Source organism: Strigops habroptila, chromosome W (assembly GCF_004027225.2).
Source record: "Strigops habroptila isolate Jane chromosome W, bStrHab1.2.pri, whole genome shotgun sequence".
In the NCBI taxonomy this organism is placed as follows: Eukaryota; Metazoa; Chordata; class Aves; order Psittaciformes; family Psittacidae; genus Strigops; species Strigops habroptila.
Window position 1 is genome coordinate 12,659,509 of NC_044301.2, and position 71,929 is coordinate 12,731,437.

At 45.2% G+C, this 71,929-nt stretch overlaps 1 protein-coding gene across 2 annotated transcripts; it reads left to right on the plus strand.

The window, feature by feature from the left end:
* Positions 1-5,176: 5,176 nt before the first annotated feature.
* Positions 5,177-34,373, plus strand: LOC115618969 (gigaxonin-like). Of its 2 annotated transcripts, none has more exons than XM_030510967.1 (11): positions 5,177-5,343; positions 12,385-12,499; positions 13,316-13,666; positions 14,389-14,606; positions 15,415-15,536; positions 16,004-16,116; positions 18,849-18,998; positions 19,304-19,440; positions 19,939-20,067; positions 33,288-33,397; positions 34,192-34,373. In XM_030510967.1, exons 1-11 carry the CDS (start codon positions 5,177-5,179, stop codon positions 34,371-34,373), a joined length of 1,794 nt encoding a protein of 597 aa, XP_030366827.1. The 2 variants fall into 2 exon arrangements, with proteins under 2 accessions (XP_030366827.1, XP_032775523.1); XM_032919632.1 differs by having other exon boundaries at positions 5,177-5,338; positions 12,362-12,499.
* Positions 34,374-71,929: the final 37,556 nt, after the last annotated feature.

Below are 71,929 nucleotides of genomic sequence, written 5' to 3' on the forward strand. Positions count from 1 at the left end.
GGTCAAGGATGATCCTCCCAGGAAAGCTGCTGCTCCAGTCTCTGGTGAGCAGCTTCCCAGATGGAGTGGAAGAGCTGATTTTACTCCAGCTCCTGTGATAAGGAATACTAATCCCTTTCTACAAGACAGAAGTGGAGAATCTTATGATCACTATTAGAGGGGCCCTGCCTCCAGCCAGGTGGAGGAGAGGGACAATCGGGTTTACTGGACTGTATGGATCAGATGGCCTGGCACACCAGTCTCACAGAAGTATAAGGCTCTAGTAGATACCGGTGCACAGTGTACTCTGATGCCATCAAGGTATCAAGGGGTGGAACCCATTTATATTTCTGGAGTGACAGGAGGATCCCAAGAGTTGACTGTACTGGAGGCTGAAATCAGCCTGTCTGGGAGGAAGTGGCAAAAGCACCCCATTGTGACTGGTCCAGGGGCTCCATGCATCCTTGGCATAGACTATCTCAGGAGAGGGTACTTCAAAGACCCAAAAGGGTATAGATGGGCTTTTGGTATCGCTGCCTTGGAAACAGAGGAAATTAAGCAGCTGTCCACCTTACCCGGTCTCTCAGAGGATCCTTCTGTTGTGGGGTTGCTGAAGGTCGAAGAACAACAAGTGCCAATTGCGACCACAACAGTGCACCGGCGGCAATATCGCACCAACCGAGACTCCTTGATTCCCATCCATAAGCTGATCCGCAGACTGGAGAGCCAAGGAGTTATCAGCAGGACCCGCTCACCCTTTAATAGCCCCATATGGCCAGTGCAAAAGTCTAATGGAGAGTGGAGATTAACAGTAGACTATCGTGGCCTGAACGAAGTCACACCACCATTGAGTGCTGCCGTATCGGACATGCTAGAACTTCAATATGAACTGGAGTCAAAGGCAGCCAAGTGGGATGCCACAATTGATATTGCCAATGCATTTTTCTCAATCCCTTTGGAAGCAGAATGCAGGCCACAGTTTGCTTTCACTTGGAGGGGCGTCCAGTACACTTGGAACCGACTGCCCCAGGGGTGGAAACACAGCCCTACCATCTGCCATGGATTGATCCAGACTGCACTGGAACAGGGGCAAGCTCCAGAACACCTGCAATACATCGATGACATCATCGTGTGGGGTGATATAGCAGAAGAAGTTTTTGAGAAAGGGAGGAAGATAATCCAAATCCTGCTGAAGGCCGGTTTTGCCATGAAATGGAGTAAGGTCAAGGGACCCGCACAGGAGATTCAATTTTTGGGAATAAAATGGCAAGATGCACGTCGCCAGATCCCCACAGACGTGATCAACAAGATAACAGCAATGTCTCCACCAACCAACAAGAAAGAAACACAAGCTTTCTTAGGTGTTGTGGGGTTCTGGAGAATGCACATCCCAAATTACAGTTCGATTGTAAGCCCTCTCTATCACGTGACCCAGAAGAAGAATGATTTCAAATGGGGCCCTAAGCAACAACAAGCCTTTGAAGAAATTAAACAAGAAATAGTTCATGCAGTAGCCCTTGGACCAGTCCGGGCCAGGCCAGATGTGACAAATGTGCTCTATACTGCAGCTGGGGATAATGGTCCTGCCTGAAGCCTCTGGCAGAAAGCACCAGGGGAGACTCGAGGTTGACCCCTTGGCTTTTGGAGTTGGGGATATAAAGGATCCGAGGCCAGCTATACTCCCACTGAAAAAGAGATACTGGCAGCCTATGAAGGGGTTCGAGCTGCCTCAGAAGTGATTGGCACTGAAGCACAGCTCCTCCTGGCACCCCGGTTGCCTGTGCTGGGCTGGATGTTCAAAGGCAGGGTCTCCTCTACACATCATGCAACTGATGCTACATGGAGTAAGTGGGCCGCACTAATTACACAACGAGTTCGAATAGGAAATCCCAGTCATCCAGGAATTCTAGAAGTCATCATGGACTGCCCAGAGGGCAAAGATTTTGGGATGTCACCAGAAGAGGAGGTGATGCTTGCTGAAGAGGCCCCGCCATATAATGAACTGTCAGAGAGTGAAAAGCAATATGCCTTGTTTACTGATGGGTCCTGCTGTATTGTGGGAAAGCATCGGAGATGGAAGGCAGCTGTGTGGAGTCCCCTGGGACAAGTTGCAGAAACTGCTGAAGGAGAGGGTGAATCAAGTCAGTTTGCAGAGGTGAAAGCCATCCAGCTGGCCTTGGACATTGCTGAACAAGAAAAATGGCCAGTACTTTATCTCTCTATTGACTCATGGATGGTGGCAAATGCCCTGTGGGGGTGGTTGCAGGAATGGAAGCAGAGCAACTGGCAATGCAGAAGTAAACCCATCTGGGCTGCTGCATTGTGGCAAGATATCGCTGCCCGGGTGCAGAACCTGGTGGTGAAGGTACGCCATGTAGATGTTCATGTACCCAAGAGTCGGGCCACTGAGGAACACCAGAATAACCAGCAAGTGGATAAAGCTGCTAAGATTAAAGTGGTTCAGATGGACTTGGATTGGCAACATAAGGGTGAATTATTTTTAGCTCGGTGGGCCCATGACACCTCAGGCCATCAAGGCAGAGATGCAACATATAGATGGGCTCCTGATCGAGGGGTGGACTTAACAATGGACACTATTGCCCAGGTTATTCACGAATGTGAAACATGTGCTGCAATTAAGCAAGCCAAACAGTCAAAGCCTCTCTGATATGGAGGATGATGGCTGAAGTACAAGCATGGGGAGGTCTGGCAGATTGACTATATCACACTCCCACCAACCCGCCAAGGCAAGCGCTATGTGCTTACCATGGTGGAAGCAACCATCAGCTGGCTGGAAACATACGCTGTGCCCCACGCCACTGCCCAGAACACTATCATGGGCCTTGAGAAACAAGTCTTGTGGCGACACAGCACCCCAGAGAGAATTGAGTCAGACAATGGGACTCATTTCCGGAACAACCTCATAGACACTTGGGCCAAAGAGCATGGCATTGAGTGGGTATATCACATCCCCTACCATGCACCAGCCTCTGGGAAAATCGAATGGTACAATGGGCTGTTAAAAACTACACTGAGAGCAATGGGTGGTGGGACTTTCAAACACTGGGATACACATTTACCAAAAGCCACCTGGTTGGTCAACAGTAGGGGATCTGCCAACAGGGCTGGCCCAGCCCAATCAGAACTTTTACGTCCTGTAGAGGGGGATAAAGTTCCTGTGGTGCACATCAAGAATTTGTTGGGGAAGACAGTCTGGGTTATTCCTGCTTCAGGTAAAGGCAAACCCACTCGTGGGGTTGCTTTTGCTCAGGGACCTGGATATACTTGGTGGGTAATGCGGGAAGATGGGGAAGTCCGATGTGTACCTCAAGGGGATTTGATTTTGGGGGAAAACAGCCAATGAACTCAATTGTACGCTGTTGCCTGCTCTATAACACTTTTATAGCCCACCGGCTAGATATCTTCAGGTTGCCAGCAACTGACCCTGACTTCCCTCCGATCATCACCTCAACAAAGAATGAATTTTGAGGAAACCAGACGAGCTCAGCAGTGACCAGACGAGTTTGGCGGTGTCATCTGCAGCCAACAACCCAACACTACACACCATCCTTCCTGCCCTGAAAGACTATTTCAAGAGATGGAGTCTGACATCATGGACTGGATGAGTTCAGCAATTTTATAGGGATTGGTCCATGGACTAGGGAATGATATCTTTCTCTTTGTGTGTGGGTGTATATATATGTGTATATATGGGACAGGGGTGATGGTGTCTTGAGAGATGTGGGATCTGAGCATGACGTGAATGGTATGGAATAAGGGGTGGATACTGTCCTGGGTTCAGCTATAGCAGTCATTTTTTCTCCTTCTTATTATCTGGTGCAGTGCTGTGTTTTTGACTTTCAGCCTTGGAACAACAGTGATAACACTGATGTTTTTAGTAGTTGCTAAGTAGTGTTTACTCCTACCAAGGACTTTCTCAGTCTCATGCTTTGCCAGGGAGTAGGGGAAGCCGGGAGGAAGCAGAGACAGGACACCTGACCCAAACTGGCCAAAGGGGTATTCCATACCACAGCACGTCATGCCCAGTATATAAACCGGGGGGAGTTACCCGGAAGGCCCAGATCACTGCTCAGGTCGGGCTGGGTATCGGTCGGCGGGTGGTGAGCAATTGTATCCTCTCCCCTTGTTATTTCACTAATCATTATTATCATTGGTGGTAGCAGTAGTGGTTTTGTATTATATCTTAGTTGCGGGACTGCTCTTATCTCAACCCGTGGGAGTTACATTCTTTCGATTCTCCTCCCCATCCCTCCGGGAGCGGGGGGAGGAAGAAGGGGGGGGAGTGAGCGAGCGGCTGTGTGGTTCTGAGTTACCGGCTGGGCTCAAACCACGAGAAAAAACAAAGATAAAGTAAGCTTTTGCTGAAGCAAACTATTTATATTATTAATCACATCCCAATGGAGAAACTGAAAGTGTGATGGCCTTTGGGGTGTTTCACAGCCCGAGAAACCCACGTCTGCTCTTGACTGTGAGGAGTAGGGGCCGCGGTGAGCTATGTTTGCCCTCCTCGGGGCAGCTCTGCCTGAACCGTCGGAAAAGTCAGTCAGTTTTTGAAACACTTCCACTCGGTGCAATGTGTCGCTACTTGAACACTTGATGCTGCTAAAGAAAGCAGCAGCAGATGGAATCAAGCCGTCGCTTAATGTGCAATTAAACAAGTTAAATTTATGACCTAAACCTCTGTGCACAGTCCTGAAGACGCTCTTTTTGCCGGACGAGGCTGTTTTCAGCGGGCAGCTGCAGAAAGCCGTGCTACCCGAACGGGTCTCACTGTATTTAATTCTCACTCTCTCAAGCTAACTACTTTCACATTCACCACCAGCTCAGACAAGGGGGAAAGAAATAAATAAAAGGTGGGTTCAGCCCCATTTTAAAGCCAAGGTGGGGAGGGGAAGAAGGTACTTTCGTGGGCGATGTTGAGTTCAGAGTCCCCGACCCGCAGCAGGAGCCGAGCCGGCGTGGGTGAGTGGGTGGGTGACTGAGCGAGTCGGTCCGTCGGTCGGTCGGTCCGTCCGTCCGTCCGTCCGCCAGCCCGCCGGGGCCGGGGCCGGGGCCGGGGCCGGGGCCGGGGCCGGGGCCGGGGCCGGGGCCGGGGCCAGCCCCGCCCCGCCGCACCGGGGGAGGGCGGTGGCTGGGGCGGCGCAGAGAGATGATGTCAGCGGTTCGGGAGGGCAGTATGTCGCGGTTGAGTGCTGTGTCGGATCCTCAACACCCGGTGAGACTGCTGCGAGCTCTCAGCTCCTTCCGCGAGGAGAGCGGTTTCTGCGATGCGCACCTGGTGCTGGAGGGGGAGGAGATCCCGGTGCAGAAGAACATCCTGGCGGCTGCCAGTCCCTACATCAGGTACGGCTGGGGGTCCAATGCCAGGCCCGCGTTCTGCCTTGGCGGCCAGTTAGCGGGAGGCCCCACTCTGGGGAGTGGCTGGTTATGTAAGGAGAGGGCTTGGCTTCGTCTAAGGGCGGAAGAGTCGGGGTGGGCTGGGCAGAGCGGGTCTGCTGTGTTTGGGGTGCAGGTCCGGCCCTGGAGCTTCCCGAAGTGCTTCGGTGGAAGCAGTGGCCCGATCAGCTCCTCCTCGCCTTGTGGAGCTGCCCCTGGAGGAGCCGCCTGCTTATTGAGCTGCGGCTTCGTTCAGGTGCGAAAGGCGGCGTATTTAACCCGCCGGGGAAAACCGCCCCGAACAAGTTAAGTGCTGTCAAGTGCCTGGTGTAAGCAACCGACCCAGAAACAATGACCTTTGCGGTATTGTGGCGGTGGGGCTGGTGCCTGCGTGCTTGCTGCCAGGGTTTCCCCCGCTTGCGCCTCAGCCTGGTTTGTCTTCTTGGTAGCTTTTAGCACGGTAGAGTTCCAAGTGGTGGTGGGTTCTGAAGTACATCGTTCTTGTGAGCGTGTTTTGGGTTTGCTGCATGTCTTTTCTGCCAACATTTGTTGGAGGCATAACTTCATTGTAAACTGCTAATGCTCTCTGGAGAAGGCCAAACCAGTGGTACAGGTAAAGGACATCATCAAACCCCAGTTTTATTACTCTTTGGATTGGAAGGATGGCTTTGCTACTGTAATGTTAAGGTTTGCTAGTGTGGCAGTATTGACAAAGCCTGTGTAGACTAGTCCTTATGGTTAATCTGGAGCAAAATCATGAATTTAGAAAGAGCTCCTTTCCAAAGAACAAGTGTCTCTGGCAGTTTGGTTCCCAACACCCTGCTACAGCTGTGTAGTTAGGTCAGTGAACAGCGTTGTTTGCAGTGTGATGATGTGGGAGCAGGTAAAAGTTTTGTGTTGCAAAGCATCAAAAATAAAGTGTCTGTCTTGTTTCCCAGATCTTTCAGTTGTTGTTCACTGTAAATATCATAAGCGTGCTTGAGGTGAACATGGTCTAGAGCATTCTCATGTACAAAGGCAGTCTTTGCAGACAGATGTTTTCTTTACCTGTTTAAGTACCAATACACCAGGTCTCTAAGGATTAAAGCATTCCAAAAGTTCATAGAGAACAGTATAAGTCATGTCACTATTGTCAAAACACATCTGTTATCTTTTCATAACAGTTTACAAATAAGAGGTTTTAAAGATAAAAGTATTCCCACAAAATTATGTCGGGGGGGGAAATGATTACTTGGAAAGCAAGTGTTATCAGTGGTGGTTGAACATCTTGTTTGTTGTTTTGTTTGGGGTTTTGTAAATTATTACTTTCTCTCCTATAAACTGTCAACTGTAAAAGGCAGGGAAAACAAGTTGGAAGTATGACACTATTTCCTTCCTCCCTCCCCCCCTTCTAAAATGAGAGATAAGTTGAAAGATCCATCTTAACTTTAACGAGAACTGCAGACAGTCTTAAATTTATCTGTTTGGGTGTTTGGGTTTTTTGGTGGTGTTTTTTTTTTTTTTTTTTTAATTATTTGAATCTGGTTTGTGCCATTAGATGTGAATTGTGACTCCTAGCAATAGCAGTGCTTGTTCTTAAGCCCTTGTTTTCATTTTAATGGTTTATCTTGCTTATATTGTTGCTTACATAGACAGAAGAGGTACTGTTTTGGTTTTTTTTCCCCATTCTGCCTCATGTAGTGCCATTTGAGATGACTCATTAGGATTGTATTCCTTAAGTGATGTGGAAGAGCAGATTCTAAAATTGTCACACAGACAACCCAGTTGTTCTTATGCCACTTGCTCAAGGTGCAGTATGTGCCAAGCAGTTCTCCTGACCAGGTGCAAGAGGTTGGGGTGGATGTTATGCATTTATAGAACACCATGTTACTGGAGGCAATTTCAACTTACAGTGATGATGATCTTAATTAAAAAATGGGAAATGTTGTTTTAAAACATGGATGGAGTCAAGCTGCTGAAAATTAAATAACTTAAGAAAACAGGATGAAGAAGGTGCCTTGGTCTGTTTCCCCCAACTCTATGCGTATCAGCTGTGCTTTGCTCCTAGCTAAAAGGTTTTCTGGTTGGCTGTGGGAGCTTTATTTGCTTCTAAATCTTGATGTTCTGGTCTTGCATCTGAATTAAGGAAGACTAAGGCAGCCTTTTCTACTGTGGTTTGGCAGCTTAGAGTGCTTTTAAAGTAATAAATGTTCGGAGTAGAAGCTCTCATGTGCATGTGTTAGAAGCAGCCATGCTGCAGCTGGGTACATCTCTGCACCTTGGCTTCCTGATTGCCACTTCCAGCCACACAAATCATAGGCTGAATAAATCACTGTGGGGAAGAGGATGGTGGAAAGAAAGCATCCTCCCTCCTGGGATATTGACAGGTTGGAAACCCTCTGCTTAAGCACAGCTAGAAACTTTTTTTCTAAGGAGAAATTTAATAGAGGATCAGGACCACTGTGTGCTGTCTGCTCTGTCTTTCTGAACTGGGAACAAATGTGTTTTGAAATTTTCTTGTTCTGTCTGTTGTAAGGATGCCCAGACCTCGGTTTGCAAGCAAGGTGTGGGTGCCGGTAACAGCTGATGCTGTGTGATGCAAGAGGATGTGTTGCTCCTTGCCCTCCACTTACATACCACCTGTTGGTTTTTGTTCTTTCAGCTTTCTTTCCACATTTAACTCACAATTTTCTATCTTAAACTTTTCCAGCCCCAAACCTGGTTATTATAAATCCTTGCATCATTTTATTCTTCTCCTCTTACCAACAGCCAGTAGCTGTCCTGCAGTATTTGATGTGAGGGATAAGGAGTACCTCCAGCTGCTGTTTGGGAATGGTTCTTGCATCATAGCTCAGAAATCTGTACCAAAATAAATAAAGTGGTGGGACAGATGGATAACTACTGCTTCTCAGGACAGATGATAGGAACAAAACTTTGTATTTTTCTGCTTTGGGTTTGTGTTTTGGGCTTGCATTGGTGGCTGGTTTGTTTCTTTTCAGGTTAACAACTGTTGATGCCTGAAAAAGTACCTGGTAATTAGAACACCTAGCCTGATAAGACCTAAAACCTCTGAACAACACTTGTTACCAGGAGGCCTCAGTGTGAAGTCGATGCAATGGGGTGATTTAGCTTGGTTGTGTACAGGTGATGCTAAGATGAAAGTTAGTGATAAATAGCACCAGTCCTTTCCATAATGTCCCTGTTAAGTGCTGGCATCAAAGATGTTTGTTGTATGCTTTGCATCCATTATGAGGCCTACCATGTGTTGGACTACCCAGGTTCTGTATAGCTATCACTACGTATTTGACCATACCACTTACTCATAAGTACCTGATATAGAATCATAGAATAGTAAAGGTTGGGAAGGACCTTAAGATCATCTAGTTCCAACCCCCCTGCCATGGGCAGGGACACCTTGCACTAAACCATGTCGCCCAAGGCTCTGTCCAACCTGGCCTTGAACATGGCCAGGGATGGAGCATCCACAACCTCCCTGGGCAACCCATTCCAGAGCCTCACCACCCTCACTGTAAAGAACTTCTTCCTTATATCTAATCTAAACTTCCCCTGTTTAAGTTTGAAGCCATTACCCCTTGTCCTACCACTACAGTCCCTAAGGAAGAGTCCCTCCCCAGCATCCTTATAGGCCCTCTTCAGATACTGGAAGGCTGCTATGAGGTCTCCACACAGCCTTCTCTTCTCCAGGCTGAACAGCCCCAGATCTCTCAGCCTGTCTTCATACGGGAGGTGCTCCAGCCCTCTTATCATCCTCGTGGCCCTCCTCTGGACTTGCTCCAACAGCTCCATGTCCTTTTGATGTTGAGGACACCAGAACTGCACACAATACTCCAAGTGAGGTCTCACGAGAGCAGAGTAGAGGGGCAGGATCACCTCCTTTGACCTCCTGGTCATGTTTCTTTTGATGCAGCTCAGGATATGGTTGGCTTTCTGGGCTGCAAGGGCACACTGCTGGCTCATGTTAAGCTTCTCGTCAACCAACACCCCCAAGTCCTTCTCTGCAGGGCTACTCTGAATCTCTTCTCTGCCCAACCTGTAGCTGTGCCTGGGATTGCCCTGACCCAGGTGTAGGACCTTACACTTGGCTTGGTTAAACTTCATAAGGTTCGCATCAGCCCACCTCATAAGCATGTCAAGGTCCCTCTGGATGGCATCCCTTCCCTCCAGCATATCAACCGAACCACACAGCTTGGTGTTGTCAGTAAACTTGCTGAGGGTGCGCTCAATCCCACTGTCCGTGTCGCTGACAAAGATGTTGAACAGGACAGGTCCCAACACCGATCCCTGAGGGATAGCACTCGTTACAGGTTTCCAACTGGACATTGAGCCGTTTACCACAACTCTTTGCATGTGGCCATGGAGCCAGTTCTTTATCCACCGAGTGGTCCATTTATCAAATTGATGTCTCTCCAATTTAGAGACAAGGATGTTGTGCAGGACAGTGTCGAACGCTTTGCACAAGTCCAGGTAGATGATGTCAACTGCTCTGCCCCTGTCCATCAGTTCTGTAGCCCGATCATAGAAGGCCACCAAATTGGTCAGGCAGGATTTGCCCTTAGTGAAGCCATGTTGGCTGTCACCAACCACCTCGTTGTTTTTCATGTGCCTTAGCATGCTTTCCAGGAGAATCTGCTCCAAGATTTGCCAGGCCCAGAGGTGAGGCTGACTGGTCTGTAGTTTCCCGGGTCTTCCACCTTCCCCTTCTTGAAAATGGGGGTTATATTACCCTTCTTCCAGTCATCAGGAACTTTACCTGTCTTCCAGGATTTTTCAAATATGATGGACAGTGGTTTAGCAACTTCATTCGCCAGCTCCTTCAGGACCCGCGGGTGGATTTCATCAGGTCCCATGGACTTGTGCACGTTCAGGTTCTTAAAATGGTCTCGAACCTGATCCTCTCCTGCAGTGGGCATAAGGTCTTCGTTCTCACAGTCCCTGCATTTGCTTTCCAAGACTTTCGTGGTGTGGTCAGAGCATTTGCTGGTGAAGACTGAGGCAAAGAAGTCATTAAGAACCTCAGCCTTTTCCAAATCCAGGGTAGCCAGTTCTCCTGATAGCTTCCGGAGAGGGCCCATGTTGTCCCTAGCCTGTCTTCTGTTCGCTTCTATATGTATGAGGTCCAGATACCATCTAACTGCCTCTCTTGTGAAGGAAGCCAGATGCTGCAAGCCTTGATACATTTTATGTTCAATTAAAAGAAAACACAGTTTCATCCCAGGAAACAAGATACAGCTTTTATTACAAACCAAGAAACCCAAAACTCTAGCATAGTTGGCATAATTAAAACTGAGGTAGTTTGCATAGTTTTGAAAATGTGCATAAAGAAGCCTTGGCACTGCGTTAGATTAAAATGTGTGTTACTCTGTGTATATGCTCTTACATTCCTTTGGAGGTTGTAGGCATGAAAAATGCACGCTCCACATGGGCAAGGATGGTGTGAGTTGGGCTACACATTGTACAGTATTGCTTGTGACGTATATTCGGTTTAAAAGTTTTCAGCTGACAAGTTGCAAATCAATGTCTGCTATTGCAGCATGCACTTTATTAGAGGTCATGTAGACTGTTTAGATGTCAGGCTTAATTTTTCTAATCTCCTTCCAAGTGTTAGGAAATAAACAATTTCCTAACCCATATTATATCATTGTTATTTGTATTATAACTTGTGCTAGGTGCTGTACAAACACAGTGAGGCAGCTTAGCTTTAGACCTCGTACAGTCATACATGCTCATAAGAGTAACATTATCTCCCAGGGGTTTCTGCTCGCTGTCAATGGGTCTCTTACAGTGTAGAAAAGCCATGTGAAAACAAGACCACGAATATGATTCACTTCAGGGCTGAAATTACCATCCTTATTCACACTCTAAAATAGCTCTGTATAGACTAGGATTTTATTTGATGTGAGTTATATCTTATTTCATGAGAAAGTAATTTATTCTAAGTGAAGCAGAATCTACCCTTAGCTAAGTCCTATTCATGTATTTATTTAGTATGGCACAGTCTTCTGCTGTCCACACTCAAACTGGACACTTTCATCTTAGGAAAGCCACAGCTTTTCACATGAAAAAACTTATTCTGTCTAGGAATATATTCAAATGAATATAAAAATGTTTTTAAGGATTTTATTTTAATGTGCTGTGATATAGATGTAGATGTGTGTGTATATATATACACACAGAGATGGTGAAACAAGTTTTCTGGTCTTTATATAATGTATTCTTCATTGCCTAAAGCATGGAAAAAAGATGTTCAAAATGATCTTTTGTTAGCTCTCGCGGCTCTGTTCACTAGACTGGTGGAGACTGCTCCCTTTTGAACACCTGAAGTTGTCTTTCCTGGAAAAAATGTTTGCACTAACAGAAGATGGAAAGCAAAGCTGTCTGCTTTGTTATTATAATTTTTTTCCTCATCTTTTCCCCCAGCCCCCTCCATTCTATTCAAAGGCACATCAAACTCTTCCTGGTATTTCTAAAGAAATTGCTCATAAGTGAAGTGTCCACTGATGCAGATGAATATTTAAAGTTCATCTGTGAGCACACAGTTCGGTTACAGCCAGGCATAGCATTAGGCTGATAACATCATAAACTACACAAAATAGTAATGCAATCCAAATATTTGTGCTGCCAGTGTATATTCTGGTCAGGTCTGCTTACTGTAATTATTTTTTCTTGGTAAAGTGTCTTGTTTTGTTTTGGTTTTGCTTTTTTTCTACCTTTATCAAAGCAAATTCTTGTATTTCATGTGTCATGGGTAGCTTGCAAGGCTGACATTTGTTCAGTTTGGAAATGTGATGAGTGACATTAGAGACCATACATACATCCTTTTCATGCTAATTTGAGAGAATTTTCACATCATATTGTAAGGTTTTAACATATCTGTTATCACTCACATGATCCATAGCTAGCATTTGTTTCTTCAGGAAACTGAGAGCAGGCAATGCCCAAGTTGTGAGCTTTTTTTTTTTTTTTTTTTTTTATTTTTTTAATTTTATTTTCCTTCTCCTCCGCTCTTAGAACAAAATTGAATTACAGTCCTCCAAAGGATGATGGCTCAACGTACAAGATTGAACTTGAAGGGATATCTGTCAACATCATGAAAGAGATACTAGATTACATCTTCAGTGGGCAGGTATGGTATTCAAAAAAACTAGACAGAAATTGAACTATTTGGCAAAGTAACCTGGGTTTTAACACTGCTGTCCTGAAAGATAAGCCTATTGAGGCTTAACCTTTGTGATAAGTCATGTTGGGGCTGTGCATGTGAAGTAGAGGCAATAGGCTCTGCAGGAGTTGTCTCTGCTCTTCTAGTGCAGTGGGGCAGGACTCTAAATGAGTCTGTCAAATGCTTATATTGGAATTTGTGGCTACCTTCAGTGACCTGCTTTAAAACATGCAGTCTTTGATAGCTGTAAAAAAGAACTGGTTTGAGAGCAGCAGAGATTGAGACCTTGGCACTGAACATTGCAGTACATCAGGCATCCTCCCTTACTGACCCTCATGCCTCCCTCTCTGGCCTCTGGTTGCATGCCCTTTCACATCTTTGTGCCAGTAGCCTAAGATGGACACACCAGCTAATTTGGAGCCAGATTGAGATTGCTGAATGAGTTTAACTTTCAGCAGAAAAAGAAAAGGCAGATGTGGCTTGAAATTCTCTTCTGGATATGCATTTTAAATAATTATTTATTTATTGAGGCAAAATTCATTTTAGGTTCCCAGATTAGATGAGCAATTTTATGGTTACTTCAGGCACAAAGTTCTTGGCACCTTGTCAAGCAAATGCTTTTCAATCCCTCTGTTAATCTATAAATGTGTTATATCAATTTCTCTTAAGTTTTATCCTGGCATTAATACATTTTTCAGCCACTGAGAATGAGTGTAATGAATGCAGACGTGTCATGAAATTAATGAGTGATAGTAGCTATAACTTCTAAATTAATTCTTGCAGATCAGGCTAAATGAAGAAACTATCCAAGATGTGGTACAGGCAGCTGATCTCCTGCTGCTTACAGACTTAAAAACTCTCTGCTGTGAGTTTTTAGAAGGTTGCATAGCTGCTGAGAACTGTATTGGTATTCGGGACTTTGCACTGCACTATTGTTTGCATCATGTTCACTACCTTGCCTCAGAGTATCTGGAAACTCACTTTCGAGATGTCAGCAGCACAGAGGAATTCTTGGAACTGACTCCTCAAAAACTGAAAGAAGTGCTGTCAATGGAAAAGCTCAATGTTGGAAATGAAAAATATGTCTTTGAAGCGGTGATTAGGTGGATTTCTCATGATTCTGAATCAAGAAAGGTCAGGACATCCAAATGTTTATGATTTGAATGTGGCCCAAATTGGAGTGTTTATTTTAGTTGTTGGGAACATGAAATAGATACATTTCTTTCGGGGGATAAGCTTGCATTTATAAAACTAGTTGAATTTTGCCTGAAATGCATACAGTGGGGTTGCAGTAACAGGGTGAGGGCTGCGTTGATGATATATCATCTACCGCCTTTATTATTTAATAGGCATTAAGGAAAAAAGGTAACTTTTTGGCATTTGATACTTTCTCTCCACAAAATTGAGATTATAAGTAGCACATCTGTAGTGAAACTTTGAAGACTTGGTCCATTTTTCTTAATAAAATTGTGTTGTAAGTTTTGATATTACTCAAACTTAAACAGGGGAAGTTTAGATTAGATATAAGGAAGAAGTTCTTTACAGTGAGGGTGGTGAAGCACTGGAATGGGTTGCCCAGGGAGGTTGTGGATGCTCCATCCCTGGCAGTGTTCAAGGCCAGGTTGGAGAGAGTCTTGGACCACATGGTTTAGGGCAAGGTGTCCCTGCCCATGGCAGGGGGGTTGGAACTAGATGATCTTAAGGTCCTTTCCAACCCTTACTATTCTATGATTCTATGATTCCAAATGTCAAAAACTCTTAAGTTTTTACGAATATAGAAGCTCCTGTATGTAGGAGTGCCTTAGAGCTGTTCTCTAAAGCTTGGGGGATTTTCTGATGTTTATCTCTTCCTGTAGGTTCACATGAAGGATGTCATGTCAGCAGTGTGGGTTTCGGGCTTAGATTCAGTGTATTTACATGAGCAGATGATGAGCGAACCACTGGTACGGGAGATTGTCAAAGAGTGCAACAACATTCCTCTCACACCACCGCAGCAGGGAGAGGTGATGCTGGCCTCCTTCAAGCCCCGGGGCTACTCAGAGTGTATAGTGACTGTTGGTGGAGAAGAGCGAGTGTAAGTATAAAGTGGCACCACCGGTTGTCACAGCTGGTAAAAAGACAAGTGTCCAGCATTCATGGCATGTCCGAAAACACAGCATGGAGAGAATATGTGTACCTAATAGGCTTATTACTCCGTTATTTGTTTCTAAATTGGTCAGACACACCTAAAATACCTTTGTGAATGATTTGGCAATAAATAGTTATTTTGTGATAATTTTCTGACATTCAGCATGTAGAGAGTAGGATGTATTGTTTTTTCAGTAGGTGTTGGCTGTTTTTTATTTAACTGAATAGACTTTACTCAAAATAAGCGCAGAACATTGGAGAAACGCTTTTCTTGTGATCTGAGAAGCGTCTGTAATAAATCATTAAAAATAATGAATGTGCACTTTAACTGTTTTGTTTATAATAGCTGTGGTCACAAAAAAATGTCCCATTATTGGTGCATCTGAGATGCCAGGTGAAAATTCCTGTTCCACACAATAACCCCTTTTGTTTCTTGGGTACTTCCTGTACGAGAGGGGAGGATTTTGTCCTGTTTAAATAAGTTCAGCACTTAAATGATTGCTTTTTATAGAAGTGTAATAAAATAGTCCAATAACATTTTGCACATCAGTTTGTGGATTGCTTTACTCGGACATTACTAATATTCTTTATCAGTTCTTCTTAGTTTGTTCAAAGTTACTTCATAAAAAATGTTACGGGCAGATAGAGTTCGAATGAAGTGCATCTGGTTTTATGTCTGTACAAAACTCAGTTTACCCACATTTGGTAACTCTGCCTTACTGGTTTTGTTTGTTTCTTCCCCACCTTGTGTTCAGATCACGAAAACCAACCTCAGTGATGCGGTGTATGTGTCCTCTTTATGATCCCAATAGACAGCTCTGGATTGAACTTGCTCCTATGAGTATTCCAAGGATCAATCATGGAGTATTGTCAGCAGGTAAAAAGAGGAACTTTGTAAAGGCAATATTATAAAAACATACCAGTGCCTCAAAATACAGCTTATAATAAAATATTTTTTTTTTTTTTAAGATTGACTGCACTGGGGTTATTTCATGTTTCCCCTTTGCCCAAAACATGCCTTGATTCTGTGAAAATCCCTGTCGTGTCTTAAAATCATTATTCTGGCAATGTTTTATGGTAATCTGCTACATCTGTCTCTCCAGGAATATTCCATGCTTTAAGTAAATTTTAGTTGCTGCATCACTGAATATGTTGAAGAGTATCTGCAAGGGTAGACTTGGGTCCAGATATAAGTATATGCTTTACCATCTCCAGTCCAGTGTTTGACCTGTGACTGGTCTGAATCTCTTAGTGAATTCTGGGATAGAGCTCACCAGTCACCTTGTCTTGCTCAGTGTACAAGTGAGTTCTGCTTTTAAGATCATGTTACCTTTTGTTTTACAGAAGGATTTTTATTTGTGCTTGGTGGTCAGGATGAAAACAAGGGAACACTAAGCTCTGGAGAGAAATATGATCCAGATACCAATTCATGGAGCTCCTTACCACCAATGAATGAGGCAAGATCTCTAACTATTGAGATTTAAGTTTTTATTTGGGCAAGATGTTCCTTTTCTTCTGGAAATTTTACTGTCAATCTCTAGTCACTTGCATCTTAAGCATTCAAAATCATGCTACAGGCTGACTCGTGTTTATATCCTGTTGTTATACTTGGGGTCTGATACTTGACTGCTTGTCCTGGGTTCAGCTGTAACAGTTATTTTTCTCCTTCCTAGTAGCTGATGCAGTGCTGTGTTTTCAGCTTTAGTCTGAGAACAATGCTGATAACACACCGATGTTTTTAGTTGTTGCTAAGTAATGCTTACCCCGATCAAGGATTTTTCAGTCTCATGCTCTGCCGGTGAGGAGGGGCATGGGAAGCCAGGAGGAAGCAGAGATGGTACGCCTGACCCAAACTAGCCAAAGGGGTATTCCATACCACAGCACGTCATGCCCAATATATAAACTGGGGGGAGTTACCCAGAAGGCCCAGATCACTGCTCGGGTTGGGCTGGGTATCGGTTGGCAGGTAGTGAGCAATTGCATTGTGCATCACTTGTGTTTTTCTTTTTCCTTTCCCCTTTTAGTTTTATATTCTCTCCCCTTATTTCCCATATTATTGGTGGTAGTAGTAGTGGTTTTGTATTATACTTTAGTTAGTGGACTGTTCTTATCTCAACCTGTGGGATTTACATTCTTTTGATTCTCCTCCCCATCCTTCTGGGAGGGGGGGGGAGTGAGTGAGCAGCTGCGTGGTTCTGAGTTACCGGCTGGGCTTAAACAATGGCACTGCTGGATATGGAAAAAGTAAACAATTAGAGTTAGCTGCAAAAACTACAAAAAATCAGGAATTTCATAACTGATCAGTCATATAGTATACTTAATTTTCTGCATATACTGGCTTCCTAAATTAAGAGAACTCTTAAATGGACAAAGGAATTGGTCTGTGCAGGAAAGATGGACAGAGGACTGGCCAACATAAAGAACTTGGCTTTCACAGACCTATTTAGGTTTGGTTTGAGTTAATGCTTCCTTCTTCGTATTTGCATTCCATCAAGAAGTACGGTTTATTATTTATAAACATATATCCTTAATACACCTGTGGTTTTTATCTTCTTAAATCAGCATAGGGTGTTTATTAAGAAATTGTTGCTTGCCACAGGATTTTCCTCATTACAGTCTCTGGTTGGCAAAGGCTTGTAGTTTTGGCCACATTTGTAGTTACTATGTGTTGTTTCCTGCTTAGCATGAGGAAGGCTTTATGATACATTGTGTTTTCTGTTTGCTGTGGGACCGAGGGTAGCTGTTCTACATACAAAATAGAAGAGCTGCCTTTTCACAGATAATGGGTCTGCGTTGAGACATGAAAGCAATAGCTTCATCATGGAGACCACTACCATGCAAACTGAAATAGGGCCAAGCCCTGCTCTTAGATGTGTGTGGTCTCTCTGGCTTTTGCTGCTCTCTTTTTTTTTGAATACCCTTTGTTTTGTTTAGTTGAATTAATAATCTTATTCTGGAGTTTAGGACTTCCCCATAAAAAAAATAAACCCAAACCAAAACCCAGGCATAATATCAATATTCTTTTGCGGACAGATATGCTGAAAAAAGATTCATAGAATCATAGAGTAGTTAGGGTTGGAAAGGACCTTAAGATCATCTAGTTCCAACCCCCCTGCCATGGGCAGGGACACCTTGCCCTAAACCATGTCACCCAAGACTCTCTCCAACCTGGCCTTGAACACTGCCAGGGATGGAGCATTCACAACTTCCTTGGGCAACCCATTCCAGTGCTTCACCACCCTCACTGTAAAGAACTTCTTCCTTATATCTAATCTAAACTTCCCCTGTTTAAGTTTGAACCCATTACCCCTTGTCCTACCACTACAGTCCCTAAGGAAGAGTCCCTCCCCAGCATCCTTGTAGACCCCCTTCAGATACTGGAAGGCTGCTGTGACGTCTCCACGCAGCCTTCTCTTCTCCAGGCTGAACAGCCCCAACTTTCTCAGCCTGTCTTCATACGGGACGTGCTCCAGCCCCCTTATCATCCTCGTGGCCCTCCTCTGGTCTTGCTCCAATAGCTCCATGTCCTTTTTATGTTGAGGACACCAGAACTGTACGCAGTACTCCAAGTGAGGTCTCACAAGAGCAGAGTAGAGGGGCAGGATCACCTCCTTCGACCTGCTGGTCACGCTTCTTTTGATGCAGCCCAGGATACAGTTGGCTTTCTGGGTTGGAAGCGCACACTGCTGGCTCATGTTAAGCTTCTCGTCAACCAACACCCCCAAGTCCTTCTCTGCAGGGCTGCTCTGAATCTCTTCTCTGCCCAACCTGTAGCTGTGCCTGGGATTGCCCCCACCCAGGTGTAGGACCTTACACTTGGCTTGGTTAATCTTCATAAGGTTGGCATTGGCCCACCTCACAAGCGTGTCAAGGTCCCTCTGGATGGCATCCCTTCCCTCCAGCGTATCAACCGAACCACACAGCTCGGTGTCGTCAGCAAACTTGCTGAGGGTGCACTCAATCCCACTGTCCATGTTGCTGACAAAGATGTTGAACAGGACAGGTCCCAACACCGATCCCTGAGGGACACCACTCATTACAGTTTTCCAAGTGGACATCGAGCCATTTACCACAACTTTTTGTGTGCTGCCATCGAGCCAGTTCTTTATCCACTGAGTGGTCTGATTGTATTGATTTATTCCCAATGGCAGTTATGTTTTACAGTGTTGACTTTATTGATATTCCCTAGGCGCGACATAATTTTGGTGTGGTAGAGATTGATGGAATTCTGTATATCTTGGGAGGTGAGGACGGTGAAAGAGAGCTCATCTCTATGGAGAGCTATGATATTTATAGCCAGACCTGGACCAAGCAGCCAGACTTGACCATGGTTAGAAAGGTAAAATCTACATTCTATGTTATCACATTTACTAACTGTTAAATAGTTAATGCCAACATATACATATATATTTCAACCTTTTGTTTCAAGTAGAAGCTGTAACAGTCTCGAAATGAGAGAGAGCAGCTTCTTTCTTTATATACCAGAACAAAACTGTGGCTGAGGATTTTTATGCATGGCATTTTGACATGCGGTGCAGGCAACCCAACTACGTACGTGTGTGTATGTATGTATAGTTAGTTTTGAGCTTTTGATACTGTGCATTTGTGTGTCATTTTAGATCTGCTTTTTCTTTTTTCCGCAAGATTGGCTGCTATGCAGCTATGAAGAAGAAAATCTTTGCAATGGGTGGAGGCTCCTATGGAAAACTCTTTGAGACTGTTGAGTGTTATGATCCTAGGACTCAGCAATGGACAGCAATCTGTCCTCTGAAAGAGAGAAGGTAAGTGAAAATGGAAGGGAGGAGCTAGGCTGCTGTGTACAAACTTCTTTAACACTCTGCTGAGAGGAAGTTTGTCTTTTCTCTGATGAATCCCTGAAGATGGCCTGTGAATTTCATTATGTCCTTCTGGTGGCCTGTAGTTAACATGTGGCTGAGTAAAGATAAACATCCAAGCAATAAATACGAATTTTGTAGAAACATGCTCCTGATGTTACAAGCAATAACTTCCATGATGCAAAATGAAAACTAGAAATTGTAGTTCATCTGGAACTTGAGAATTTTTTCTGGAGGTTAATACTTTGCTGTTTTGTTCTTTTACATGGTCTGAATTAAGTGCTTATAATTCATATTCATGACTCATCTAGTTGAACATAATGGGTATGTGTGTGTATAAATTTTTGAAAAAGGTAAAAAATGGAAAAAGTTCAGAAGGCTATGAGAAATGGTTTTGATATATTGCTTTTTTTTTTTTTTTTTTTTCTTTATTTGGATTCTCAGGTTTGGTGCAGTAGCCTGTGGAGTTGCCTCTGAGCTTTATGTATTTGGTGGGGTCAGGAGTCGTGATGACAGTCAAGCTGGTGAGATGGTGATGTGCAAATCTGAACTTTATCATGAGGAGTTTAAAAGGTAACTAGCTGCAGCTATAAACATAAAATGTATACACTTTACACACTCGCCTGTCTGTTCTCCCCCCACCTTGCTCCAGCACTTCAAAACATATTAGATCTGTGCCATGCACCTCTGTTGCTCAGTTTACCTTTTATGATCCAGTATGGCTGTTACCAAAGGTCCATCTGCTTCAGTGGCATGTCCTTCTAAGATACCAGGTCTAAAGCCCTGAGCCACCATGTCAGTCTTGAGTGCCCTGAGCAGGAGAAACACCTTGATCATGCAGGTAGTTTGCCCGGTTCTTCCCCTGCACCCTGCAATTTCCCTAAGTGCTAGGGTACTGCTGCCCCCAACCTGTACTCATGCCTTAGGCTCCTTGTGAACACTTCTGGAGGAGTGGAAGTATGTGCAGGGATGCTTCTCTATGATCCAGCCTTATCTCCAGGGATTTGCATCTTGGGGAATTCCTAAGCTAGAGATAAGAAATTTTGTGTGTCTTTGTTCCAAGCATTTATAGCTGATTGATGTTTGAACCCATGTAGGTTTTTGCTATAGGGAAGACGCTATGTATGCTATACATTCCACAGCCACATCTGTGCAAAGTTAATCTCCTTTTGTTTGTTTTGAATCTGCTTCTGATGACTTCATTTGTTATCTATTGGGTGTGATACTGGGATCCACCTTACTACATGTGGTAACTATTCAAAATGTTATGTTAGAGTTCTGTGTATAGTCATAACTGACAAGCTCTGGTTCCTCCAATGTTTTCTTGCATATAACTATAAATTGGATGATTCTGGTTTTTATAAGTTAAATTGAAAAGAGACTGTGGTCAGGTGTTTCAAGGCTTGTTGACAGTGGAGGAGATTAACACGTCTGTATTACAGGATCAAGACTGTATGAAAGCACACAAAAATAGAATAGTAGATGTAAGTTCATGGTACAATTCTCTTGTAAGATGTGGATGTAAAGAGACTTGAATTTCTGTATGAAGAGGTCTTCTGTGTTCTTCAAAACTAGCTATAGTCAAATGAAGCTGGAGAAAAAACATTCCGTAAAGTGGTTATAGGAAGCAGACCGATAAGAAAGGCTATTGCTGGTGGTGTTCTCTAGCGTTGTTTAGCCCTGGGGGAGGTGGGGAAATGCTAAAAGCTGATTAACTTTTTGGCAAGAGGCCTTTGAAAGGGAAAGAAATCTGGATACAAGTGCTCCTTTATTTCCTACTTGCTATTTTTAGTCGATTTACAAGAAATATTTCCAGGCTGATTCTGTTCTTCAAAAGGTGGTGTATGATAGCTCATGATTCCTCACCAGTGACTGTAAACCTGCATCACTAGTTGATAAAGATTGAGGTCCCATAAAGCAGAGTTTGAAAAAGCTGCTGCAGGCGAGTCCTTGGTGCCACCTGCTGACCTGCAGCACAGGAGCCTGCCTGGCAGTGCTTCTGATGTATGTATCCGTGCCTTTGGTGGCATCCCAGAGGTGTGTGGCACCTGCACCGTGCTGGCGCAGAGGGAGGGCAGGCAGCAGCAGTAGGTAATCTGGGTCTTGAGTTGCTGGAGGAGAGGTGTGTGGTGAGGGCTGCTGAGACACTCGGACTTTGCTTTTTCTGCTCTGCCGCTGCACAGAATTTGAGTTTAAACGTTTAACTCCAAATAAAGGCCAGGTTGGACAGAGCCTTGGGCGACATGGTTTAGTGCGAGGTGTCCCTGCCCATGGCAGAGGGGTTGGAACTAGATGATCTTAAGGTCCTTTCCAACCCTAACTATTCCATGATTCTATGAAATATGTGCTTGCACTGCAGGCAGTGCACAGGTTGTGTGTCCTCCTTTGGAAACAGAGGGCAACGAAGACTGGGAAGATGGCCCAGCTTCTATTGCAGCGAGTGCTGCTACCAGGGGTTTGTGCTCTGGTTTAGGAAGGCTCTAGTTCCAGCCCCGGGAGGCAGGAGGGGCGTTACTGGCCAGGAGAGGGCGCAGTGTTACCACGGTTTCTCCTACTACTCCAACTCCTGGGGTCAAACAGTTACCCCGATTTTGGTACCCTTGGAGGGCTGTGGGGATGGATGATGCCTGTCAGGGTGGCTGTGGCAGTGACTCTGAGACCTGAGTTGTTGAACCAATGTTGAGAAAAGCCAAAATAGCCATAAAGGGACTTCCTTTCAGAGTGCAGTTAGCAAATATCTCTGCCTGCCAAATACTGAGACAAAATACTTTATCTGGTATTCTTCTTTGAAGTAAGATTGAATCTTGAAAATTATCAAAATTTCATTATAATGGCATTTTACAAATATCAAATGAAGGCAGGTTGACCCTCTGGAAAACATGAGGGTATTGTTTCCTGGGCTGATTCAGAAATAGCAGAAAACATCTAAATTGCTTTAGTCTGAGTGAAGGGTGAAAGCGTAAATAATATGCTCCTCTTAAGTCTGTGAAAACCTTATGCTAAATACCAATGTGTGTATCTGATTAGTTAAGCAATTCCACTTGCACTGGGTATCTCATGCTCTGCTGTGCATCATTACTCAAGTGATGCTATAGATTTTACCAGAGTGGGACAGTACCTCTCAGTTCCTTAGTGCATAGTTCATGTGATCTATACAAAGACTGCTTCTTCATCTTAAACATTATTCGATTGCTACAAGGTGATTAATTTATAATTGAAAAGTGCATCTCTTCAGCAATAGTTTCTGAAACAAATAAAGGCGATTAATCCCCTTCAAACCAGCGGCTTCCAAAAGTCATCATGAAGGATATAAGTACCTTCAGACTCCACAGCACATGTTCTTTTTGTAGTCACAGTGGAGGAGTAATACTGAAATACCACAGTGATAATGTATGTGTGTGTATTAGTGAGAGAAGTCTATAAGTGTTGCGTTGCGAGAGATTTGTGGAAAGGAGGAATATGTTTGCAAGATCATTTAATAGCAGTGGGTCAGAAGCACAGCATATAAATCCTAGCAGTCTCAAACTGAAACTCATAGTGCTTTTTTAGTAGTTAAATGTCTGTATTGTATGCTTTGCTTTGTAATGAGCTACAGACTTTTCCAGCTGTTTTTAAGTAAGTGCAGAACTCTACCATATTCACTTTCTTTCTGAATGGAAAGAATGTTTTGTACTGTGAGTTCAGCCATCAGATGATGTTGGCTTACAGGTATGTGCAGCAAGGCACACGTATGTGAATCTGCATCATCTTTCATATGTGCCTTGGCTCTCATTACCTGAGAACACAGGGTCTGGCATCATCCAGAGTCCATGAGGATCTGAGTTTGACTTAGTGTATATGCTTAAGTATGTACTTAGATCAGTATATAAACATATTAATTCATATATAATTCTGGCTTGACTTGGATTAAAGAACTAGACCTGTTTAACATTGCTTACTTTGACAGTAACTTACTCCAGAATAACTCACAGCACACAGTCTTTCAAAATTGTTATTCTTGATCATGATGCAGACTTCTCTAAAGACTGGGGATGTGCTGATATCTTTGTGTTGGCAGAAAAGTAAATGTTGAGGCTCCTGTTAAAGCTATGCTGTATAAACAAGTAATAAAATAAATGAAGTGAGACTGGATAGTAGCATACACATGAAATGTGGACAGGATAATGTAGAAAATAATTCTCATATTTGAAATACTTCTATACCTGAGATTAATTTTTTTTTATTAATGTTTTGTCAGCCTGTCTTTAGAATCATGTCCATGAGTAAATGAACCAAAGATAGAAAATAGCAAATGTCAGACTGCAGGTTTTTTCAGGGTATAGTTTGTTTTTGGGTTTTTTTGTGGGTTGTTTTATTTCCCCAAAGGTTATATATTGAGTTTTATGTGCATTGTACTCTGCTTAAAATACCAATTGAGCTAAAAAATGATTAAAAAAAAAACCCACCATGAAAGTAGGAGATGGAGATGTAAGGGTATCCTTCACTCAATGTTCCAGTGTTGGTCTACTCTATAAAAAGCAGGAAATCTGATAAGATTCAAGACCTTCATGGGTCAGTCTTTGTTTCTGCCAGAGTTGATAATTTATAATATGCCATTTTGCATCACACGTGTGTGGAGAATTAGATATCTGTAAACACTGTGGTGTTTTGGGTTTTTTGTTTTCAGCGTGGGTATTTGGAAATATTTAATAGAGCACAAGGATTCTTTGCAAGAGCTGCTGGAGGAGCTCTGTCCTTGAGCATAGCCACTGGTGGTCTCTAAGTGGGGTAAGCTTTCTTAATGAGCTTCTGGTTCAAAAGCATTATGAAAATTTGCAGGTATTGAGGGAGTGTCGTGGTTTAAGCCCAGCTGGTAACTCAGAACCACGCAGCTGCTTGCTTGCTCCCTCCCTTCTCCCCTGCTCCCGGAGGGATGAGGAGGAGAATCGGAAGAATGTAATGCCCACAGGTTAAGATAAGAACAGTCCAGTAACTAAGTGTGGGATAATTACTGAATATGATTTAGAAATTAAACTTATATTTAAAAATGTAGCATTGCTCACACATAAAGAAAAAACGGACTTTCAGGGTAAGCTGCAGCTGCACATGGTATGCCAGGAATTTACTCCACAGCAGTTCCCGTGGCAACATTGCTTGATGGAGGATGGAGCAGAGTGGAGGTTCTGCGGCCAAACTCTGTCCCAACACCAGCAGAGATGGGAACTAGGTGGTACTTAAAACTGATAAGCTGCATACTTGATGCCCTGAGCCAACGGCCTGTCATCTTTTGACAAAATGCTGTCCTTTGTGTGAACTTTGCTTCATTATAATGCATTTTAATACGAAAACACACCTCCACCTCCAATGCTACCCACCTCCAAAGTGAGACCACCCCTCTTTGAGCATGCTCTTTGAATTTTTTGTGGCATATACCTTTAAAAGCAAAGCGAGGAAAATTTGCACCAATAACAATAAAGGTATGTATGACTAGAGTCACTCAAGCTCCACCTTGAAAGCGAAAAATACTATAAAAATGACCCAAAAAGTGGGGGGCTTTAGGGAAGACATCATCGTGGACGAGCCGAGGAAAACCCCATCAGCAGACTACTCTCGACTCCTGGGACCGGTCGACGGGCTGGACCTTTCTCGCCCCCCATAGGGACGCCTTTGGGTAAGACTTGCACTGTATCCAGTGCTTCCCCGGGAAAATTAGGAATCTCTATATAGAGTTACTTTTTACTTTTATACTTTAAAGCCAGGCTGTATTATTCATAACTTTGTCGCGCGGTTGTATACTTTATTATTTGCACGTGCTTTTGCAGACAGTGTATTTATCACTGGCAATCCACAAGAACCTGTATCTGTTGCTTTAATAAACTGCACTGTTTAAGTAGCTAATCGTAAATCTCTCACTGAACGCGACCAGCTCCCTCAGTGTGGCCGTGCTAGTTCGTGAGCACGATTAGACTGAAGGTGCAGTGCACTATTAGTGCATCCGGAATCGTGATTATTCAACATATTGAATGCGACCGGACTGATAGTGGCAAATTGGGCATCACTCAGAATCAAAGCCTAGCCGCACCCAGCCCCTCTAATATCTGAGGATCAGCTGGAAAGCAAGGGGGTTTATTTTCTGCCAAATTATTTTACCCTTTTTCACGCAACACTAAGGTATAATACAAAACTACTACTGCTACCACCAATAATAATAATAATGATAAGGGAAATAAAAAGGGGAGAGAATACAATTGCTCACCACCTGCTGACTGATAGCCAGCCTGACCCGAGCAGCGATCTGGGCCTTCTGGATGACTCTCCCCAGTTTATATACTGGGCATGATGTGCTATGGTATGGAATACCCCTTTGGCTAGCTTGGGTCAGGTGTCCTGTCTCTGCTTCCTCCTGGCTTCCCGTGCCCCTCCTCCCTGGCACAGCATGAGACTGAGAAAGTCCTTGATTGGAGTAAACATTAGTTAGCAACAACTAAGAACATCGGTGTGTTATCAGCACTGCTCTCAGACTAAAGCTGAAAACGCAGCACTGCACCAGCTACTAAGAAGGAGAAAAATAACTGCTACAGCTGAAGCCAGGACAGGGAGTTAAATGAGAGATGCTTGTTCAGAAGCTTTACTTGGTAAAAATTCCTTAGAAATATTACTTTTGCTACCGAAACATAAAAATAAGGAAATGCTTTCAGCAGTATCTAAGTAGTAAACTAAATCTTGTAACAAAGTATATGTAATTAGGAAGATTCTCCCATTCACTGTGCAGGAATTTCATAGAATCATAGAATCGTAAGGGTGGGAAAGGACCTTAAGATCATCTAGTTCCAACCCCCCTGCCATGGGCAGGGACACCTTGCCCTAAACCACGTGGTCCAAGGCTCTGTCCAACCTGGCCTTGAACACCGCCAGGGATGGAGCATCCACAACCTCCCTGGGCAACCCATTCCAGTGCTTCACCACCCTCACTGTAAAGAACTTCTTCCTTATATCTAATCTAAACTTCCCCTGTTTACGTTTGAACCCATTACCCCTTGTCCTACCACTAGAGTCCCTAAGGAAGAGTCCCTCCCCAGCATCCTTGTAGGCCCCCTTCAGATACTGGAAGGCTGCTGTGAGGTCTCCACGCAGCCTTCTCTTCTCCAGGCTGAACAGCCCCAGCTCTCTCAGCCTGTCTTCATATGGGAGGTGCTCCAGCCCTCTTATCATCCTCGTGGCCCTCCTCTGGACTTGCTCCAACAGCTCCATGTCCTTTTTATGTTGCGGACACCAGAACTGTACGCAGTACTCCAAGTGAGGTCTCACAAGAGCAGAGTAGAGGGGCAGGATCACCTCCTTTGACCTGCTGGTCACAATTCTCTTGATGCAGCCCAGGATACGGTTGGCTTTCTGGGCTGCAAGTGCACACTGCCGGCTCATGTTAAGCTTCTCGTCAACCAACACCCCCAAGTCCTTCTCTGCAGGGCTACTCTGAATCTCTTCTGTGCCCAACCTGTAGCAGTGCCTGGGATTGCCCCCACCCAGGTGTAGGACCTTACACTTGGCTTGGTTAAACTTCATAAGGTTGGCATTGGCCCACCTCACAAGCATGTCAAGGTCCCTCTGGATGGCATCCCTTCCCTCCAGCGTATCAACCGAACCACACAGCTTGGTGTCGTCGGCAAACTTGCTGAGGGCACACTCAATCCCACTGTCCATGTCGCCGACAAAGATGTTGAACAGGACAGGTCCCAACACCGATCCTTGAGGGACGCCACTCGTTACAGGTCTCCAACTGGACATCGAGCCATTTACCACAACTCTTGGCGTGCAGCCATCGAGCCAGTTCTTTATCCACTGAGTGGTCCATCTATCAAATTGATGACTCTCCAATTTAGAGACAAGGATGTCGTGCGGGTCAGTGTCGAACGCTTTGCACAAGTCCAGGTAGATGACATCAACTGCTCTGCCCCTGTCCATCAGTTCTGTGGCTCCATCATAGAAGGCCACCAAATTGGTCAGGCAGGATTTGCCCTTAGTGAAGCCATGTTGGCTGTCACCAACCACCTCGTTGTTTTTCATGTGCCTTAGCATGTTTTCCAGGAGAAACTGTTCCAAGATTTTGCCAGGCACAGAGGTGAGGCTGACTGGTCTGTAGTTCCCTGGGTCTTCCATCTTCCCCTTCTTGAAAATGGGGGTTATATTACCCTTCTTCCAGTCATCGGGAACTTCACCTGACTGCCAGGATTTTTCAAATATGATGGACAGTGGTTTAGCAACTTCATTCGCCAGCTCCTTCAGGAGCCGTGGATGGATTTCATGAGGTCCCATGGACTTGTGCACGTTCAGGTTCTTAAGATGGTCTCGAACCTGATCCTCTCCTGCAGTGGACATAAGGTCTTCATTCTCACAGTCCCTGCATTTGCTTTCCAAGACTTTCGTGGTGTGGTCAGAGCATTTGCTGGTGAAGACTGAGGCAAAGAAGTCATTAAGAACCTCAGCCTTCTCCAAATCCATGGTAGCCAGTTCTCCTGATAGCTTCTGGAGAGGGCCCACATTGTCCCTAGTCTGTCTTTTATTTGCTACGTATCTATAGAATCCTTTCCTGTTATCTTTTACATCCCTTGCCAAACTTAATTCTAGCTGGGCCTTAGCTTTCCTAACCTGGTCCCTAGCTTCCCGGGCAATGCTCCTATATTCTTCCCAGGCCGCCTGTCCTCGCTTCCACCTTCTATAAGCTTCTTTTTTCCCTCTAAGTTTCCTCAGCAGCTCCTTGTCCATCCATGGAGGTCTCCTGGCCCTCCTGCCACACTTCCTTCTAGTAGGGATGCAACACTCCTGAGCACGTAGCAGGTGATCCTTGAATATCGACCAGCAGTCTTGGGCCCCCCTGCCCTCTAGGACTATATCCCTTTGAACCTTACTAAGGAGGTTCCTGAAGAGGCCAAAGTCTGCTTTCTTGAAGTCCAGGGCAGTGAGCTTGCTGCACGCTCTTCTCACTGTCCTGAGGATCTCAAACTCAACCATCTCGTGATCACTAGAGCCAAGGCTGCCCTGGAGTGTCACATTTCCAACCAGTCCCTCCCTGTTGGTGAGCACAAGGTCCAGCATGGCACCTCTCCTCGTTGGCTCCTCTATTGCTTGAAAGAGGAAGTTGTCTTCCACGCAATCGAGGAACCTCCTGGATTGCTTCTGCTGGGCCGTACCGTCCCTCCAACAGATGTCAGGATGGTTGAAGTCCCCCATGAGGACCAGGGCCTGCGAGCGTGAGGCTGCTCCTATCTGTCTGTAGAGTGCTTCATCCACAGAGTCCTCTTGATCAGGCGGCCTGTAACAGATCCCCACCATAATGTCCCCCATTGCTGTTCTCCCTTTGATCCTGACCCACAAACACTCTGTTACCTCATCACCCGTCCCCAGACAGAGTTCCATACTTTCCAACCTATCACTGACATAGATAGCAATGGCCCCTCCCCTTCTGCCTGGCCTGTCTTTTCTAAACAGCCTGTAACCTTCCATTCTGACACTCCAGTCATAGGAGCCATCCCACCATGTTTCTGTGATACCAATGACATCATATTCCTGTAGCCTTGCACACATCTCTAATTCCTCTTGCTTGTTCCCCATACTACGGGCATTTGTATAGAGGCACCTTAGGCGAGCTCCAAATGCAGCCGACTCAATGGCTGGGGCAGCTGGAACATCTCTACATGGCTCCAAGCACTTATTACAGGTGCTGGCAACTGACCAGGAGTGTTGGGATGGATCAATGCTCCCCTCCCCCAACACATCTAGTTTAAAGCTTTCCTGACCAGCCTGGCAAGCCTCCTGCCAAAACAGCTCTTCCCCTTCTTTGTCAGACCAGCTCCACCAGCCTCCAGTACATCTGGCCTCCCAAATAGAGCCCTATGTTCTAAATAGCCAAACCCCTGACTATGGCACCACCATTCTAACCATTTATTAACATGCCAAATGCGCCTAGCTTTTTTAAGGTCCTCCCCTTTGTCCTGGAGAATCAATGAAAAAACTGTCTGAGTTCCAGAGCCCCTAACCACCTCTCCTAAGGCTCTGTAGTCCTTCTTAATGTTCTCCAGGCTACTGCTATCTATATCTCTAGCACCCACATGGACCACTAGAAGGGGGTAATAGTCAGCAGGACTTACTAGAGCAGGCAGCCTCTCAGCAACATCCCTGATCCAAGCCCCTGGCAGGCAACACACCTCCCTCGAGACTGGATCAGGCCAGCAGATGAGTGCCTCTGTGCCTTTCAAAGTAGAGTCCCCTACTACTATGACCCGCCGCTTTTTCCTGGAGGCACCAGTAGTGATCCTCTCTACTGGTGCATCAGCAGGATGCTCATTAGGTGTGGTGGGTGCTTTCTCATTAGCCCCCTGCAGAACTGTGAAGCTGTTCTGGGTGGGGACATCAGATTTAGGAGGAAGCCCCTTGTTGTTAATTGTCCTCTTCCTCCTTTTTTTGTTCGTTTTTCTTGTAACTAATTCCCAGCTTCCTGGGTTGCTGCTCTCCTTCTTTCCTATATGAGCAGTGCTGGACGTTTGCAGCTCCTGTGCAGTTTGGGCCTGGAGCAAGCAGCCCAGCTTCCTCTCAGCTTCCCTGGCATCTTTTAGCTCTCCAACAGCCTCCCGCAGCTCACCCACCTGCTGCAGGAGGACCTCCACCAAGGGCGCACCGAGTGCAGCCCTGTCCGTTGCGCACCCTCGCCTCAAGAGACCAGTCGAGGCACTTTCTACACTCCGAGGTCTGCGCCGCAGCCTCCCCTCTCATCGGCTCTGTCTGGGTGCCTACGCTGGCCACCGCCGGGGCAGAGCTCCCAGAGCGGGCCCTGGTCCTGAGGCGAGTGCTCACCATCCCGCTCGCTGCCCGCGCGAACTGCCGCCCCGCGCCCTGTTTGCCCGCCCTGGTCGCCGCGCTCCCTGGGATGGGTTTTACCCACTGAGGGCTGGTGCCGTCCCTCCTGGCGCCGCCCCCTGTGAGTCAGCTGCTCGCGTGAGCTGAGCTGCCAGTTCCTGGGCAAGTCCTGTCGAGGACTTGAGGCTCCCTCGGTGGCTCTTGCCGCTCCGAACTGAGGCTCCTGGACGCTGTGCTTCCCCCCGCTCCGGTGTTAAAGGCGTCCTCTCTGGAGATACTCACCTCGGCAATTGATCAATTGATCTAATTTCATTAGAAGAAAGCGCTTATGCAAATGTGATGAGAAAACAAAGTGGCTGATGGATAACACTGTCAGAGGAACAGGGAGAAGATTCTCATTCATTTGTAGGCTTCCTTTCGCAGCTGGTGTGAGCTTGAGGTGACATGTCTGGAATACACTGATTTTGTATCACATTTTTATTTACTTCCTACTTGGAAATAAAGCAGTTAGAATCCTGCTTCTTAGTCACAGTAGGGTGGATGGATTATTTTGTTTATATCACTTTAAGACTGGGGAGGGAATCAGAATTCCTTTCCCTTCTTTAATTTGAGTGGAAGCATATTTCAGTTTCAGAACAATCATACAGAGGTACATGCCTTCCCCTCCCCTCCCTCCTCCCCCTCCTGCTACTCTTGGATTTGGTTTGAGTAAAGCCATCCCAGGGAAGTATGTAAGAGTTACATGTTACATTCCAAGGAGTGTTTTCAAATTCCTGAAGGTTGTGGGGGTTTTTTGGGTGTGTGTGTTTGGGAGGGTTTTTTGTTGTTTTTTCGTGGTGTGGTTTTGTGGATTTTTTGGGGGGAGTTTCGTGTGGTTTGTTTTTGTTTGGTTTTGGTTTGTGATTTGTTTGGGGGTGTTCTTGGTTTTGTATTTTTGGTTTTTTTTTGGTGTGGTTTTTTTGGTTTTGTGTTTTGGCTTTTTTTGTTGTGTGGCTTTTTTTTGTTTGGGTGGTTGGGTTTTGGGGGTTTTTTTTATTTTTGGGGGTTTTTTTTGGGTGTGGTTTTTTTTGTTTGGTTTTTTGTGGGTTTTTTTCTTTGTTTGTTTTTTGGTTTTTTGGTTTTTTTTTTTGGTTTTGCCATGGAGTTTTTTCCATACTGTTCAAATAGCAGGCACAACCCACATGGAGCTGGAGCTTAGTCAAATTCTGATGAAACATGACCCCTTGCCCTTCCTGTCTTTGTTCCTTCCTAGTTTTAACTGCTAAAGCTGCTGTAAGCATTCCTGAGAAGTTCTGCCTGTTTTTTAAAGTACATGTGTTGAGAAAGGTTGAGAATTATATTTATCCCCCCCCCCCCCCCCCCCCGCAACTGCAGGTACTTTAATATTGTCTTTCTGTGATGTGCAGTAGGAAAATGCTTGGGCCTCACATGTTTGGGGTATTCTTTTATTTAAGCTCAGAAACCCTGAGTATCTAGTGCAGATAAACCCATGAAATTCACATACTTTCCAAGCCCAAACTTGGTCAGTAGCTAGACGAAACCCATCTAATCGTGTGTTTTTCCTTCCTTAACATGGTCCTGTATTTACTATTAAAAAAAAGAAAAAAGAAGAAAGAAAAATTGCAGTCTTTCTCCTGTGTTTCTCTAACACTTATTCAGTTTTCATAATTCTAAGTCACTTGGTGCTAAAAACCAGTGAAAATTAGTGTTCTCTTCCCACAGTCAGGAAAGGAAGCTAATGAAATATGGTGCAAGGTGGTTTGCTCTGTAACAGGGTTTCTGAATCAATGTATAAGGCTTCTCTCTTGTTTTCTCTGTTGTTAGTTCCTCTGTGACAGCTACAAACCATTCCCTTACTTTTTACAGAATCATCCTTCAGTGTGCAGCACAGATAGTACTGGACAGCTGAGCCTTTCATTTGGCCTTTAAAAATTGCTCTCTCTCCCCAAGATAATTGATAAGTAGCAGCATCTCCTTCAGTGCTAGAAGAGAGGTTTACTTCTGAATCATGGGTTAAGATGATGCAGAATTCTCAAAGATTGGCAGTATCTGTCAGGATTTTTCCTAACGTTTTCCCTCAAATTAACCAGGTGCGGCCATGAAAATACATGGGATGCTTTTCCAAGGTTTTTTAAGCTTTCCTGTTCTCTGTAAATTATTTAATAAAAGATCTAAGAGCAGTCACCTAAAATAGGCATTGGTTTGTATGTCTTTAGGGTCTCTAAATAGTAACTGCGAGAGCATCTGCAGCAGCATTTTGTAGAAAATTGTTTCAGAACCATAGAGTGGATGCTGACAGCTCTAGATAAATGGGACATCTTTACAAGCCAGTGTCCCACTGGATGATGAGTACATACTTGCCTGGTTTCCAAAGGCTTCAACATGGAAAACTGCTTTTCCCTTGGTAGAAAGATCAGGCTGATGTAGTGTTGAAATAAGAATACGCTTGAAGCGAACACTGGTGACTTGTAAGGTTATAGTGTGAGCTAGAAAGTGATTGAAAAGAGCCTGATGCGTGATCTGGAAGGTCTGTTTCAATTCCAGGTAATGGACATTCCCTCCCCCCCCCCCCCCCCATCCATTACCATTTTGATTCCCAGTCACCTATCTCTTTTTGTAGAAAAGGCTCCCTTATGTGCCTGTTCTCTTCCAGAAAGACACACTGGGCCATTGCAAGAAGAATTTGTTATGGGTAAATTACACAGATATGTGGAGCAATTCTGAAATAAAGCAACTTCAGGATCAAATATCCCAAGTTTCCCAAACAGCAGTACCAATTGCTTTTCCTGGCTAGGAAATGCCGGGATGTCCTGAACTAGACAACATTCCCAGCAGTCTTTACATAAGAAATTAACTTGTACATTCTGCTTTTGAGTCAAAGATGATAGTTGCAAAAATAATCTGGATTTTTTTTTTTAATATGCTCAATAAAAATTACCATTTTTTAATTATTATTTTTACAGGTGGATTTATCTAAGTGACCAGAACCTATGTACCCCAACTAGTTCTTCTTTCGTGTATGGAGCTGTGCCTATCGGAGCCAGCATATATGTGATTGGAGATCTTGATACAGGTCAGAATGAGAACTAATAACCTCCCATTACTTATCATCTTCCAGTCTTTTAAATTTGGCACTAATGAGACTGGATTTTATTAGAATAAAAAGCTGGGACTGTGTTCTGATAAGTTACTGTGGTCTTCAGGGGAGCTATGTTGGACATATGGAAATGTACAGGTTGGTTTTGTACACTGGAGCTCTTCAGAAACAAATTCAGCACTAAAGCGTTTGGTTGCTTTAGCAGTTTGAATATCGGAAGAGATCAAGACCAAGGGTATGTTATGCATTTGTCTAAATATAAGAAAAAAAATGTTAGTGCCTGTAGGTGTTTCACCTGCCTTTGCAGTGGTAAGCAGGTGGTTCTGCATTTTGGGAACATCATCCAGTGGTTCGTATAGATACAATAGTGACTCTTGGCTCTAAATCCCAACTGAATAAATGTGTACTAGCAAGCATATATTCAGTATTCAGCTTTCAACATTTGGCCATGTATTGTAAAAGATATTTGGAAGACGACATGCTTTCACGGCCATGTGTAGGTATATGAGTGTTTAACAGGGCTTTCTACAAGATATAAAAGAGCAGAATTCCAAATGTGGTGGATTTAAGTAGATAAGAAATGTCATAGTAGTTTCCTTTTGACAATAACTTCAAGCATGCATCCAGAAAATGATCTGTATTTCTGTGCATGCTCTTGTCTGCATATTTGCATTATTACAGGTTAAATGTGATGGTAGCTACAGTATATTTTGAGCATCTTTTTCTTTTTCTTTTTTTTTTTTTGTGTGTGTGTGCATGTGTGACTTTAGGTACAAATTACGATTATGTTAGGGAATTTAAGAGAAGCACGGGAACCTGGCAGCGCACTAAACCACTGTTCCCATCGGACCTCCGCCGTACTAGCTGTGCAGCTTTGCGGATTGCAAACTGCAGGCTCTTTCGACTGCAGCTTCAACAAGGGTTATTCCGCATCCGCGTACCTTCTCCATGAGCCGTATGCTGACAGGGAGGAGACTGGAAGAATTCTGTGCAGTCCATCATAATGTAGCTCTGTATAAAGGAAAAGCTGAGAAATTACAGCTGAAACTTAACTGTATGCTGTACTTTGGTATGGTAACTGTTTTTGTTTTAAATGCTTAAAAAACTTGAGTCTCAGTTCTTGTTTTGGGAGCAAATAACTTAGGTATTATACATTAGGAAGGGGGGGGGGAGGAATTAAAGGGAGGATCAAGGAAATGCCCTCAGTTGTAACCATTTGGAAGCTTAAAACTCTGTTATTGAAGGAGGTTTTTTGTGTCTGAAACAGGTGGGAATTGGTATTCCTTTGGTGAAGTTTATTGACAAGCAAAAAAGAGTTAAGATGCATTTCCCCTGAGGGGAACTGATAAGACTTAATGTGCAATCTTGGACTGGATAGCTGTAATACACAGAAGCTATATGATAACCAAGCTCCCTGGTATACTGCGAAGACTTGTTTGATCATAATGCTGTAGGAGATGTTGGTTGTTGCACCTTTGATTTCTAGTCCTTTCTCAAAAGTTAAGGTCTGTGTCTAAAAATGGCGGAGGTGTGTACATATGGTTGTTTTTTGTTGGGTGGTTTTTTATTCATTTGCAATGGTTTCATTGCTACAAATATCTTTAATATATTTAAAATGAACTAATCTGAAATGGATGCAGTATACTACAGAGAAGTAAACTGGTTTTCTACGCTGTCATTTGGATAGCCCGATGACCTGGTATAAAGGTGGGTGGCATGCGTTCCTGTGTGGGCTTTGGTGGCTGTTTCCTTGAAGTAAAAATGAACCAGAGTTTGCAATGGTTAATGATGATTGCTGCTTTTGGTAATAGTCAACAAAACTTGACAAAAGAAAAGAGGTTGTGTTCCTTTTTACTTCAGATAGCTTGTGTTGTGGTTTAAGCCCAGTTGGTAACTCAGAATCATGCAGCTGCTTGCTTACTCCCCTTCCCCCCGGGGCAGGATGGGGAGGAGAATCAAAAGAATGTAAACCCCACAGGTTGAGATAAGAACAGTCCAGTAACTACAGTATAATACAAAACTACAACAACTACTACTACTACTAAGGGAAATAACAAGGGGAGAGAATATAAAACTAAAGGGGGGGGGGGGGGCAAACACAAGTGATTCACAATGCAATTGATCACCACCTGCTGACAGATACCCAGCCTGACCTGAGCAGTGATCTGGGCCTTCTGAGTGACTCCCCCCAGTTTATATAATGGACGTGACATGCTGTGGTATGGAATACCCCTTTGGCTACTTTGGGTCAGGTGTCCTGTCTGCTTCTTCCCGGCTTCCCGTGCCCCTCCTCACTGGCAGAGCATGAGACTGAAAAGTCCTTGACTGGAGTAAGCATTACTTAAAACAACTAAAACATCGGTGTGTTATCAGCATTGTTCTCAGACTAAAGCCAAAACGCAGCACTGCACCAGCTACCAAGAAGGAGAAAAATAACTGTTACAGCTGAACCCAGAACAGCTTGCAAACTAAAAATGGTTTTAAAGACTGAGGATTATAGAAAGGTGCATTTAATCTCTGTTAGAACAAAGGTGCAATGTGACAAGGCTGTATTTGTTTTGCAGGAAACATGATTTTTGGACTATGAGTTAAGGAAAATGTGTACAGTGACTTTAAATTGGGATCAAAAGTTGGTTTACTAATGATTTCTGTGCTAAGGTATAGTCTTGTTTACTACTGTCTGACTTGGAAAGCTGGGTTTTATGGTACGGTTATAGCGAAGAATTTAGTGTCTTGCGTTTTATTTCTTAAAAAGTCTTATTCACATCAGTAGTGGTATTTTATTGAATTTTGTTCATAGTCAAGATCAGCTGGTAGAATACTTACCTCAATTTTTTTCATTATTGTTGTGATGGGTGGGGTGTAACCTGTATTTATTTAAAAGGAATAAAAAGAGGGAGATGGAAATAGAAATAAGACCTCCTGCCCTTCAGGAAAAGAGACTTTGTATAACCACTACTCTAACTACATGCAATACTTTGCACTCTGCAACTCTGTGGACCTCAGACAAGTCAGTCTCTGCCCTCAGTTGCTACTGTAAACCTTCATCTTTATGGGATCATCTTAGATATGCTGAAATACAGTCCCGGAGTAGCACTAAATATTACTTGAAGAGACATTTTTAAACTTAGTACTTCTCAGTCCTTCCATAGCGCTGGTATGTGGTTGAAATTACTGGGGTTATGAGCAAAGGGGTGGGGGTGGGGAAAAGAGTGCAGCAGCCAATCCGTTGACCATTATTTATTTTAGTTTTTATAATACTGAAGTGCTGCAAAATTTGAAGTACATAAATCAATTTTCTGACCTATATTAGTTGGCATATTAGTTTAGATATTTATGCATTGCAGTAAACTTGGTGTGTGTGTGTATATATGTCTTGAGATTGAAAACATATATAATCCTTTACTCCAGAAATGTGAAACACTATTTCCATCCTTAGCTGTCTTGTGAAATAAATCAAGTGCTGTTTAATTATCTTCTTTTATTGGACAAAATGCCAAGATCCCATATTCAAGAGTAATGAATGTTCCTAAGGATCTATTTCACTTTTGAGCTGTTTCGTAGGTGGCTTAGAAAATGTTTGAAAATGTTACTCAGAATATTCATAGAATCATAGAATAGTAAGGGTTGGAAAGGACCTTAAGATCATCTAGTTCCAACCCCCCTACCATGGGCAGGGACACCTTGCCCTAAACCACGTGGTCCAAGGCTCTGTCCAACCTGGCCTTGAACACCGCCAGGGATGGAGCATCCACAACCTCCCTGGGCAACCCATTCCAGTGCTTCACCACCCTCACTGTAAAGAACTACTTCCTTATATCTAATCTAAACTTCCCCTGTTTAAGTTTGAACCCATTACCCCTTGTCCTACCACTACAGTCCCTAAAGAAGAGTCCTTCCCCAGCATCCTTATAGACCCCCTTCAGATACTGGAAGGCTGCTATGAGGTCTCCACGCAGCCTTCTCTTCTCCAGGCTGAACAGCCCCAACTCTCTCAGCCTGTCTTCATATGGGAGGTGCTCCAGCCCTCTTATCATCCTCGTGGCCCTCCTGTGGACTTGCTCCAACAGCTCCATGTCCTTTTTATGTTGAGGACACCAGAACTGTACGCAGTACTCCAAGTGAGGTCTCACAAGAGCAGAGTAGAGGGGCAGGATCACCTCCTTTGACCTGCTGGTCACGCTTCTTTAGATGCAGCCCAGGATACGGTTGGCTTTCTCGGCTGCAAGCGCACACTGCCGGCTCATGATCAGTTTCTCATCAACCAACACCCCCAAGTCCTTCTCCTCAGGGCTGCTCTGAATCTCTTCTCTGCCCAACCTGTAGCAGTGCCTGGGATTGCCCCCACCCAGGTGTAGGACCTTACACTTGGCTTGGTTAAACTTCATAAGGTTGGCATCAGCCCATCTCACAAGCAGGTCAAGGTCCCTCTGGATGGCATCCCTTCCCTCCAGCATATCAACTCAACCACACAGCTTGGTGTTGTCGGCAAACTTGCTGAGGGCGCACTCAATCCCACTGTCCATGTCGCCGACAAAGATGTTGAACAGGACAGGTCCCAACACCGATCCCTGAGGGACACCACTCGTTACAGGTTTCCAACTGGACATCGAGCCATTTACCACAACTCTTTGCGTGCGGCCATCGAGCCAGTTCTTTATCCACTGAGTGGTCCATCTATCAAATTGATGTCTCTCCAATTTAGAGACAAGGATGTTGTGCAGGACAGTGTCGAACGCTTTGCACAAGTCCAGGTAGATGACACCAACTGCTCTGCCCCTGTCCATCAGTTCCGTGGCCCCATCATAGAAGGCCACCAAGTTGGTCAGGCAGGATTTGCCCTTAGTGAAGCCATGTTGGCTGTCACCAACCACCTCATTGTTTTTCATGTGCCTTAGCATGTTTTCCAGGAGAAACTGTTCCAAGATTTTGCCAGGCACAGAGGTGAGACTGACTGGTCTGTAGTTCCCTGGGTCTTCCATCTTCCCCTTCTTGAAAATGGGGGTTATATTACCCTTCTTCCAGTCATCAGGAACTTCACCTGACTGCCATGATTTTTCAAATATAATGGACAGTGGTTTAGCAACTTCATTCGCCAGCTCCTTCAGTACCCGTGGATGGATTTCATGAGGTCCCATGGAGTTGTGCACGTCCAGGTTCTTAAGATGGTCTCGAACCTGATCCTCTCCTACAGTAGACATAAGGTCTTCATTTTCACAGTCCCTGCATTTGCTTTCCAAGACTTTCGTGGTGTGGTCAGAGCATTTGCTGGTGAAGACTGAGGCAAAGAAGTCATTAAGAACCTCAGCCTTCTCCAAATCCATGGTAGCCAGTTCTCCTGATAGCTTCTGGAGAGGGCCCACATTGTCCCTAGTCTGTCTTTTATTTGCTACGTATCTATAGAATCCTTTCCTGTTATCTTTTACATCCCTTGCCAAACTTAATTCTAGCTGGGCCTTAGCTTTCCTAACCTGGTCCCTAGCTTCCCGGGCAATGCTCCTATATTCTTCCCAGGCCGCTTGTCCTCGCTTCCACCTTCTATAAGCTTCTTTTTTCCCTCTAAGTTTCCTCAGCAGCTCCTTGTCCATCCATGGAGGTCTCCTGGCCCTCCTGCTGCACTTTCTTCTAGTCGGGATGCAACACTCCTGAGCACATAGCAGGTGATCCTTGAATATCGACCAGCAGTCTTGGGCCCCCCTGCCCTCTAGGACTATATCCCTTTGAACCTTACTAAGGAGGTTCCTGAAGAGGCCAAAGTCTGCTTTCTTGAAGTCCAGGGCAGTGAGCTTGCTGCACGCTCTTCTCACTGTCCTGAGGATCTCAAACTCAACCATCTCGTGATCACTAGAGCCAAGGCTGCCCTGGAGTGTCACATTTCCAACCAGTCCCTCCCTGTTGGTGAGCACAAGGTCCAGCATGGCACCTCTCCTCGTTGGCTCCTCTATTGCTTGAAAGAGGAAGTTGTCTTCCACGCAATCGAGGAACCTCCTGGATTGCTTCTGCTGGGCCGTACCGTCCCTCCAACAGATGTCAGGATGGTTGAAGTCCCCCATGAGGACCAGGGCCTGCGAGCATGAGGCTGCTCCTATCTGTCTGTAGAGCGCTTCATCCACAGAGTCCTCTTGATCAGGCGGCCTGTAACAGATCCCCACCGTAATGTCCCCCATTGCTGTTCTCCCTTTGATCCTGACCCACAAACACTCTGTTACCTCATCACCTGTCCCCAGACAGAGTTCCATACTCTCTAGCCTATCACTGACATAGATAGCAATGGCCCCTCCCCATCTGCCTGGCCTGTCTTTTCTAAACAGCCTGTAACCTTCCATTCTGACACTCCAGTCATAGGAGCCATCCCACCATGTTTCTGTGATACCAATGACATCATATTCCTGTAGCCTTGCACACATCTCTAATTCCTCTTGCTTGTTCCCCATACTACGGGCATTTGTATAGAGGCACCTTAGGCGAGCTCCAAATGCAGCCGACTCAATGGCTGGGGCAGCTGGAACATCTCTACATGGCTCCAAGCACTTATTACAGGTGCTGGCAACTGACCAGGAGTGTTGGGATGGATCAATGCTCCCCTCCCCCAACCCATCTAGTTTAAAGCTTTCTTGACCCACCTGGCAAGCCTTCTACCAAAACAGCTCTTCCCCATCTTTGTCAGACCAGCTCCACCAGCCTCCAGTACATCTGGCCTCCCAAATAGAGCCCCATGTTCTAAATAGCCAAACCCCTGACTATGGCACCACCATTCTAACCATTTATTAACATGCCAAATGCGCCTAGCTTTTTTAAGGTCCTCCCCTTTGTCCTGGAGAATCAATGAAAAAACTGTCTGAGCTCCAGAGCCCCTAACCACCTCTCCTAAGGCTCTGTAGTCCTTCTTAATGTTCTCCAGGCTACTGCTATCTATATCTCTAGCACCCACATGGACCACTAGAAGGGGGTAATAGTCAGCAGGACTTACTGGAGCAGGTAGCCTCTCAGCAACATCTCTGACCCAAGCACCTGGCAGGCAACACACCTCCCTCTAGACTGGATCAGGCCAGCAGATGAGTGCCTCTGTGCCTTTCAAAGTAGAGTCCCCTACTACTATGACCCGCCGCTTTTTCCTGGAGGCACCAGTAGTGATCCTCTCTACTGGTGCATCAGCAGGATGCTCATTAGGTGTGGTGGGTGCTTTCTCATTAGCCCCCTGCAGAACTGTGAAGCTGTTCTGGGTGGGGACATCAGATTTAGGAGGAAGCCCCTTGTTGTTAATTGTCCTCTTCCTCCTTTTTTTGTTCGTTTTTCTTGTAACTAATTCCCAGCTTCCTGGGTTGCTGCCCTCCTTTCCTATATGAGCAATGCTGGATGTTTGCGGCCCCTGCACAGTTTGGGCCTGGAGCAAGCAGCCCAGCTTCCTCTCAGCTTCCTTGGCATCTTTTAGCTCTCCAACAGCCTCCCGCAGCTCACCCACCTGCTGCAGGAGGACCTCCACCAAGGGCGCACCGAGTGCAGCCCTGTCCGTTGCGCACCCTCGCCTCAAGAGACCAGTCGAGGCACTTTCTACACTCCGAGGTCTGCGCCGCAGCCTCCCCTCTCATCGGCTCTGTCTGGGTGCCTACGCTGGCCACCGCCGGGGCAGAGCTCCCAGAGCGGGCCCTGGTCCTGAGGCGAGTGCTCACCATCCCGCTCGCTTCCCGCTCGCTGCCCTCTCGCCCTGCCTGCGCGAACTGCCGTGCCACCCCCTGGTCGCTCGCGCTCCCTGGGATGGGTTTTTCCCCACTGAGGGCTGGTGCCGTCCCTCCTGGCGCCGCCCCCTGTGAGTCAGCTGCTCGCGTGAGCTGAGCTGCCAGTTCCTGGGCAAGTCCTGTCGAGGACTTGAGGCTCCCTCGGTGGCTCTTGCCGCTCCGAACTGAGGCTCCTGGACGCTGTGCTTCCCCCCACTCCGATGTTAAAGGCGTCCTCTCTGGAGATACTCACCTCGGCACTATTGCAGGCTGCTATCTATTGAGTCCCTGTAACTTTGAAGTACACTTGAAGGCATTCAGCATCCAGAAAACCTAAGTAATAAAGGCACATAATAAATCCAAATTGTATATGCTCTAGCAGTGTTTTGCATTTAAAGTTATTGAATGAAATGTAGGATTAACAGGAGCTAGTATTAATTTTTTATGTTTTGGTTTTTTTGTTTTTTTGTTTTTTTGTTTTTTTAAATAACATGAATACAACACCTCTGCTGGTAATGGGACTGTGTTGTGAATGCGCTTGCTGAGATGTGACCAAGAAGTTTAAGCCTCTTCATCTGAAAGCATTGTAAAACTTAGTACCTTAAGTATGTGTGTTTACGGCCAGGGACCCAGTCTCAAGTGATATTGTCTCCTGGAGTTTAAGGTGCAAACTGCCCTGGTGGCTGCATACCCCTGCATGGGATGGCTAAAACACATGGGAAGCTGTTGTGGTTAAAGCCCAGTTGCTACCACCAATAATGATAAGGGAAATAACAAGGGCAGAGAATACAATTGCTCACCACCTGCTGATGGATACTGAGCCCAACTGAGGCAGCGATCTGGGCCTTCTAGGTAACTCCCCCCAGTTTATATATTGGGCATGACATTCTATGGTATGGAATACCCCTTTGGCTAGTTTGGGTCAGGGGTCCTGTCCCTGCTTCCTCCCAGCTTTCCCTCCTCCCTAGCAGAGCATGAGATTGAGAAAGTCCTTGGTTGGAGTAAACATTAGTTAGCAACAACTAAAAACACTGGTGTGATATCAGCATTGTTCCCCGACTAAAGTCAAAAACAGAGCACTGCAACAGCTACTAAGAAAGAGAAAAATGACTGCTGTGTGATCCCAGGACACCAACAATCCCTTATTCCATACCATTAACGTCAGGCTCAGATCCCACGTTTCTCAATCTACCATTGCTTTGGTCTAATATATATATATACACCTAAACACAAAGAGATAATAGTCCTTAGTTGAGGGACCAATCCTTATACAGCTGATGAATTAAACCAGTTAATGATAGGGGGCTCCATCTCTTGTAACAGTCTTTCACGGCAGAACAGAGAGTATGTAGTGTTGGATTGTTGCCTGCTGATGACACTGCTGAACTCATCTGGTCACCGCTGAGCTCATCTGGTTTCATAAAAGTTTGTTGGAGTGATGATGGGAGGGAAGTCAGGGTCAGTCACTGCTGACCTGAAGACATGTAGCTGGTGGGCTATAAAAGTATTATATAGAAGACAACAGCATATAATTGAGTTCATTGGCTGTTTTCCCCCAAAATCAAATCCTGTTGAGGTACACGTCAGAAGTCCCCATCTTCCCACATTACCCCCCAAGTACATCCAGGTCGCTGAACGAAAGCAACCCCACAAGTGGGTTTGCCTTTACCAGGAATAACCTAGACTATCTTCCCCAACAAATTCTTTATGTGCACCACAGGAACTTTATCCCCCTCTACAGTACATAAAAGTTCGGATTGGGCTTGGTCAGCCCTGTTGGCAGATCCCCTAGTGTTGACCAACCAGGTGGCTTTTGTTAATGTGTATCCCAGTGTTTGAAAGTCCCACCACCCATTGCTCTCAGGGTAGTTCTTAACAGCCCATTGTACCGTTCCATTTTCCCAGGGGCTGGTGCATGGTAGGGGATGTGATATACCCACTCAATGCCATGCTCTTTGGCCCAAGTGTCTATAAGGTTGTTCCAGAAATGAGTCCCATTGTCTGACTCAATTCTCTCTGGGGTGCTGTGTAGCCACAAGATTTATTCCTCAAGGCCCAGGACAGTGTTCCGGGCAGTGGCGTGGGGCACAGCATATGATTCCAGCCATCTGGTGGTTGCTTCCACCATGGTCAGCACATAGTGCTTGCCTTGGCTGGTCGGTGGGAGTGTGATATAGTCAATTTCCCAGGCCTCCCCATACTTGTACTTCAGCCATTCTCCTCCATACCAGAGAGGCTTTAACTGCTTGGCTTGCTTAATTGAAGCATGTTTCACGTTGGTGAATAACCTGGGCAATAGTGTCCATTGTTAAGTCCACCCCTCGATCAGGAGCCCATCTATATGTTTCATCTCTGCCTTGATGGCCTGAGGTGTCATGGGCCCACCGAGCTAAAAATAATTCACCCTTATGTTGCCAATCCAAGTCCATCTGAGCCACTTTAATCTTAGCTGCTTTATCCACTTGCTGGTTATTTTGGTGTTCCTCAGTGGCCCGACTCTTGGGTACATGAGCATCTACATGGCATACCTTCACCACCAGGTTCTGCACCCGGGCAGCGATATCTTGCCACAATGCAGCAGCCCAGATGGGTTTACTTCTGCGTTGCCAGTTGCTCTGCTTCCATTGCTGCAACCACCCCCACAGGGCATTTGCCACCATCCATGAGTCAGTATAAAGTACTGGCCGTTTTTCTTGTTCAGCAATGTCCAAGGCCAGCTGGATGGCATCACCTCTGCAAACTGACTCAATTCACCCTCTCCTTCAGCAGTTTCTGCAACTTGTCCCAGGGGACTCCACACAGCTGCCTTCCATCTCTGATGCTTTCCCACAATAGGGCAGGACCCATCAGTAAACAAGCCATATTGCTTTTCACTCTCTGACAGTTCATTATATGGTGGGGGGTCTTGAGCATACATCACCTCCTCTTCTGGTGACATTCCAAAATCTTTGCCCTCTGGCCAGTCCATGATGACTTCTAGAATTCCTGGGTGTCCTGGGTTCAGCTATAGCAGTCATTTTTCTCCTTCTTAGTAGCTGGGGCAGTGCTGTGTTTTTTAACTTTCAGCCTGGGAACAACGCTGATAACACTGATGTTTTTAGTTGTTGCTAAGTAATGTTTATTCCAACCAAGGACTTTCTCAGTCTCATGCTTTGCCAGGGAGGAGGGGAAGCCGGGCGGAAGCAGAGACAGGACACCTGACCCAAACTAGCCAAAGGGGTATTCCATACCACAGCACGTCATGCCCAGTATATAAACCGGGGGGAGTTACCCGGAAGGCCTGATCACTGCTCGGGTCGGGCTGGGTATCGGTCGGCGGGTGGTGAGCAATTGTATCCTCTCCCCTTGTTATTTCACTAATCGTTATTATCATTGGTGGTAGCAGTAGTGGTTTTGTGTTATACCTTAGTTGCGGGACTGCTCTTATCTCAACCCGTGGGAGTTAAATTCTTCCCATTCTCCTCCCCATCCCTCCGGGAGCGGGGGGAGGAAGAAGGGGGGGGGGGAGTGAGCGAGCGGCTGTGTGGTTCTGAGTTACCGGCTGGGCTCAAACCACGACAGTTCTTTTTGGCGCCCAACGTGGGGCACGAAAGGTTGAGATAACGACAGATCTGACCAGAGTGTGTTTAATCATATTTGTGATAAGCATTCATTGTTACTACTCGTCACAATGGTGATTATTTGGCTCTCAGACTTGTTGTGCTTGATCTCAGAGTTTCAGCATGTTGTACCTTACTTACAGCCACTATTTGCTGTTTTAGTGTTTATCGGCTGGGGGGCCTGGGCTAAGGTTCTTGTTTCACTGTACTTCATGGTAATGACTTGTAATACAATAGACTCATTGATCATGAAACTGGTCTGGTTTGTGCTTCCAGCGTGGCCATCACCTCTATACATTGGGAGGTATATAATGAAATATTTTAGCAATTGCATATCTGTTTTTTTCTCCTCGGGGGGTAAACTTACGAAGGAAGCATTCTCTTTCACCCCCCGTTCCCCCACCAGCCTATTTGCAACAGCAGTTGAGAGTTCTGAAGGTTTTAGATGGCCTTTGAGTACCCTTGAAACCTGCCTGCTGATTGTGCTGGGGATCAGCATGTTGGCAAACATACGGAGTGTGTTTTACCCATGGCCATCCCGTCGTAGGAACATCCTATTTCGTTTAATCTCAAAAATTCAGCAGTATCAGGTTCGAATCTGGTCTAGGGTTAGATGACGATATAGGAGGACCACCAGGAGATTTTCCCTGAGGCTGGACAGTTATGAGTGGCAGGGTGTGTGGGATAGTATGGGCAAGTACCTAGGCCAGTGGGCCCCTCCAGTGCTTTGGAACTTCACCACTGAACAAGTGCAACATCCGGAAAAACTAGTAAAACACTTAAACGAGGTGTGCTGTCGTCCTGGTTATACCAGAGAGGGACAAATCTTGGCAACGTGCTGGGGCTTGGCCTATGCCTACAGAGCCCTGCTCAACACTCTCCAGCACCTTCAAAGGGAAAAAAATGTCTCTGGATCTGATGGCAAAGCAACAGACAATGCAGCTATGCCAACTACAAGCACAGCAGCTACTCAGACCCTGACCACAACAGTCAACACAGCTACTCCAAGTACAGCAGCTACATCAACCCCAGTGACAAGCACAACAGCTGCACCAACCCCAGCAATAGACATTGCAACCACTCCAATCCTAGTGGCAGACACTGCAGCCACTCCAACCACAGTGACAAACACTGCAGCTAAACCAAATGGCCAGTGCTTTATCTCTACACTGACTCATGGATGGTGGCAAACGCCCTGTGGGGGTGGTTGCAGGAATGGAAGCAGAGCAACTGGCAACGCAGAAGTAAACCCATCTGGGCTGCTGCTTTGTGGCAAGATATCGCTGCTCGGGTGCAGAACCTGGTGGTGAAGGTACGCCACGTAGATGCTCATGTACCCAAGAGTCGGGCCACTGAGGAACACCAGAACAACCAGCAAGTGGATAAAGCTGCTAAGATTAAAGTGGCTCAGATGGACTTGGATTGGTAACATAAGGGTGAATTATTTTTAGCCTGGTGGGCCCATGACACCTCAGGCCATCAAGGCAGAGATGCAACATATAGATGGGCTCCTGATCGAGGGGTGGACTTAACGATGGACCCTATTGCCCAGGTTATTCACGAATGTGAAACATGTGCTGCAATTAAGCAAGCCAAGTGGTTAAAGCCTCTCTGGTATGGAGGACGATGGCTGAAGTACAAGTATGGGGAGGCCTGGCAGATTGACTATATCACACTCCCACCAACCCTCCAAGGCAAGCGCTATGTGCTTACCATGGTGGAAGCAACCACCGGCTGGCTGGAAACATACGCTGTGTCCCACGCCACTGCCCGGAACACTATCCTGGGCTTTGAGAAACAAGTCTTGTGGCGACACGGCACCCCAGAGAGAATTGAGTCAGACAATGGGACTCATTTCTGGAACAACCTCATAGACACTTGGGCCAAAGAGCATGGCATTGAGTGGGTATACCACATCCCCTACCATGCACCAGCCTCTGGGAAAATCGAATGGTACAATGGGCTGTTAAAAACTACACTGAGAGCAATGGGTGGTGGGACTTTCAAACACTGGGATACACATTTACCAAAAGCCACCTGGTTGGTTAACAGTAGGGGATCTGCCAACAGGGCTAGCCCAGCCCAATCAGAACTTTTACGTACCATAGAGGGGGGGGATAAAGTTCCTGTGGTGCACATAAAGAATTTGTTGGGGAAGACAGTCTGGGTTATTCCTGCTTCAGGTAAAGGCAAACCCACTCGTGGGGTTGCTTTTGCTCAGGGACCTGGATATACTTGGTGGGTAATGCGGGAAGATGGGGAATTCCGATGTGTACCTCAAGGGGATTTGATTTTGGGGGAAAACAGCCAATGAACTCAATTGTACGCTGTTGCCTGCTTTATAACACTTTTATAGCCCACCAGCTAGATATCTTCAGGTCGCCAGCAATTGACCCTGACTTCCCTCCGATCATCACCTCAACAAAGAATGAATTTTGAGGAAACCAGATGAGCTCAGCAGTGACCAGACGAGTTAGGCGGTATCATCAGCAGGCAAGAACCCAACACTACATACCGTCCCTCCTGCCCTGAAAGACTATTACAAGAGATGGAGCCTGACATCATGGACTGGATGAGTTCAGCAATTTTACAGGGATTGGTCCATGGACTAGGGAATGATATCTTTCTCTGTGTGTGGGTGTGGGTGTATATATATATGTCTATATATATGGGACAGGGGTGATGTGTCGGAGACGGCGGGAGAAATTGCAACACGACCACCCAGGGAATGATCAGCAAAACCTCATTTATTTCACCAACAGGCTGCGGTTATATAGACATGATAATAAGCCTCATACATAGTGCAAAAGCTAGCTCATCATTGGCTTACAGTCAAATGTCATCCCCGCCCATACCTCCTTGTTCCTGAAACTCTTGTGGTTATACAGACCCTGTTTTTAACACTTCTCCGGCCTTCAGCCAACTCCCCCGTTAGTCAAGGACACAGCGTCCTTGCTTCATGTTTTTCTCACCCAGTTGTTTCCAACTTTACCAGCTGCGTTTATCATGTCCTCTTTCTTCCATCCAGAGTTCGATAAAACTCTCCACGTCTCCCCCGTTTTCCTTTTGGGCGAGGAAGCTTGTCTGCCATATTTTCTGCGTGGCATTGGTAATCATACCTCGAATACAATTGAGTATACAGGGCAGAAGGAGCAATAGTAACAATATCACACCCAAAAACCCTATTGCGTACATTATAAGACTCCTTAGCCATGGGCCAATTCCCAACCCCTTCAGCCAGTTTTCGATTCCTAAACCATCTTCCTTTTTTAATAGATGTAGCCCTTGTTGCAACTGCTTAATCTTGGTGTGGATAGAAACTGCATGGTCCGAGAGGTTCATACAACACATACCTTCAAATTCGTCGCACCCATGTCCCTGAGCTAATAGAAGAAAATCGATAGCGGCCCTGTTTTGTAGCACTGCATGGTTTACGCTCTGTACATCGCTAGTGAGCATGTCAAGTATTTGAGATGTCTTATTAAATTCATCTTTGGTCCAGCATCCTAAGTGTTCCGCGAGTTTCATGCCTTTACCGGCTGCCGCACCCGGTACAAATATCGCTGTCATGATAAGCCGGAAATTACTCCAAAAGGTTTGGCTGCCAACGTTAGTGCATTGTAGTTCGTGTACGCTACGCTTGGTCCTTGTACTATTTGCACTATTACTATTCCATTTTTGTAATAATGACATGTTGGGGTGAAATAAGGTTAATTTTCCCAAATAACACGGTCCTCCCTGTGGCTGGGCAGGTATGCCATTCCAAGCTCTATCTCCACAAATAAGGAATATCCTATCGGGCAGTCTTTTTGGGGTAGTAACACTACTACCATTACAGTTTGAATACAATTGTTTGAAAACCGTGCTTGACTCCAGTGCTGAATCTAAAGTAGCCCAATCTTTTCTATGCACATTCCAATTTTGAGGGTTAATGGGGGTGAAGCTTATCCAATCCCCCTCAGTATTGTTTCCAAGGCTAGCATTGGCGCTCCCAAAGAGATCTAACTCTTCAGGAGGGGAGTGTAAGGTGGCATTAAGAGACAGTATTAGCTGACACTGCCTATGGCCATCCGGAAACATCTGTTCACTGGTACCAGAACTAGCTCTCGTGGTCTTCATAGTCATTTTACAGAGGGTTCCATTGTTGACCCAACCACAAAATTCTCCAGGTTCCCATATTGGTAGGCCGACTAAACATGTACGAAAAGGGTTGGTGACTCCTCCCATACTAAGGCAAAGCAAGGTTTGATTGGTTTGATTCGCTAATGTCACCCAAATGTTCTCTCTAGGCTGGTTAAATCGTGTAATGCATACCACACTAGGCAGAGTAATAATAGCAAATATTATGTGATAACCCATTGTATCAATTCGCTTTCTTTCCTGATTTGTACTTATCCTTCTTTGTTCCCTTCAATCTGACTTGTCCTAGCTTTCTTACCCTTAGGCCCTTGAGACGTTGTAAGAGTAGATCTAACTCTTCTTCAGGGTCTCCACGTAATGGTCCTACAATCGAGTGTTGTGATATAAGTATTCTCTTTCTACACCTAACGGCTAATATACTAGACTGATTTTGAACAGTTATTCTATAAACCACCCGCTCTAGTTCCCAACACAAATAAGCTAAAATCTTTTGTTCTACGGTTTCAAAAGCTGTACTACAAGGTGTGTCCTTAGCCCAGTTTTCGCTTACAATTCACTCTCCCAGGTAGTGTTATAATGTTGGAAGGCACACCTATTGCACCAGAGGTTGGTGATCAGAGACTGCTCTATCCAGAAGGTCTGATTGCAGCCTCCACACCTCAATGCTACCCAAGCGGCGCAATCCTGATTGTCACACTCGAGACACTTATTCCCCCTAGGCCCGCGGATATTAAGTCTTTGCCAAGCCTCAATACTTTCAATCCAGTCCCCGAGTGTCCAGTGGCTTTTCTCAGTCTCACTGAGGTTTCTCAGATGGTCACTTAGTTGACGCCGCAGGGGCTGTAGCGTAAGGAGTGCTTTATCTTCAATCCTCTTCCTGTCTGCCTCTGTTAAGTTCCAGGGTATCAGGAACATTAAGGGCAGGCTTAGTCCATCGTGATGGTACCCATATGTTTCCTGTAGGGGTAGAAACACATAGATATCCCCTTCCCCAATATATCACCTTTGCCAGATCCGTTTTGTTGCAGCGTAGGCGAGATCCACCCCAATACCCATAGCTCCCCCGTTTTCCTTTTAAGCTGCGTCAGGGCAGCTAATGGGTACTGTTCGCCACACCAAATCATGAGATCGACGGGTAGCTCTGGGTCACGACGTCGAACTTGGCCCGTTGTGACTCGATCCATTATCTGTTGCAAGATGTCTCGTTGGTGTGGTGTAATGTGCACTGGTACAGTTGGATCGGTCCCTTTAAGCAATGGTCGCAAGTTGCTTAATAGTTCATTTGGTATTCCCACGATGGGTTTTAGCCACTGCAGGTCGCCGAGTAATTTTTGAGCGTCATTTAATGTTTCGATCTGTGTTTGTAGCTGTAGTTTTTGCGGGGCAACTACTTGTTCAGACAGTGTCCAACCCAAGTATTTCCAGGGTGCTGTTAGTTGAATTTTTTCTGGGGCTATGACAAGGTGGAATTGTGCCAGTGTCCTTTGTATACTTTCCAATTGGTGTTGTGAAAATGGAACGGGCTGGGCAAAGAGAATATCGTCCATGTAATGGTAGATAATTGTTTGTGGCCATTTTCTCCGTAGGGGCTGTAAAGCAGAGTCTACATAGAGTTGACACAACGTAGGACTGTTTCGCATCCCTTGTGGTAATACAGTCCATTCAAAGCGTTGATCAGGGCTCTCCCTATTCAAGGCGGGTAAGGTAAACGCAAATCGCCTCATATCTTTAGGGTGTAATGCAATAGTAAAGAAACAGTCTTTTAAGTCAATAATTAGTAATGGCCATTGTTCTGGAATCATTGCTGGATTGGGCAAACCAGGTTGCAAGGCACCCATTGGTTCCATTTGGTCGTTGACTGCACGAAGATCGTGGAGTAGGCGATATTTTCCTGATTTCTTTTTGATAAGGAAAATGGGAGTATTCCATGGACTTGTTGAAAGTTTTAAATGTCCTTGTTCAAATTGTTCCTTCACAATCTCATGAGCATGTAAAAGACTTTCCCGTTTTAAGGGCCATTGCTTAACCCATACTGGCGCGTCAGTTTTCCACGTAATGGGAATTGGGAAAGTCCATGCAATGGCCATTAACCCAAAGGGTGCTCATTTGTTAACACGATTCCTAGCTGGGCAAGTATGTCCCGACCGACTAAACATTGAACAGCAGGCGGTAATGGTACAATTGAAAAGACATTCTTCAATATTTTTCCATCAATAGTCACAGTCAGTACTGGCGACTTTCGTGCCAAGGTTAGCCCTCCTACACCCGTTACTGTTGCCATGGCAGGTTGTAGAGGCCAAGCTTGAGGCCAACAGTCAGGGCTTATGATACTGACATCGGCCCCCGTGTCCAACAAGCCTTGAAGAGTCACCTTTTTACCCTGGAATTCTATGGCAAGATTGCGCCTTGGTCTGTCGCTTAAATTCATCGTTAACAATGTGAGTCCCCCTGTGGAGCCAAACCCTTGCTCCCCTCGTTCGTGTTCCTGATGGGGGGACAAAGCTCTCGTTGTTTGCTCAAGCGGGATTAACTGGGCAATCCTTTGTCCTTTTGTGATTTGTATTGGGGGGAACGGGGTGTGTACCATAACTTGAATCTCTCCCGTAAAGTCCGCATCAATAACTCCTGGTAAGACAAATAGTCCCATCATGGATGCTGACGAACGGCCTAAAAGCAATGCTCCCATTACTCGTTCATTAATTATGATTGGTCCCCTGATCCCAGTGGGAACCTTCTCTGGTTTAGAAGATATCAATGTCATTGTTACTGCGGCTGCCATGTCCAGGCCGAGGCTCCCTGCTGTGGCAGGTTGCAGATTGATGTGGCTGAGTGCTGGTTGGCGGCAGCTACTTGTGTCTGAGCGCGGCTGCTGCTGCGTTGCGACGCGCTGGCATTGGTGTTTCCCGACCGCCGTCGGCACGCCGTAGTATTATGAGAGTCCGAGCGGCATTTTTGGCACCACAGTCCTGAGGCTTGACATTCTCGACGCATATGTCCTGCGCCTCCACAGCGATAGCATTTGATTCGGCCACTAGGTGGAGCTCGAGGATTACGTATTGCCGAGGCTTGTAGGGGTGCAAGAGCAGCTAGTACCTGATTTTGACTTGCCTGTGCCTGTTCCTTCAGTCCTAAAACTAATTCTTTTATCGCCTCTACCAACATTGCCTGTGGCCCCACTGGGATACTGGCTAGGCGGTCTAGAGCTTCTTCAATACTCCAGTCCGCGCCCATGGTGTTTAATACACTTCTGGTGGTGGCATTGCAGTTTTGAAGAGCACATTGCTTAAGCATCGTGCCTTTCATATAATCTGGAACCCCCGCTCGCTGGATGGCGCTAGCGATCTTATCAATAAAACTGCCAAATGTTTCGTCTCTACCCTGTTTTATCCCCATATAGGACGGAATTCCCCCCGGCTCTTTCACCCTATCCATTGCTTCCCTTGCCAGCCGCATGGCTTCCCAACATTTATCAGGGCCGATTAGAGCCTGAGCCTCAGTATGCAAAAAGGGTCCCAATCCCATTAGTTCTTCTAGGGTAACTCCCTGCAACGGGTCTCCGACAGCCCGATTTATCATCACACTCTGTTGGCATAGATTTTGCCAATGCGCATTAAATAAAAGTTGTTGATGCTGTGTAAAGATAAGCTTAACTATTCCCCGACAATCAGCTGGCAATAAAATATGTGTAGATCTAGCTGTGATAAAAGTTTCCAATCTAACGCAGTAATCATGGCCTGAAGTCCACCTCCCACCAGCGGAGTGAAAATCACCTGACAAGCCAGCTCTTTTGCTGTCTCCATTGCCTCCCCATCCCCAAGCTTCAGGCATTCTTTTGCCAACGCCGCCCACGCTTCCCTCCTCTCCTTTGCAATAGCCCCCGCTAGGTCACTTTCTGCCCCAGGGATAGGCTCATTGCTAATTGGAGATGGTGGTGGTGGCTCCTCCGGACACGGAGCAGGGGGGGCAGTTGGCACATTCGCCACAGCCGCTGAAAAAGGGGGTTTGGGGAAAGGCATAGGGAGAGAATCTTCAGACCCTTCACCAGCCGGTGGTGGCAATACAACCGTGGACACAGCAGGGGGTAATGGGCAGTCTGACCAACCGGTATATCTCTTATTCTTCTCTTGAGCTGCCGTGGCGTGATGGGCTGTCCCTTTTTCTACCTGATGCTGCAATAACTCATTATGCACCACCCTCCACAACTTTCCCAGCTTTTTCGCTGTCTTATCATCATCTAATACGGCCTCCCATAACTTATCACCAAATTTTCGCCACTCCTCTAACTCATGAACAGTATGTGGGTTCTGAAAACAACCCTTCGCATAACCATAGGTTAAAAGCCCAGGGAGCTCCTTTTGGAGGTCTATCCCTTTTATTTGCCGCTTTTTTAAAAAGCATGTAAATAAATCATATGCTGCTTGCCTTTCCATCTCTTTGTTACTCGTCAGCGCTGTTGCAGCCCCACAAGGTCTCGGCAGCACGTATCGGCCAGGCTCTCCGCTGAGATCACCCAGGGCATGGCACCGCTCTCTTCTCTTGCCGGTGCTTAGTTGCCGTCCGCGCTGCTAAAGGACCCGAGCTCACTCGCCTCTCCGCCGTGGTCGCCGGTTATCACGTCGGGGTCGCCATTTGTCGGAGACGGCGGGAGAAATTGCAACACGACCACCCAGGGAATGATCAGCAAAACCTCATTTATTTCACCAACAGGCTGCGGTTATATAGACATGATAATAAGCCTCATACATAGTGCAAAAGCTAGCTCATCATTGGCTTACAGTCAAATGTCATCCCTGCCCATACCTCCTTGTTCCTGAAACTCTTGTGGTTATACAGACCCTGTTTTTAACACTTCTCCGGCCTTCAGCCAACTCCCCCGTTAGTCAAGGACACAGCGTCCTTGCTTCATGTTTTTCTCACCCAGTTGTTTCCAACTTTACCAGCTGCGTTTATCATGTCCTCTTTCTTCCATCCAGAGTTCGATAAAACTCTCCACAGTGATGGTGTGCTGAGAGATGTGGGATCTGAGCATGACATGAATGGTATGGAATAAGGGGTGGATACTGTCCTGGGTTCAGCTATAGCAGTCATTTTTCTCCTTCTTAGTAGCTGGTGCAGTGCTGTGTTTTTTAACTTTCAGCCTGGGAACAACGCTGATAACACCGATGTTTTTAGTTGTTGCTAAGTAATGTTTATTCCAACCAAGGACTTTCTCAGTCTCATGCTTTGCCAGGGAGGAGGGGAAGCCGGGCGGAAGCAGAGACAGGACACCTGACCCAAACTAGCCAAAGGGGTATTCCATACCACAGCACGTCATGCCCAGTATATAAACCGGGGGGAGTTACCCGGAAGGCCTGATCACTGCTCGGGTCGGGCTGGGTATCGGTCGGCGGGTGGTGAGCAATTGTATCCTCTCCCCTTGTTATTTCACTAATCGTTATTATCATTGGTGGTAGCAGTAGTGGTTTTGTATTATACCTTAGTTGCGGGACTGCTCTTATCTCAACCCGTGGGAGTTACATTCTTCCCATTCTCCTCCCCATCCCTCCGGGAGCGGGGGGAGGAAGAAGGGGGGGGAGAGTGAGCGAGCGGCTGTGTGGTTCTGAGTTACCGGCTGGGCTCAAACCACGACACTGGGCAACTGGGATTTCCTATTCAAGCTCGTTGTGTAATTAGTGCGGCCCACTTAGTCCATGTACCATCAGTTGCATGATGTGTAGAAGAGACCATTTCTTTGAACACCCACCCCAACATGGGCAACCAAGATGCCAGGAGGAGCTGCGCTTCAGTTCCAATCACTTCTGAAGCAGCTCGAACCCCTTCATAGGCTGCCAGTATCTCTTTTTCAGAGAGAGTGTAGCTGGCCTCGGATCCTTTGTATCCCCGACTCCAAAAGCCAAGGGGTCGACCTCGAGTCTCCCCTGGAGCTTTCTGCCAGAGGCTGGAGGTAGGACCATTCTCCCTGGCTGTGGTGTAGAGCACATTTTTCACATATGGCCCAGCTCGGACTGGTCCAAGGGCTACTGCTTGAACTATCATTTAATCCGTTCAAAGGCTTGTTGTTGCTTAGGGCCCCATTTGAAATCATTCTTCTTCCGGGTCATGTGATAGAGAGGGCTTACAATCGAACTGTAATTTGGGATGTGCATTCTCCAGAACCCCACAACACCTAAGAAAGCTTGTGTTTCTTTCTTTCTATTAGTTGGTGGAGACGTTGCTGTTATCTTGTTTATCACATCTGTGGGGATTTGGAGACATCCATCTTGCCTTTTTATTCCCAAAATTGAATCTCCTGTGTAGGTCCCTTGACCTTACTCTGCTTTGTAGCAAAACCGGCTTTCACCAGGATTTGGATTATTTTCTTCCCTTTCTCAAAAACTTCTTCTGCTGTATCACCCCACACGATGACGTCATCAATGTATTGCAGGTGTTCTGGAGCTTGCCCCTGTTCCAGTGCAGTCTGGATCAATCCATGGCAGATGGTAGGGCTGTGTTTCCACCCCTGGGGCAGTTGGTTCCAAGTGTACTGGACACCCCTCCAAGTAGAAGCGAACTGTGGCCTGCATTCTGCTTCCAAAGGAATTGAGAAAAATGCATTGGCAATATCAGCTGTGGCATACCACTTGGCTGCCTTTGACTCCAGTTCATATTGAAGTTCTAGCATGTCTGGTACGGCAGCACTCAATGGTGGTGTGACTTCATTCAGGCCTCGATAGTCTACTGTTAGCCTCCACTCTCCATTAGACTTTTGCACTGGCCATATGGAGCTATTAAAGGGTGAGCGGGTCCTGCTGATCACTCCTTGGCTCTCCAGTCTACGGATCAGCTTATGGATAGGAATCAAGGAGTCTCGGTTGGTGCGATATTGCCGCCGGTGCACATTTGTGGTCACGATTGGCACTTGTTGTTCTTTGACCTTCAGCAACCCCACAACAGAAGGATCCTCTGAGAGACTGGGCAAGGTGGACAGCTGCTTAATTTCCTCTGTCTCCAAGGCAGCGATACCAAAAGCCCATCTATACCCTTTTGGGTCTTTGAAGTACCCTCTCCTGAGATAGTCTATGCCAAGGATGCATGGAGCCCCTGGACCAGTCACAATGGGGTGCTTTTGCCACTTCCTCCCAGTCAGGCTGATTTCAGCCTCCAGTACAGGCAACTCCTGGGATCCTCCTGTCACTCCAGAAATATAAATGGGTTCAACCCCTTTATACCTTGCTGGCATCAGAGTACACTGTGCACCGGTATCTACTAGAGCCTTATACTTCTGTGGGACTGGTGTGCCAGGCCATCTGATCCACACAGTCCAATAAACCCGATTGTCCCTCTCCTCCACCTGGCTGGAGGCAGGGCCCCTCTAATAAAGATCATAAGATTCCCCACTTACGTCTTGTAGAAAGGGATTAGTATCCCTTATCACAGGAGCTGGAGTAAAATCAGCTCTTCCACTCCATCTGGGAAACTGTTCACCAGAGACTGGAGCAGCAGCTTTCCTGGGAGGATCATCCTTGACCGTTGTTCTCCTCTTCAGTTCACGCACCCGTTGCTCCAGAGCTGAAGTAGGTTTTCCATCCCACTTTCTCATGTCTTCTCCGTGATCCCACAGGTAAAACCATAGGGTGGCCAGTGGCGTGTACCTCCTATATTTTCTTTCTTGAGCAGTAGGGCGCCTTCTGTTAATAGCTGAGACATGGGTTGGTACACGTGGGGAGCTGGATAGATCGGATAAATCGTCTCTCAATTGTTTGAACTCCTGGGACAGTTTTTCCACAGCTGAAATGATGGAAGGGGTGAGATTGTCTTCGAACTCTCGGAGTTGACAAATCAGGTCATCCACTGTTGGTGATGCTCCGTCATTCCAGGTCATTGATGCCAATGAGTGGGCATATGATGATGGTGCACTCCGTGTAAGTTCCACCACATGCGTCATGTACATTCGACTTCATCTCAATCTATGGATGCATTCCTGGCATCCGGCCTACGATAGATCATCTCTAGAGTGGCTGATTCCCTCAGGAACTGGATGCCTCTCTTTGTTGTGGTCCAGTTGGCTGAGTGACACATAATATCGTCCTTGTAGGGAAACCTTTCCTTCACACCTGCCAGGAGCCGCCTCCAAAGGCTGAGGGCTCATTTCTCTTTTGCAATCCCTTTGTCAATTCCCCCTTCCCTAGCAAGTGATCCCAGCTGCTTGGCTTCCCTACCTTCTAGTTCGTGACCGTCGGCCCCATTGTCCCAGCATCGGAGCAACCAGGTGACGATGTGCTCCCCTGGAAGACGGGTGAAATCTTTTTGCATATTCCGCAGCTCAGTCGAGGTCTGGGGTCAAGAAGTCACCTCTTCTTTTTCTTTCTCTTCCTCTGATTCACGTAATAATAACTCTTGTTCAGATGCTGTCCCCTGTAATAATTGCATTGGGTCTTCATCTTTCTTCACTGCAGCGGTTGCTCTTTGTGGCTGTTTGCTTTTCCCCTTGCTTACAGGGGCAACCGATATTGGCACGAAATGGTCGTTTGGTTTAGCTGCAGTGTCTTTCACTGTGGTTGGAGTGGCTGCAGTGTCTGTCACTGGGGTTGGTACACCTGCTGTGCTTGGAATTGGAGTAGCTGCGTTGTCTGTTATACTCGGGGTTTGAGTAACTGCTATGCTTGGAATTTGAGTAGCTGCGTTGTCTGTTATAGTCAGGGTTTGAGTTGCTGCATTTTCTGTTGCTTTGCCATCACATCCAGAGACATCTTTTTCCTCCTCCTTACAGAACAGGGCCCTATAGGCATAGGCCAAGCCCCAGCACGTTGTGGCTAGTTGTCCCTCTCTGGTATTGCCAGGACAACAGCATGCCTCGTCTAAGTGTTCTGCTAATTTTTCCGGATTCCTCATTTGTTCAGGAGTGAAACTCCAAAGCAGTGGAGGGTCCAACTGTCTTAAGTGCTTGCCCATACAATCCCACACATCCTGCCACTCATGACTGTCCAGCCTTGGGGAAGATCTCTTGGTAGTATTCTTAAATGGTTGTTTAACCTTAGACAAGACCCAAGCCGGACCCTGCTTAGCTTCCAAGATCAGACAAGATCGGTGTCGTGGTTTGAGCCCAGCCAGTAACTCGGAACCACGCAGCCGCTCATTCACTCCCCCCCTTCTTCCTCCCCCTGCTGAACCCAGGACAGTCGGGCATTCTCAGGGTGGTCACACCATAGGCAAAACATAGAGAGCATATGCACGAACAAGCTGGTTCCCAGCAAAAGGAGCAGGGTGCTTTCAAGGGCGTTGAAAGGATATTCAGGATCTTTAACTTTTCCAGAATCTACTCCTACTGTAAATCGCCTGGTGGGGGAGCAGAGGGTGTGAGGAAATATCTCTTCCATAGGTTGACCCCCTGAGGGAAGGAAAAAGAAAGATGTGTAATTGTTAAAAATTCCCATTACATGCCTCCCATAGTATAGAGGTGATGACCATGCTGAGGACGCATACCAGCCCAGTTTCATGATCAATGAGTCTATCGTATTACAAGTCATTACCATGAAGTACAGTGAAACAATAACCTTAGCCCAGGCCCCCCAGCTGATAAACGTTAAAACAGGAAATACTGGCTGCAAGTAAGGTATGACATGCTGATACTCTGAGATCAAGCGCAACAATTCTGAGAGCAAATAAATCAACATTGTAATGGGTGATTATTAGTCCGAAACAATGAATGCTTATCACAAATATGATTAGATACACTCCTGTCAGATCTGTTGTTATCTCAACCCTTCGAGCCCCATGTTGGGCTTCACAAAGAACTGTCGTGGTTTAAGTCCAGCCGGTAACTCAGAACCACGCAGCCACTCACTCACTCTCCCCACTTCTTCCTCCCCCCACTCCTGGAGGGATGGGTAGGAGAACTGGAAGAATGTAACTCCCACGGGTTGAGATAAGAACAGTCCAGTAACTAAGGTATAATACAAAACTACTACTGCTACCACCAATAATAATATTGATAAGCAAAATAACAAGGGGAGAGAATACAGTTCCTTACCACCTGTCATAAATGGTGACCACAACGGATCATAATCCAATTAAAATTTTATTAATTATAGCAAGTAGAATATGAGCAAAAACAGCGCTGGACGACAGGGGAGTCTGCGCTCCGCCACTGCCGTGCTGAGCAGTTCAAACAGTCCCTTTTTATACATCTTTACTTCCGTGTTCATGAAGTAGTGGAGGTACTCTGCGCATGCTTCAGTTGTTGTTAGGGGGTCGTTTTCTACCTCCTGGTGGTCGTTGAGGCCGAAGTAAGAAGTCTTCCTCCTTTATCCCATAGTTGACCCCTCATTCACATGTCCTTATCTGGGGTTGTTTGTCCTGTTTCTGTCGGTTCCTGGAAGTCTGGCGGTTATCTCGCGATTGTGGTTATCTTATCTTACTCAAGCAGTGTCCGAGTTTCTGTCGGTTCCTGGAAGTCTGGCGGTTATCTCGCGATTGTGGTTATCTTATCTTACTCAAGCAGTGTCTGAGTTTCTGTCTGCATAAGCGATTTCACATCTTTGTTGCCTAACCTTTACATTGAGCTTAACATAAATCTTAATAAACAATATCCTAGTCCATAGTTTCTCACAATCCCCCCTTTTTCTTTTTATCCTATTATTGTTTATTAGACGTTACTTTCATTTTCGGCACTGCGAACAAACCTTTTTCCACAATCCCAACATTTATCATAACACTCACAAGGTAATACCTCACAATTACAAAAGGCATAGTTCTCACGTGGCATAATGCATTCACAACAATCTTCATCTTCATTAATAGATACACTCTTATATTTTGCCCCAGACCTCGTAGTTAAAATAAGCAGTTTAGCTATGTCAAACCGTTCTTTAATAAAGTGTAAAATATAGCGTAATATACAAGGCCCAAATATGAGTCCCAAAATCAACATGATAAGCGGTCCTGCTAAGGCGGACAACAAAGTGGTTAGCCAAGGTGAAACATTAAACCAGTTTTCGTACCATGACTTGCCCGCCTCACGATCTTTCTTACGTTGATCTAACCTTTTCCGGAGTTCAGACATGGTGTCCTGGACTACTCCAGTATGGTCAGCAAAAGAGCAACATTCTTCATTGAGAGCTACACATAACCCTCCTTCCTTTAAAAACAATAGATCTAATCCTTTTCTATTTTGCAGTACTACTTCTGATAAAGACTTTACTGAAGTGGCTAAATTTTGGATAGATTGTTCTATTTTTGCTAAATCATCATCTACAGCCATCTGCAAACTTTGTAACTCCTGACCTTTCACTAGGGAGGCTATGCCTGTACCTGCTCCAACTCCGCTCGCTATCAGCAGGGTAGCTAGGGTTACTACTGTAATTGGCTCTCGTTTTTGCCTATTCAGGTCTCCTTCAAAGTGGCGTAACACCTCCTCAGAGGTGTGATAGATTAGACGAGGAACAATAATCACCTGTACGCAAAACTGAGATTGATCAAACACGTTTAGGGATAGGCAAGGCGTTACTCCGATGTCTGAACAAACCCATTTAGCTCCTGGTGTCGGGATAGCCCATTTGTCATTTTGATTCTTGTGTTTCTCTATATTGGTGTTAGTGACTGTTTTATTGCACAAAGGCTGATATTTTTCGGGCACTGTACCTATACATTTTCCTTGACCTGTTACTAATTGAATAGTAATTCCTTGCGTATGGTTCCTCTGGTCATCCCATGGGCATTCTCGTGGGTTTGAACCATTAGACCATTGAATCCTACCTGGTTTTCCAATTGCCTCAAAATATGGTGGTCTAACATTATAACATAACCAACATTCTTTAGTTAAATTTGGTTTGCTTTCATTAAGGGCACGATAAGAGGCTTGCATTAGATTCCATAAGGGGTCTTTGGATTCTGACAACTCTCGATCCCTGGATGAGGAGAATTCAGTCACAATGTCATTAGTTGTTTCCGAAAGGGAGTTTGGAGAATTGGTTGCGACGCTTGCGGGGGCAACCTTTTCTTCAGAGAAAGTGGGTGGATTCAGGACCAGGTTTGGTCCTACTGGTAAGGGATCGTGTGGAAGTTTAACTTTTCGTATAAGTATAAGCCCTCCTCTATCTACACCTGGTTCCCAATATCTAATTCCCCATGTTCTTCCTGTTATCCACCCAAAATCGTCCGGTTGCAATATTGTAAGAATTATATGAGCACAATTTCCTGGACTTATGATACCTCCCGAGGAATCATATCGAGGAGGTGTACATCCCTCAGGACCCCACTGAGTCTTGAGGAAAGGGTCTGACCTACCCGGCTGCCATGCTGCAGCGAGGGTTACACAGTCCCAGGACGCACAATAATACTCGTTTGGATAGTTGCAATACCCTTTGCCTGGGTTGGAAGCAGGACACAAATAATATCCTTTCAGATTTAAGCATGGTTCTATAGGTGCTAGTTGGCACAGCGCTGCTCGGAATGTGGGGGCTCCGGCAGTGACATTAATGCCAATTACTGTTTGGTCCTCCCATCGACCAATCGTCCATTTCATAGGTTCATGAGGGTTTCCATTTGCTTGGGTTATTATCAATAACAAAACTAACGGTATACCAGGAAAAAGGGTGTCTGTCAATTTTGTCAATTTAAGTATATTTTTATCAGTCCTGGGGAAGTTCGGCCATTGCTGCTTTTGTGTCCCATCGTTCTGGTTCTTTTCTCCACAGTTTGTTCCTCCTCTGCCTCGCCCGTCGACTCGGTTGCTTCGAGCCACGGGGTGTACCATCTTCTCGGCAGCAAGGGAATTCTTCAGGAGAACAGCTGTTTCGGGCTTTCTGCCTGTTTATATAGGCTTCCCACTTTGCAGCTTTAACTAATGGGGCAAAGTAAGACACGGTCAGTACTTCCCTTCTGCATTTTATAACCAAAATTTCAGCTACAAAGGGGACTGGTTCGTTGGAGTGGTAGCAATAATATCGAGGGTTTATTCCTTTGGCAAAAATTTCCCACCACTCATGGGATTCCCGAATAATTTTTTTGTTTAGACTCTAATTGTTTTAATTTCCACTCAGTGAGAGTTCTTTGGATTTTCCAACACTGTGTGCAAACTCCTATTGGAGGGTATCCACATTCACAATGTGTCTACCATTTATCCTGGCATACCTTACACCTAAAACAAGCAAATGGATAACAATTGCAGTTCAAATCATTACACCTAATTCATATATCTAGAGTGCATATATTATTTACATCAACATATCTTCTATATTTAATATTGTGAGGTTGCATAAGTTTAGCAATTTCCTTCAACACACTTTGTACGCTTCCATATATAATAGAAAAAAAGAGAAATAATTATAGCAAATATAAACAGCAATACACACTTTATACCGAGAGGTAATGCGGTAAAATAATCGAATAAAGTCTTTATCATTACGTTATCTTTTCAGGGTTATCTTGGTGTCACCTGGAGTACTGATTACTTTCCAGTGGGGTCTCGTCACTGGGCCTTTAATGCGACTGGCATGAGTCCATCCACGCTCAGCAGTTCGGACAGCTGTTTCTGTTGTAAGCAAAACAAGATAAGGTCCCTCCCAATTGGGTTTTAGGGTTTCTTCCTTCCACACTTTAATCAATATCCAATCCCCAGGTTTAACATTATGAATTTTTAAGTCCAACGGGGGTCGTTGTACAATCAGTCCATGTTCCCAAAGCTTGTTACGATGTTCTGCTAATTGTGAAACATATTCATTAATCACACGGTCTCGAATTAAAACATTTGTTTGTGGACTTTCAATTCTATAAGACATTCCATACACCATTTCAAACGCTGATATTCCTACATCTGCTCGGGGTCTGGTTCTGAGAATTAATAGTGCCATGGGTAGGCACTTAATCCATGATAATTTGGTTTCTATCATTAATTTAGTCAAAATAGTTTTGATTTCTCCATTTATCCTTTCAACTTTTCCCGAACTTTGTGGATGCCATGGTGTATGGTATTCCCACTTAATCCCCAAGCTTTCAGCTAGATCTTTAACAATTTTTGACACAAAGTGTGTTCCTCTGTCCGAGTCGATTACTTCAGGTACTCCATATCGAGGTATAATGTGTTCAAGTAACACTTTAGTAACCTGGTTAGCAGTTGCCTTGGAGGTAGGAAAAGCCTCAACATAATGTGTTAAATGATCCACCATTACTAATAAATGTTTGTAACGCCCTACCCTGGGTAGTTCAGTAAAATCCACTTGTATGTGTGAGAAAGGTCTGTATGCTGGGGAACGTCCTCCAAGAGGTTTTTGTCTCATGTTGCTTCGATTAACCTTTTGACAGGTCTCGCAGCCTGCCGTGACTATCTTTGCTATGTTATATACGCCTATACTGGCAAACTGTTGATTGAAATGATCAACTAACGCCTGGGTTCCCCAGTGTGTTTTACTGTGTATTTTTGAAAATATCTCGAGTGCTATGCCCTTCGGCAAGACTTCCCTCCCATCTGGCAATATGTACTTACCATCTTGTTCCTTAGCTCCCATTTGTTCTAGTTTTTCCTTTTCTGCAGACTCAAAACTTAAATTTTTACTAACAGGTACTTGTTGCATAGTCAAAATCATACCATAATTGCCTGCCACTCGTTTTGCTTCTGTATCAGCTGCATTATTTCCCCTAATTTGATAACTTGTACCTCGCTGGTGTCCCTTTATATGTACAACTGCTATTTTATTCGGCATTTTCAATGCCCCCAGAACTCGCCGAATTAATTCCGGGTGTATCAGTTCTTTTCCCTGTGAGTTAACAAATCCTCTTTCCTCCCATATTTTTCCAAAAGTGTGTACTACTCCGAACGCATAGCGTGAGTCTGTATATATAGTTCCATCCTTTCCCTTCAGTGACACTAATGCTTTCCACAATGCATACAGCTCACAGGCTTGAGCCGACCAGCTGGCACTCAGGGGGCCTGATTCTATTGTCTTAAATTCTCCTTTTTCCGACTTAACGATGGCATATCCGGACAATCGTTTACCTTCCACTATTCGTGATGACCCATCTATAAATAATACTTCTCCACATTGTAGTTCTTCTTCTTCTAAGTCTGGCCTAATGCGTGTCTGCTGTTCAATTGTTTGAAAACAATTGTGCAATAGTTCATTACCTTCTCCTGGGTACAAAAATTCAGCGGGGTTAACTGCTCCAATAGTTTTCAAAGATAGTTTAGGGGATTCTATAAGTATTCCCTCATACTTTAATAATCGGCTATCTGTAAGCCATTTTTCTGCTTTTTGTTGTAACACTCCCCTGATGTTATGAGGCGCATATAAGACAACTTCTCCATTAAAGGTAATGCGATTCGTTTCCTCAAGTAATAAGGCAGCAGCAACAATGATTTGTAAACAACTCGGCCAACCCCTGCTCACAGGGTCCAACAGCTTTGATAGGTATGCCACCGGTTTCTTTTGTCCGGCCCATTCCTGAGTTAATACTCCGAATGCCGTTCCTTCATGTATGTTAACAAATAAATGGAATGGCCGCTTTAAATCTGGTAGGCTTAAAACCGGTGCTTGACTTAGCTCCCTTTTGAGACTGACAAACTGCTCTTGATCCTGAGGGGTCCACTTGGGTATTTTGTCTTTAGACAGTTGTTCATATAAAAATTTAACTTTAAAGCTGTAGTTCTCTATCCATTGCCTACAATACCCAAATAGCCCTAATGCCTGCCGAATTTGCCTCTTAGTGACAGGCATAGGTAATTCCAGAATTCCTTTAATGCGCTCTGGATCCAATATCTTCTTGCCGTTAAACAAATAATGCCCCAAATATTTCACTTTTTCCTCCACAAATTGTAACTTTTCTTGTGATACTCGTAGTCCCTTTTGTGCAAGAAAGTTTAGGAGTCGAATGCTTTCTTTCCTTACATCCTCCTTATTATTCCCTGCTATGAGCAGATCATCTACATACTGTAACAGCACGTTTCCCGGTTGTACCTGGTATTCTTTTAAGAGCTCTTCCAGGGCCTGTCCAAACAGATTAGGGGACTCAGTGAACCCTTGGGGAAGCACAGTCCATCTCAATTGCTGTCTACGGCCTGTCTCTATGTCTTCCCATTCAAAGGCAAAATAATCACGGCATTCTTCTGCCAGTGGACAGGCCCAAAAGGCATCCTTTAAGTCAGCCACACTATACCAGGAGTTATGGGGTCCTAGCTTGCTTAGCAGTGTGTATGGATTTGCTACTACAGGGAATCGGGTGATAGTTCTTTTGTTTATTTCCCTTAAATCATGTACGAGTCGATATTTCCCATTTGGTTTCTTTACAGGCAGAATGGGGGTGTTAAAGGGTGACATACAAGGCTCTAAGATTCCTTGTGCTAACAATCGATCAATTTCTGGTTTTAATCCCCTCCGTCCTTCTAGGGATATGGGATATTGCCTTACCCTCACAGGTATGTGGGGTTCGGAAAGTTGGATTTTAATCGGTGGGATTTTCAGTCTACTAATTGTGTCCGGAGAGTACCAGACATCGAGGTTAATTTGTTTTTGATCATCCACGGTTAAAGGATAAGCAGACACTGTTAGCTCCTGATTTTTCACTTTAATTTCTAATTGCAATTCAACAATTAAATCTCGTCCTAACAGATTAAATTCTGCTTCAGGGACGAGCAAGAGTTCACCCATTCCAAATTTATTTTCAGTTTCGAATACCACATTTTTGATTTTGCTTACTTTAAAGGGTTCTCCTTTTGCCCCAATTACTTGTACCTTTTCAGGGGAAACTTTACATCCCTCAGGTATTTGCTTAATAGTTGATTTCTCAGCCCCAGTGTCTACTAAAAAGGTGAACTCTTGTTTATGGGGACCTATTTTTAATTTTATCAAGGGCTCATGATGACTCCGGTCCCCTAAGATATAGAGCCCCTGACTCTCCTATTCCATTTTCAATATTCCCTCATCCCTGATCCTTTCTCTGCAATTCTTCTTTATATGTCCCTTCTTTCCACAGTAAAAACAACATCTCTGCTCCTTCTTTACTATTACGTTCCCTTGTTTCGTTCCAGCAGATCTGTGTTCACCAGTTCGTCCTTTGCGATCCTCTCTGACCGCTGCTACCATCATTTTTACTTGTCGCTTGTTGCTCTCTTCTTCCCGCCTTACGTAGACTTTCTGAGCTTCCCTCAATAATTCATCCAACCCTCTATTCTGCCAGTCTTCTAACTTTTCAATCTTCTTTCTAATATCTTCCCATGATTTTGCCACAAACTGAGTTTTGAGGAGCGCTTGCCCTAAAGGGTCGTCTGGATTTACCCCAGAGTACAGCTGAAGGGCTTTCCTCAGTCGTTCCAGCCACTCAGTAGGGCTTTCATCTTTCTTTTGCATTTCATTAAATGCTTTATTGATATTCTGGCCACGGGGTACTGCTTCTCTAATTCCCTGAATTACTATAGTTCTCAGGTCCTGCATATGAGTTCTATGCACCGGATCCTGATTATCCCAATTAGGTCTTTGAAGTGGCCATTTAATATCTGCTTGGGGTCCCTGGGCATGTTGAGCATCCCACAGTCTCATTCCTGCTCGTCTAATCATATCTCTTTCCTCGGTAGTAAATAATTGACCAAGGATAGATTGCATCTCATCCCAAGTATAAAGGTTTGGTCCCAAAAATTGATTTAATCTTTCTGCCACTCCCAGTGGGTCCTCAATTAAGTTTCCCATTTCGGTTCTTTTAAAATCTCGTAGGTCAGCCGAGTTTAGGGGTACGGAAATATATCCGATCACAGGTTGAGGTCCCCCCATGGGTATTTCCCTTAGGGGGTACATCTGAGCTGCCCCTTTTTGACTTCTAGTTACGCGTCTAGGAAGAGGGGGAGACCCTTGTTCCGACTCTGGTGGGGGAGTGGGCGCTCTGGGGACTTCTGCGGGAGCAGGAGGAGGAATGTAAGGAGGGGGGGTTAGAAGGGTTTCGTCTAACTCTTCCTTCTTTTTCTTTTGTTTAGTTTTTATTTCATTCAGCGGATAAAGTCTAGCTCTCGGTCTTTCTAGCCACACTTCCGCATATTGACTCTCCTCCGGGTTAAGGGGTTTTTTATTATTAACCCAGAGGTTTAATTGCTGTCTTACCCAATCTTCTTCTGACCCATAGACTGGCCAAAAGACATTTTTAGAAATCTTCTTCCCTCCCCATATCTTAGTACAATATTCTATCATTTTTTGCTTATCTTTCCCTAGGGTTCCAGGGAAATATCTCCAATTGTCTAAGATATATGCCAGAGGGGTATTTTTAGGTACAGTGTGTACCCTCCCCATGGGAGTCGAAGGCTTGCTGCCCTTCGCCCCCATCTTCTGGATTATCCACAAACACACACTCACTCGCTCCCCTTATTCCTGGCCCAGTCCCTCGCGGGAGGTGGAAAACGCAGTACTAAAGGGTCCACACTCGCTTGGTTCAGTATATCGAACCTCTCATTCGTTATAATCCAGGATACCCAATCCCGCCCGAACGGCGAACCCGCGAACAACTTCGCAGTATACTTACGCGTCCTGCGTCTTCGTCCGGACTCCCGTGCACAGAATTTTATGGGATTTTACCGGTCCTTTTTTGCTCAATATCCTAGAATTTAGGTTCGTCGGTAAGGTTGGAGTGAGCTGTTGGTCGCGGGGCTGCGAAATGTCGCGGGGCGCCTCCCCGGAGGACCAAAGCCCACCGTTCCTTATCCGAGTCACGGCACCAGAAATTGTCATAAATGGTGACCACAACGGATCATAATCCAATTAAAATTTTATTAATTATAGCAAGTAGAATATGAGCAAAAACAGCGCTGGACGACAGGGGAGTCTGCACTCCGCCACTGCCGTGCTGAGCAGTTCAAACAGTCCCTTTTTATACATCTTTACTTCCGTGTTCATGAAGTAGTGGAGGTACTCTGCGCATGCTTCAGTTGTTGTTAGGGGGTCGTTTTCTACCTCCTGGTGGTCGTTGAGGCCGAAGTAAGAAGTCTTCCTCCTTTATCCCATAGTTGACCCCTCATTCACATGTCCTTATCTGGGGTTGTTTGTCCTGTTTCTGTCGGTTCCTGGAAGTCTGGCGGTTATCTCGCGATTGTGGTTATCTTATCTTACTCAAGCAGTGTCCGAGTTTCTGTCGGTTCCTGGAAGTCTGGCGGTTATCTCGCGATTGTGGTTATCTTATCTTACTCAAGCAGTGTCTGAGTTTCTGTCTGCATAAGCGATTTCACATCTTTGTTGCCTAACCTTTACATTGAGCTTAACATAAATCTTAATAAACAATATCCTAGTCCATAGTTTCTCACACCACCCCCCGACCGATACCCAGCCCGATCCGAGCAGTGATCTGGCTTTCCGGGGAACTCCCCCCAGTTTATATACTGGCCATGATGTGCTGAGGTATGCAATACCCCTTTGGTTAGTTTGGGTCAGGCGTCCTGTCTCTGCTTCCTCCCGACTTTTCCCCCTCCCTGGCAGAGTCATGGGACTGAGAAAGTTCTTGGTCAGAGTAAACATTACTTAGCAACAACTAAAAACAATGGTGTGTTATCAGCATTGTTCCCAGGCTGAAAGTCAAAAACACAGCACTGCACCAGCTACTAAGAAGGAGAAAAATGACTGCTATAGCTGAACCCAGGACAGAAGCTACTACATGAATTTTTTGAGTTTGCAATCTGGGGGTTGGAACTAGATGATGATCTTTAAGATCTCTTCTAACCCAAACCATTCTAAGATTTTATGATTGTAATCAGAAAATCACCAAATATGGGGTAGGGTTTGTGTAAGATGGGAATAGTGGTGGCTTTTTTCTTCCCTCACTCTACCTCTTAACCCTTCCAGAAGTTTCCTCCTCCTTTTTTCTGTGTGCCAGAGGTTATTTTTCGAAGACCTCTGGAATTGCTAATTTAAGGGTAAAATCAAAATTTTCATTGTATAAGTGTGTGTGGGAAGATAATACCACAAGCACAGACCAGTGTCCTCTGTGCGTGTTCTATGTGCATAGTCTTGTGGCTGCTCTCCACAGCAGGAGTAGTGATTACAGATGCAAAGGAGTAAAGTGCTGTTCCTCTCATAAAGTAAATCTCTTGGGTTTCTTAGGGAGGCATACGTCTGGCCTGGTCTCTGTTCCTTATCTGGCCTTGCAAGATGCTCATATTCCTGAAGTCAGTGTTGGATTTCAAATTCTCATCTTTTCTGTTTTTATAAACTTGAAAAGAGGCATCCTGAAGAGTCTTCTATTTTTTTATACCACAGTGAGGTCTGCCTGCTCTCAAATATTTTATGAGCTATTTCTTACGTTTTAGTTATTGTGGAAATGCTGTATCAGCTCAGCTGCTCCTGGTCAAGTGACTTTCTGTAGCTTTGAGGGTACTTCATCTTTAAATTGAAGGCAAAGTAATATGAGATTACGCAAAAGGACAGCAGTGAATCTGAAAACAAAGGCAAACTGACAAAATGCACTCACTAGTAACTGTGGGCAGGCTCTATCCCTTTTGCTTTTGACTGCATATACCTTGCATGTCGCACAGCAGTTCTGAAGCAGAGTTCTTGCTGAAAATAGGTGGGTTTTCATCAAAGCTACTGAAGCACCTTGCTTGCTTTATAAACCCCTTCCAGAAAACACTAGGCAGCTTAATTTCTTTTTTTGCTGTAATTCTTGTGCCTGAATGACTTGGTAAATACACAAGTACAAAAGTGAGGGGTTTAGGGAGATTTTTTCCCTGGTTTAAGTGCAGTTTCTCTGGTTGGTTCTATCACTCCTGTGGCTGCACAGCCTGTATGGGTTCTGGTAACGTGCATATGCCATGCAAAGAGCAGGATGCAATAACAAATGCAAGTTATTAAAAGTACCAAACTTTTGGTTTCTTCTGTGTATAACATTAATTCAACTGTTCTGTTAAAATGCCAGAGAAGCTTAAAATTCACTGTGTTCCAAAAAAAGAGCAGTGGTTCTGTTTTGTTGGGTTTGAGGTTTTGTTGATGTTGGGGTTTTTGTTTGGTTGGTTGGTTGTTTTTTTTTAATGAATGCTATTTAAAACTGTAAAACTTTTATTTTTAATACTGTTCTGCAGGTTTGTATTACTCTTCACAGCTGCCTGGAGACATCACTCCCTGTGATGCATATGGACACTTTGCTCTTTGTTGGTATATATGCAAGTATATAATAAATGGCAGCTGGCAACAGGTTTTAGTATTTAAAATTATAAATATTTAGATAAAATTCAATTCGCTTGCTTTAATCTCACCTGTGGAAGGAAGGCAGTGTCTTGGGAAGTATGACTACACCCAGGGACACAGTCATACTGAAGATGGTAACTGAGGTATGTTTTGGTGCCACTCACAGCGATGCTTTCCAAGGAGTTCTATTTAATTTGGGATATGCATCCTTTCTGCCTCTAATGTTAGCATTAAGGCTTTGGCATTTGTGTTCTCTTAACTCCTTGGTGTACTTAAATAGTTTCTTCAGATGGATGGGCCAGGTGTTAATTGTATGCATGTTTGTTTTGCAGTTAAAGCTACTATTTCCATCTTCACTTGGAGTATTTCCTTTCACTGTTAAGGAACGGGTGCAGGCTGGCATTTTGGCCATCAGTGCTTGTCCTGGGTTCAGCAGTAGCAGTCATTTTTCTCCTTCTTAGTAGCTGGCGCAATGCTCTGTTTTCGACTTTAGTCTGGGAACAGTGCTGATAACAAACCGATGTTTTTAGTTCTTGCTAAGTAATGTTTACTCCGATCAAGGACTTTTCAGTCTCATGCTCTGCCAGGGAGGAGGGGAAGCTGGGAGGAAGCAGAGGTAGGACCCCTGACCCAAACTAGCCAAAGGGGCATTCCATACCACAGCACATCGTGCCCAGTATATAAACTGGGGGGAGTTACCCAGAAGGCCAGATTGCTGCTCGGGTTGGGCTGGATATTGGTCTGCAGGTGGTGAGCAATTTTATTCTCTCCCCTTGTTATTTCCCTTATCATTATTATTATTGGTGGTAGCAGAAGTAGTTTTGTATTATACCTTAGTTACTGGACTGTTCTTATCTCAGCCCATGGGAGTTACATTCTTTCGATTCTCCTCCCCATCCCTCCAGGAGTGGGGGGAGGAAGAACGGGAGGAGTGAGTGAGTGGCTGCGTGGTTCTGAGTTACCAGCTGGGCTTAAACCACAACAGTGCTGTAGCCTTTTGACATTTGCCATTTTCTATTGCTCTTCCTTGTTTGCTGTTGGAGTTGAGACCTGCATCAGCAGGGTCTATGTTTCCGTGGCACACTGCTTGGGAAAGAGAAGTGAGATCTGTCTGGTCACTTAAGATTGGGAAGGTGAGCCTATAAAGGCTGACTTGGAGACATGGCTGTGAAGCCAGTAAGGTTTGGGTAAGCGCTGCTTGTTTTCTGTAGGGGTCACAGCCGTGCGCTCTGAAGTTTACTGACAGGCTGGGCACCTCCTTTCTAGCATCCAAATGAGTTTTGGTGGTTTGTTTTCTGGGAAATTCCTTAATGTAGGAAGGATGGCAGCCAGGCTTTAAGGTGACATCTCTGATCATCTGTGTCCTATGTGACTCTGTAATCCAACTGCTGTTATACTCCAGTAATCAATTATCTCAAATTTTTGATGAACAGGTAAGCTGTTAGAATAGACTAAAACCATGCAAAGTGCCTAGCCAGATAAACACCTGCTAAAAGGATTAAGGTGATAGTTTAATTCTCCTATGAACTGCTACCAACAGGTGATTGTTATAACTTAGTTGGTGATACAAAATCTTAGAGTGTTTTTTTTTTTAAACAGCTTATTCTAGGTAGGTGCTTATTAATCATAAAAAATTAAAATGCATAAAGGATTTGTTTAGAATAATATTTGAAGGTTATTTGAAATCTATTGAAATGTCTTGAAAAGCGAGCTGGAAGACTGGAACTTTTCAATGTAAAAGCCTAAATCTTGTTGCCCAGTATTTGTGCAGGGGTTCATGTGAACAGTGAACACCTGCCAGAGCACATCAGTAACTGAACAAGCTCAATGCTGTTGCCTATGCCCTTGAATTTTCATAATGAAATGAGAGTTTACTGAGCCCTTGTAAAAGCTGATGGATCTCATTTACAGTAATAGGATAGAAAGAAGCAT

Coding starts and splice junctions, on each gene's coding strand:
- LOC115618969 (XM_032919632.1), top strand. CDS start 5,177: ATGTCGCGGTTGAGTGCTGTGTCGGATCCTCAACACCCGGTGAGACTG. Junction 15,537..16,003: donor TCATGGAGTATTGTCAGCAG/GTAAAAAGAGGA, acceptor TTTGTTTTACAG/AAGGATTTTTATTTGTGCTT. Junction 18,999..19,303: donor ACTTGACCATGGTTAGAAAG/GTAAAATCTACA, acceptor TTTTTCCGCAAG/ATTGGCTGCTATGCAGCTAT.